Source organism: Schistocerca americana, chromosome 10 (genome assembly GCF_021461395.2).
Source record: "Schistocerca americana isolate TAMUIC-IGC-003095 chromosome 10, iqSchAmer2.1, whole genome shotgun sequence".
Lineage (NCBI taxonomy): Eukaryota > Metazoa > Arthropoda > Insecta > Orthoptera > Acrididae > Schistocerca > Schistocerca americana.
The window spans coordinates 104,375,773-104,443,099 of NC_060128.1; the positions used below are offsets into that span (position 1 = coordinate 104,375,773).

The 67,327-nt window shown below is 39.9% G+C and overlaps 1 protein-coding gene across 1 annotated transcript; it reads right to left on the bottom strand.

Annotated features, from left to right (window-relative positions):
- Positions 1-11,449: 11,449 nt before the first annotated feature.
- On the bottom strand, positions 11,450-60,723 carry LOC124552594 (translation initiation factor eIF-2B subunit alpha). Its single transcript, XM_047126919.1, has 8 exons — positions 60,568-60,723; positions 60,249-60,350; positions 60,009-60,148; positions 55,550-55,666; positions 42,851-42,963; positions 35,292-35,436; positions 24,318-24,443; positions 11,450-11,643 (listed from the first exon to the last, which is right to left on the bottom strand). The coding sequence occupies exons 1-8, from the start codon at positions 60,578-60,580 to the stop codon at positions 11,488-11,490; spliced, it is 912 nt and encodes a 303-aa protein (XP_046982875.1). The 5' UTR covers positions 60,581-60,723; the 3' UTR covers positions 11,450-11,487.
- Positions 60,724-67,327: the final 6,604 nt, after the last annotated feature.

Consider the following 67,327-nt stretch of genomic DNA (forward strand, 5'->3'; position numbering starts at 1 on the left):
ATAGTTTTCATTCAATAAGTAACAAACTCTCATAATTTATTAATTACAATAATTGGATTATGTTCTTGTACAATAGTATGGTGCTGAACTCCACTGACCAATTTTGATGTAGCAGGACGTGTAGTTTGGAGGAAGTTTGTGTGCCAAGCGATCTGCTTTTCTCACGCACGAAAAGCAGATTACTGTTTGATTGTATTTACTAACAACAGTGGTCCGTTAGGTATGAAAAGCTACGAAAACTTGGGCTCAAAGCTATCCGCAATACGGCCAAGTAACTGACAGAGTTGTATTTTAAACCTTAAAGGACAATAACTTCCTCCAAATTGTAATACGTCACCAACTGATGCAGAAGCTGATCATTCAAGGAGGCAGCAACCAGAATTCAGGTACCAGTTACGACTTTACGTAAAAATCTCAATCAAAAATCAATCTCTCCCTCCCTCTCTCTCTCTCTCTCTCTCTCTATCTCCAAACACATATATAAATATTCACATTATTATAAAAAAAAAGTCATTTTATAAGCTGAGTAGCCTTTGTTCCTAGGTGGCGTTGCTTCCTTCGATACTCGGCGGAATACCCTTTGTTGCCAGCGCCATTACTGTTGCCGTAACTATCCCGCGCAGTGCAAGGTTTGGCTCGTGTATCTCAACGCATTCTTATAGTGACGACTATAATTATTGTCTACACTCAGAAGACTTAGCAAGGAAGACTTGACTGCAGTATCAAGCAGTTCCTGATCACTGACAAACATCAAGACGGGCAAAGGGGAGGGAGTTACTCCAAAGGCGAGAAGGAGGAAGTATGATGACAACTATTAATTGCTAGGCTTCCTTCGACCATAGATACTAGTAGACTGGCCTTGCTGTGCAGAAGCTATAGGGCTGGTGTGGCTCCAACATAAACCACGCGACTGTTGGCAAAACGTGGCGGGATTTCAAATCAGCGGTCTGCCATCCTATGTTTGTATCGTATTTTACCCACATTTCTCAATTGACTGCCAAACGCTTCCAACAAAAATTACTTTTTTATTTGCGAAAAATTATGTCAGCACTACATTTGACCTGGATTTGTTCACAGTACAATTTATAAAATCTAACAAATACATCGAACGCCCCTCTGGTGGGCAGCGTGACGAAATTACTATAAAATATCAATTAAAGTAAAATGTCGTTAAAATTCTTTTAAACAGTAAGAGTGAGCTCGTGTCAAAACTTTAAACATTGGATTCGCCGCGTTTTGAGCTCTAGTCACTTATAAAAGAAAATGGGATATGGGGATTATGTCAACTATAGGTGCCAAAATTGTCGACTTTAGGAGCAGGTCCATTTTAGAGTATCAATTTCAGGTGCACTTCAAAGGTTCAGTTCCTACTATTTTTACAAAAGTTTAAACTATGAGTTTAAAAAAATGATATTTCAGATGAAAGGTGAGACTTTGAAGTTTCAGAAAATAATTTTGGAACCTACATTTATGTAATAGTATTAGAAGGTAGAAAAAAATTCTCTTCATGTGTCGACTATAGGTGCTCTTACCTTATTATTATCTCACTTGTATATACAAAAAGGCGCGTATGTGCAGATGGCTTCAAGTTTTTCCGTTTCAGGCCTGTATCCAAAGCTGCCTTCGGTTTTGATCCTTAGGGAACCTATGAGTAGGAACGAGAAACAGTTATACTCACTTCTGTAACCAAATTATCACAGATACTTTCCAAAATGTAATATGAGTCTGACTTTACAGGCATCACTTTCAACACTTTAATTTACGTGATACTCTATTTCAAGTGTACAAAAACATATAAAAGTCACTTCAGCAGATTTCAATAAACGCATCTGCACTATCATAGAAACACTTACACGTGAAATGTAATGCCATTTCCCCCGACAAAACGCTGATTACAGCCATAAGCGCAACACGAAACAACCATGTTTTGCCAACATTCACGTGACTTTAGCCCAGAGATGTTGGAGCCACGAAAATGACGTCAGGGCCGACCTTGGTCAGGGCCACTCTATTAGCCGGCCAGAGTGACCATGCGGTTCTAGGCGCTACAGTCCGGAACCGCTACGGTCGCGGGTTCGAATCCTTCCTCGGGCATGGATGTGTGTGATGTCCTTAGGTTAGTAAGCTTTAAGTAGTTCTAAGTTCTAGGGGACTGATGACCACAGCAGTTAAGTCCCATAGTGCTCAGAGCCATTTGAACCATTTTGAACCAGTTTATTATACTTATGGTCGAAGTAGGCTTCACAAAAACTACGATCAATGGCGAAGAACGTCCGCAGTGTGTAGTTTGGTTAACGATTTTAGCTACTGAAGTTAAAGAGACAGCTTGATACCAAACATCCTGAATTATGGGGAAAATCAAATTTTTTTTTTGTCAGGAAACTAAATGTTTTATTATCTACCCAGAAGAACTTAGCTAGAACGGCGAATGTAAATCTAAGGCCCTTTTAGCCTCTTACCAGATTTTTCATACAATTGCTAACTGTAAGAAACCACACACGGTTGCAGAAACTTTGGTTTTACCAGCAGCACTTGATGTAACATCAACAATGTTTGGCGACTCATTTGCTCAGCAGTTGAAACGTATTCCTGTCTCTAATGACACAGTACGCAGAAGAATTTTAGACAGTTCTGACGATTTAGTCGAGCAGCTAATCGGTAAAGTGCGCAACAACGATTCTGCACTTCAAGTGGACGAAGTAACTGGCATTCATAAAGACGCTTATTTGTTTGCTTATTTTCGTTTCTTTGATGAATTTCTTTTCTGTGAGCCGATACTGGAAACAGCTACAGCTGAAAGCCCTTTTGACACGTTCAATGCTTTTTTAAATCAAAACGGTATATCATGGAATAGATGCGTTGAAGTATGCACAGACGGAACTCGCTCAATGTCTGGAATTCATGGTGGATTGCAAGCGAAAGTTAAAGCTGTAGCTCCTGATTCTGAACGGACTCACTACATGATACATCGGGAGACTGGCCGCAAAAGAACTTAATCCACTCCTTCTTGAAGTTCTGCAAGCGGTTATACAAACAGTTAATCTTATTAAGGTAACATCTATAAATTCGAGGCTTTTTAAAGTGCTATGTGAGGAGATGGGTCTGAACACACTCAGTTGCTCTTTTTTAGTAATGCTCGATGGCTTTCAAGGGGTGAAGTATTGAAAAGCATGTTTCAACTGAGGAACGAGGTATTCTGTTTTTTAAAGGAGAGAAGTCACTCTTTGGCAGACAGTATACAATCAACGTAACAGTATATTAATGTCATTTTGTCCAACATCTAGGGTATAGTATATGTACCTTAAAGATTCAGGACGTAAATAAATAAATAAACGGAGATTTTTTTAAATGACTCACCTCACTGATATTTTTGAGAAACTACATATTTTTAACACTTCACTTCTAGGTAATCAGGTAACTGTACTGTCTTGGAATGAAAAGGTGAGGGCGTTCATAAAGAAATTAGAGCTATGGCAAAACCGAATGGAGAGGCGTACTAGATATGTTCCTTACTATGGTTTCACTGTTAGAGGATACAGATAATCCGATACTTCCAATGGCGATAAACTTCGAGAACTATTTCAGTAACGATTTTGATAAATTTAAATGGATTAAAAAGCCATTCATAAATACTCCTGGACCATCATTTCTAAATGTAGAAGAGAAAGAACAACTTATTGAACTCACTTCATTGAAGAGTTAATTTAATGAAGTGTCTCTGTTGGAGTTTTGGATACATATTAGCAAGGATTTCCCAAGGCTAATCCAAAATGCAATGAAAAGCCTGATTCCTTTTGCAGCAACATACTTGTGCGAGACAAGATTTTATCTTTGTCGGCTATGAAGTCGAACTGCCGTTCAAAGCTAAATGTAAACAAAGAACTTCGAGTGGCTCTTTCTGCTAATCCTCCAGATCTTCAGAAACTCATCCATCACACTGAACTTTTTAATTTATAATTTTTATTGCTGTTGTAATTATTATTTGCTGAATTGTAAATAATGTTCATTTCATAGTTTTTAAATAAATGAAAACGTGGCAAATATAAAATTTTTCCCGTATTTTCGTTACAATAAATTATTTTTGGTTTCTGTGGCGTAAAATCCTTTTAAATTGAGTTTGGCAAACATAATAAGGAAAAATGTAAAATACGACTATTTTTATTTATAACAATACGCTGGGAGGCCGCGATGAAAAAAGTTTGAAAACCACTGACATATATTCAATCAGCTCCGCTGTCAAATCGTACGAAGTCAGGTCTCGTAAGACTGTGTGTCTATGGCATTACAGCACCGACACGAATGCAACGATACCAACACAGATTTTTTTATATATTCGAAGGCTAGTTTAGTCAGAGTTGTCGTGACATATGTTTGATGAAAGTTTCTTTAACCGTTTAATGGTAATCTGCTATGTAAAATAAAGAGTTTCCTGTCACCAACACGATGCCTAATCAATTTGCGGTACATAATTTTACATCATACTACACTATACCTCACTGAATTAAAACACAATGCGTTCTCCACATTTTTCCAGAAAAAACTTAATGATGCAAGCAATAACAACACAATACAACGCTATTCAACATATGACAAAATGCGACATATAAAAATTATTTATTATTTATTGGTATTTGGACACCGCAACACAGCTATCCATCACATGTAAATGTACACATTAACACCGTCCAGCGGTGGAATGTGGTAGCTACGAAATATTGTTTCTTTTGATCAGTACCGACATTGCTTCGGATAGATGTTAAAGCGTTTCGAAAAATAATTCCAAGGGGTGTTCACATCAAATAGCCATAAACATGTTTTTAAAAAATATGTTTCAAGCTCTGTGTGTACGTGCATTAAGGTTCTACAAGAAATTGATGCCATGGAGAGTGGACGGTAGCCCTGTGGTTCACTTGGGCTGTAAGTTAATTATGATTCCAGATGCCTTGGTAACGTGTTTATTTTACGTAAAGACGATAATGGTGCTTAATTATGACAGCAAGGAGACATAGTGACAGTCTGCACCTTTATCGGAGTGTGCGAATGCCAAGAGGAAGCCATCATCACTTGTTGCTTTTCTGTTCCGCTGTGGGTCACCCTCCTAACCTCGGAAAGGGAAAGTGTGCCCCGACCGACCGTTGGTCGACTTCTCAGGCAGGTCGGCAGGTCACGTAACTGGGATTCTAGGCTGCCTACGCCAGGAACGGGGTCACTGGAATACGAAATGTGTCGCCGGGCCACGGAATACTGCCCCACAGACGAAACCAAAACAGGGACGAGCCGAGCGAGCCTTTAGTTCACAAAATTGCCACGAGTGCGCTCGCGCCTCTCGGTAACGCCACAATCGTATCGCTTTGCGATATCTCGAGTTTCCGATAATCATGCCGATAAAGCAAATTTTAATGTTAAGCAACTGCGGATTTTTAACCAAAGTTTCGCCTATTCATACTAGCCATCATTAGTGGTCTCTAATAGAATGAAAATTATTTAATTATACTTGTTTCGTTATGATATCTCTGGCGTTTCCCGGCAGCATTTCCCGGCAGCACATTTAATTTATCTGATTACGCATGTAGGCCTATTGTTGTGATCTTTCACGTACTCATTTTTCTATTCTATTCATGTCCCATTTGTTCTTCTGTAAGCATTTGATGCACACAGTGAAAGTTTTCGATTGGTGGAAAACTGAACAGTTTGACATATTTCTGCAGTTGTCAAAATACGGCAGAACAGTCATAGTTTACAGTGCACAAAAGTAACGAACGAAATCCAAGATCACGGGTTTCCAATACACTTACTGCAGAATCGTGTGTTAAATGGGCATAGATTAACGATCCAATCGAAAAATATTGGTAAATGGAAGGGCAAAATAGTAAAGCGTTAAATCCGATAGCAGATAAGGAATGGTGTATCATGCTATGCAGTTACAAATGGGATTTTGAGGTTTGACGAGTTTCTTTAAATAGAACAGCATTCAACCAAGCTCTTGAATGGCATCTTTTGGATCGTGTCATACCTTATGTATGATGTTTCTTGAAGTTCCCATGGCCTGTCATTAGTCCTACCATGAGTTTAGTCTGCTTTTGTTTTTGGCTCATAGTCCAATATTCTACATGTTAACTTCTGATCCAGTTTCCTAATTCCGTTTTAACCCTGTCAGTGGTGGCTCGTGCTCATTTTCTTTGGTGGGGCTCAGATAAAAAGTCAATAAATTATTTAACGGAATTGTTCCAACCTGTTGTTATATAACCTTCATGTCTGCCATTTATGTTAGAGGAAAGAAATCTTTCAACAGGTTTCTTCCCCATAATGTACTGCTCTATAACTGTTTTGTTTGTAATACATATTGTTTCATCTGCCTGAACAGGAACAAAAGTGGCAGTATTAATGTGTTTAATCAGTTCTTCAATGTAAACTTGATAGAGTCTAAAAGTTCATTTTGCATCATGTGCGACATATTTACTGATAGAAGCACTAGGGCTGCGTAAGTGGTCATCTAAAATATTGTAAAGGAGTTCCTCAAAGAGGCAAGAAATCTAAGAAATTGCCCATGGTGCTAACTCTCAAATTCCACAAAATGTTAAGCACTACATTACTCTGTTTAATGTGTGTGTGTTCTTCATAACTAATTTATTATGTTTTTGAATTAACATGTTATACACTAAATCAATTTGAGCAGCAATGTTAATGGTGCCACATATTTTGTATTTACAAGTATTTTCTAAATACAGTCTGCTTTCTCCACATCTTAATCCGTTCACTTAAATGCTTTAGATCCTTACGGTCAGATAGTGTTCACAACTCTTCACCATTGAAATAACTTTTCTTTCTCTGCAGTCACCGTTAACCACTACTTTTTGTAGACCCGTGTATTGCAGAAAGTTGTTTTCTTCCTTCCATTGGGCTGAGGCATTAAGAAACTTTTCACTCAATGTCCACATGACTGCTTGATTTCTAGCTTCTGTTTCACACTTAATAAATTAAAGGCTTTTTTAGCAAACAATCTACTTCATTAATTTTAAAATCACTGTATGAGTTATTATATCCACTTTGGCTGGAGAACACCACCATTGATTTTGTACATTACACTGTAGGAAATACTGTAACCAGCCACAAGTTTTCTTGAAATTATTTTTTTATATCATTACTAGTTTTGGGTCTGAGCCCACAGTCGGACAGTAGTGTTCACTTCTTTTACATTTATGTCCTAGAATATAACAACATTTTTGTGAAGCATAGTTTACAAAAAATTTTACTGTAAGAATACTCAAGTTTCAGCCACAAAGCTCCAGAATACAGAACACTACTGATAGATGACTACTTTTGCTGTTTGTGGCATTTCCTGTCGGCCCAGAGGTGTAAAGTGACATAGGTGAAAATTCGGGTTACAATCCTGAGGCAGCTGCCCCAGACACTGTATACAGATGCGGACGAGGGGTGACACGGCAGACCCCATGGTTCGCTGGGGTGCAGGAAAAAGAGGAGTACGCAGGAGACAGTCAGTCCGCTGGGACTACGCGATGTGACCCGAGCTGTGCCGTGGCAAGGGGTGAGGCAGAAGATGGGAAATGGCTAGATGACATCACTACAACTGCAGTTACAGAGCTGCGGGTGTGGATGTAGTATGGACCACAATGTGCTGGGCCATGGCTGAATTGGGTGGGGAAAGGAAAACAGGTCCGTCACTGCGGAGTGACGGACTGAGAGGAGCAGTGAGAGACGAGTAATGGAAGACTTGGCCCCACCACTAGCAGCTCAGAGTAGCACTGTGTGTTTCTTCAATCGAGCAGTGAAAATTGTGCGCAATTACCTCTGGTCTCTGTTTACCGTACTACACCAAAATCGTGTCGTACTCAAACTGTTCAGTACAATACTGAAAAAAAAAAAAGGAAGAAAAAGAAAATGCATCATTCCTGAGTGGCCAGGGACCCAGAGAAGGTTAACCTTTTCACTTTAATCTCACACGGACTTCATGGTATTCTGCAATGATGTTTGATCTTGCTGTGAGGGCTGATAAGAGATTTAAGGGCTGCTCGACTGTCCGAACACATGTAGACACTACAATACTTGTAGCACCTACTCAAATTCTTCTCTGCACAGACTGTGATAGCGGATATTTTCACTGTATAAACACTGCGCTCTCTTGTCTAGGCTGTACCCTGTAGAGTCTAGTCCCAGTGCCTTTGTCTGTCATTGACCCATCAGTAAACTAGATTGTGTGTTCTGAATGGTGTCATGGTTTCTTCTTACAATGCTCCCTACTACCAACTGTTACACTGAAAGGTTTATTGAAGTGGCCGGCAGTTATTCTGTAGTCAGCAGGCATTTTCCTGTCCATTCCTTTATTTACATTTCCTTCGCTGGTTTGCGATTCCGGATGTCCTAAAGGAGTCCACTTATTTCCAGTTTTTAGCATGTATACCCCCGACAATGCCACATTTTAACCCATACATGTAATGGCGACACATTCAGCACAGTCTCAAGCCAGCAGTGGATGTGCTGGTAATTCCACCTGTTACGGCTACACCTTGCCAAGCTCCTTAATAGCCACATTCTATTCTACTTTGTTCCACCATATTGTGGCCCCAAAAAATATCATGGGTCTTGTCCTCTGATTACTTGTGTGTGTGGTTTTTCTTGAACTGAGAGTTGGCTCCCAGTCCAGCAATAACTACCTCATATGCAAGTACAGTGGAACCTCACTTGATGAGCACCTCCCATAACATGCATAACGAAGGAAACAAATTGCAAAAACATGACTAGCTTAACAAGCGACATTTCATATAACAAGTGACAACGAGAACACCTTTTGTTGTTGGCAACAGCATATGAACAATGTCTTTAGTTTGCAATGCAGCCGGAGTTTAGCGCTCTTTCTGCTACCATCTAACTGCAGCCTGTGATCACACATTTTTCTAAACTTAAGTTCACACAGTGTTTTTTTGTGTGTAAATTTTAATAACCTTCATAGAAATGACCCCAAAGATAAATCCGCAAGAAGACAACCATATGAGAAAGAAAATTACCTCAGAAATGAAATGTAAAATTGTTAAAAATGTGAACGTAGTGTAAGCATTGCTGATTTAGCATGCATGTACAACTATTTGCACTATACTCAAGTACAAAGACAAGATTAAGGAGATACATGCTTCAAAGGGAATGAGAAGAGTGTCTAAACAATGGTTTTGTATTTTGGATGATGTCGAAAGGTTGTTACTTTTATGAATAAAAGAAAAGCAATTACACTAAAAGAACTGGCATCCATAGTGTTGTGAGGCACGGCAACGCAGCCAGCTCTGATACAAAGGAAACAGATAACTTCATCAGCAACTTAGAGACGCTTGTACATTCTGAGGGTTATCTGCTGCAGCAGGTTTTTAATTGTGAGGAGACGGGTCTATTCTGAAAAAAGATGCCGAAGCATGCCTTTATAACAGCAGAGGAAAGTGCATTATTCAGTCACAAGGCAATGAAAGGCCATCTCACACTACTATTCTGTGCCAACGGAAGTAGTGATTTGAAAATTAAAATTCTGCTTGTTTACCATTCAAAAACTCCATGAGCATTCAAAAAGTGTAAAGCCCTGAAGAGCAGGCTAAATGTGATGTGGAAGTCCAACAACAAGGCTTGGGTGAAACGTGATCTTTTTTTGTGATTGGATATGAAGTATTTGGCCCTTTGGTGAAAAAATATTTGCTTGAAATTAATCTGCCACTTGCTTGTTATGGAATGCTCCAGCCCATTCTCTTGGCCTACAACCATCTCCGTGAGGAATTTAAATTCATCAAGACCCAATTTCGGCCTCCCAACATCATTCCATTACTCCAGCCTATGGACCAACAGATTATTTCTAACATTAAGAAGCTCTACACTAAGCACTCTTCAAGGACTACTTTCACTTGACTGAAGCTAGCAATCTCACTCACAGAGAGTTTTGGAAATATCTCTTCAACATCTTTGCCTGTGTAAAGATGATTGAAAAGGCGTGGGAAAGAGCTACTAAGAGAAATCTCACTCCTGCTTGGGAGAAGCGTTGGCCAGAACGCATTGTCGAATATGACTTTTAAGCATTTGAGTCAGTAGTATCTGTGGAGCCTGTGGTCAACAAGATTGTGTCTTTGGCCAAGAGCATGGGACTAGAAGTGGATAACAATGATATCCATGGGCTTGTTGAAGATCATAGCCAAGAAATGACCACGGAAGAACTTATGGAGTTGGCAATGTGTTTCACAGCAGGAAGTTGTGGAGAGGAGTTCTTCAGAGGAGGAGGTGGGCGGGGGAGGAGGAGGAGGAGGAGGAGGAGGAGGAGGAGGTAACGACAAAGCAGCAATCTTCTGGCGCAATGAGAGAAATGCTGAAAGCATGGGAATCGGTTGCATGGTAGCACCATACGATGAAAATCATCACCCCAACAAAGCAGTGGCTATATGCGCTAGAAATTTATTTGATGAAAATGCTGTTTTGCATTTTTGCCAAGCATTGAAGCGTCGGAAGAAAAAAATGACTATAGATAGCTTCCTAGCAAAAAGAATTAGTTATATGTCAAACAATGGAAAATCCACGACGGCATGTAACAATATTATGAGAAGGAAAGTTGCTACTCACCATATAGAAGAGATACCGAGTCTCAGATAGGCAAAACATAAAAGACACTCACAATTATAGCTTTCGGCCGTTAAGGTCTTCATCAACATTAGACAGACACACGCACCTACACACTCACGCAGACGCCACTCACACACGACTGCTGTCTCAGGCAACTGAAACCACTCTCTCCGACTCAGCATCTCTGCTATATGGTGAGTAGCAACTTTCCTTCTCATAAAATTGTTAGTTATATGCCATGAATAATAAAGTACATAATACTGTATGTACAATTTTCTTTGAATAAATGGCATTAATAAAATAAAACATTTAGTACTTTTTCTGCATGGAATGCATATCATATTTTACTTTAATTTATACGGGATAAACTGTTTCGCTCAATGTGTGTTTCACACTACGAGTAAGATTCTGAAACGAATAATGCTCGCTATGCGAGGTTCCACTGTACTTTTGCCATCTATTTTAGAGCCTTTTTACTTTATTCAATTATCGGAGCTTCGGTATTAATGTACTAGAGGATCTTTGTCAATATATATATTTTAACTGAGTCTGAAGTTGACCCTTATTTAAACAGAGTTGTGCTGTCACCTTCCATCGATAATCTATCATCATGTTTTACCTATTCAGTGTGGATTGTGAAGACAAGATCTCATCACAACTCATAGTAGGAGGTGAATTCACTGGTTTGGGCATAGTCATTCCCCAAACACATCGCTGGGAACATTGTTTCACCTTTTCACAAAGAGCCTCCCACAATTACATTAGACAATAGCAGAAGCACAGGCAACTGACGACCAGTTTATTATGTTATCGAGGTAGTTTCAGAAAAATGGAACAGAATGGCGGATGTGGTAAGAATAGTTTTATTACTAGAATAGACGAGCTCTACAGGTACAGTTTGACAAGTTCGTCACTGACGGCAGACGGCGTGAGGATACCGAGGTCCGTGAAGAGGAGGCTGATGTAGGAGGGCGGCGTATAGTCCACCAGTGGGTGCTCCTCCTGCAGGTCCTTCCCGTTCTCCAGCTTGCTAGTGGGATGCTGAAACAAGATGAGAAATAATCAAAAATAAATATCACTGCACAAGTACTGTACGGGCAGATGGATAAGTTGGGCAAAAAATAATGTTACAAGAAGTCTATATCCAACTCAGCATTATGCTCATTCATAGCGCAAATAACTGTTTCACTCGACTAAGCAAACTGTTGAGCCAAAACGTGTGATTGAGTGAGGGGAGTACGAGACTGAATGGCGAGATCATCAGCTCCATGATTCCAAAGTTACACATGGGAGAGAGAGGGTCTGCTGAAAGTGGAGAGAGGTCCAACTATAAAAATGAGAAAGTTACAACACACACACCAGAAGGTATAAAATGGTAGCCCAAGTCTAAAAACTGGGAAAACAGAGCGATAAAAGAGTGGTCTATGCAGAGGGGAGTGGTCATGGGTCCCAGATCAAGAACACATGGAGAGAGGCCCAAACCACAACCATCTTGTCCCTGATCCAGGAGCAAAGCAAAACCTTATATCTGAAAATAAAAACCGCTTTCACGGAGGAAACTGAGGACCTATTCAACCACCCGTGAATTGTCTGCCAATATTAAATTTAAGGAATCTGGAAGACAATACTTAGGACAAAGGGCCAAAACATTCCATCAATATATGGGATACTGTCAATCTGGCTCCCAACCACAGTGTGGGGTTGGTTTGTTATGCAGGAGGAAACAATGAGTTAGCCTGGTATGACCAATGCGTAGACAGCATAAGACAGTGGACTCCTTCCGATAGGAGCAGAAAGAAGAGCGCCAAATGGCAGTAGACTCCTCGAGTGCGCAGAGTTTATTACTGTGAGCAGTAGTGCACCAGATGTCATTCCACTTTTGGGTAAAGAAAGATTTGACATAGATGTCCGCATATCTGTAGCTGGAATCATGAAAGGGAATGGGGGCAAGTATCTGCTCCTCTAGTCAAATGGTCAGCGAGTTCACTCCCTGAGATGCACACACGACTTGGAACACAGAGAAAGACAACTGAGCAGGTGGTACGGACAAGGGCAGAGAGGCGGTCACGGATAGCAGAGACCAAAGGGTGATGAGAGTTGCACTGGTCGATAGCCTGGAGGCTGCTCATTGAGTCGGTACATATAAAAACACAGTGGAGGGAAGCCTGAGTAACAAAATGGAGGGCCCTGTTAATGGCTCGCAGCTCCGCTGTGAACACACTACATAATCCTGCCAATAAATGGTATTCTAAACCAGTAGGAGATGTAGAAGTGTATTCTGCTTTATTATTGTCTTAGAACCATCAGCGAAGAAGATGGTAGCACCATGAAAGGATGGAAAATACAAGGCGTCGGAAGACTATAGGGGCAACAGATACCTACCCTGGAATAGGTCAGTTCTAATCCATTGTCTAGGCACCAACCAAGGGGGCATGCGGGAGGAAATATGCGGAGTGGATTCCATCGAATGGAGATAGAGATCATGACAGAAGGAAGTGAGACACATACTAACCAGTGATCCGACCTGTGGGCAGTTATCAGGAGGGAGACATTCCTCTTTTGCAAAGAGGACAGGTTACACGGGATGGTCAGGTAATTGGCAACTGTCAACTGCATAAGAAATCAGTTGGCTCCATCATATTTGTAGAGGGGGAATCCTCACTTCTATAAGGAGGCTGTCAACACGACTAGTGCAAAAGGCACCAATAGCCAGGCGCACCCCACAATGGTGAACTGGGTTAAGTACTTTCAGAATGGAAGGAGCCGTTGAGCCATAAACCTGTCATAGTCTACTCTGGACCAGACCAGAGCACAGTAAAGATGGAGAAGAGGAGCACAGTCTGCAGGAAGCAAAGAGCATTATGCATCCGCATGAATGTAGTCTTCAGGTGGCGAATGCAGGGTAACCATGTCTGCTTTCTATCAAAAATAAGGCCCAAGAAATGGGACTGTGCTGCAACATCGAGGAGCTGGTAGCCTAAATAAATTTGTGAATTGGTTTGTACTGTGGGTTGGCGACGAAAATGCATAACTCGCATTTTGGAGGGAGAAAACTGGAAGCTATGGGAGATGGACTATGCAGAGGTCCGTCAGATGGCATCTTGGAACCAGTGCTTAGCAGATGCTACAGAGTGGAAGCTGCACCAGATGCAAAATTGTCAACGTACAATGCCAGGGTAACTACAGGCTCAACAAAGGTTACAAATCCATTGATGGCTACGAGGAAGAGCACAACACTTAACGGAGAACCCTGTGGGATACTGTTCTCCTGAATCCGAGGGGTGCTGAGTGAAGTGCCCACTCAAACCCAGAAGAGACAGAGATAAAAGCTCACAGATAAAAATCTGAAGGGGTCCATGGAAGCCTCAGTCATGGAGGGCAATGAAAATGTGATGGCACCAAGCCGTGTCATATAAATTATGTAGGTCAAAGAAGACCGCGACAAGGTGCCAGTGGTTAGTAAAGGCCTGTCGGACTGCTGTTCGCAATCTGAGTAAATGGTCGGTTGGAGATTGTCCTTCCCAGAAGCACACTTTTTGTCACGTTAAGTCAGCAATGCCTGCGGCCACCACTTCCAGCAGCTCTTATACACAGGTAGCTACATGTTTTTTTTTAACACTTCTATTATCTGTTCTTTTTTTAGTTATTTCATTGTTACTTGAGTCTCAGGTGGGAGTTTTACCATTTTATGTGGGACACCATGTAGTATTTGCAGATTTAGAAAAAGCTTTTAAGTGTTGAGTGAGCTGCATTCTTTGAAATTCTGAAGGTAGCATGGGAAACGTCCAAAAATAACAACCTAACAGTTGAATTTATATTCACTATTACCAGATTTCTCTTTTTCAGAACTGGTTTTATTGCTATGCCAGCCTGCAGTTCACATCCTCTCCACTATGACCATCATCAGTAATTTTGGTGCCCAAATTACAAAACCCACCTACTACTTTCAGTGCTTTGTTTCCTGGTTCAAGTCTCTCAGCATCCCTTAATTTACTCAATACATTCTATTACTCTCATTTTACTTCTGTTGATGATCATCTTATAATTTCTTTTCAAGTCACTACCAATTCCATTCAACTGCTCTTCCAAGTCCTTTGCTGTCTGTGACATAATTTCAGTACCAACAGCACCACAAATGTTTTATTTCTTCTTTGTTTCCAAATTTCTCCTTAACTTTCTTTACTACTTGTTCAATGTACATATGAGGGTAAGTCAATTATTATTCGCAATTCACTTATATTTTTGTTTATTTTGGTAGTACTGTCCTTTTACATTGATGGCACATGCTTTATTTATTTGTTGTTATAGCTTTGCAATTTTCAAGCTTCTATGTTAGTTTCATTATCGCTGCCATGCTGTTAATCATGGCTGCTCCACTGTCTATTTGCACCAAAGAAGACCAACATTCAGTGCTCCGTTTTTTGTGGTCAGAAGGTGTATCCGGGGCCGAAATTCATCAAAGACTTTTGGTACAGTACGGGAACAGTTTTTTGCCACAATGGAGTGTCTACAAATGGATTTAAAAATTCCAAAATGATCGCACAAGTATTACGCACGATGAAGGAGCTGGATGACCATTTACCGCCACAAATGAAGAAACCATTGAGCGTTTACATGAAATGATTCTCTTTGACAGATGATTAACTATTGACAAAGTTTCACATTGTCTGCAAATTAGTCACGGTTCTGCCTACGAAATCATCCACAGCAAACTTGGGCTTCATAAAGTGTCTGCAAGATGGGTCCCAAAAGAACTCACACAGTTTCATCAACAAACATGCTTTGACATCTGAAAAAAACGTTCGGATCTCTATGGTAACGAAGCGGACAACTTCTTAGACAGGATCATTACTGGTGACGAAACATGGATCCATCATTACGAGCCAGAGAGCAAATGGCTGAGTATGGAATGGAAACATCCAAATTCGCCGTGCAAGAAAAAGTTCAAGACCCAACTGTTTGCAGGAAAACTGATGCATACGGTTTTTTGGGACACACGAAGTCCAGTACTGGAACATTATGGGGAAAGGGGCACAACAATAAGCAGTGTACGTTACAGTCAGACGCTTACTGCCAGGCTAAGGCCTGCAATTTGAAGCAAACACCGAGGATAGCTGTCAAAAGGTGTTGTGTTGTTGCACGACAATGCTCGTCCGCATACTGCTGCCCACACTGCTGGAACACCCCAGAAACTCAAATTTGAAGTAGTGGATCATCCTCCATATAGTCCCGATCTTTCCCCCTTCTGACTATCACTTGTTTGGTCCACTCAAACAGGCATTAAGGGGCCGTCGATTTGCCTAGGACGAAGCAGTGAAAGACGCGGCACATTCCTGGCTCGCAGCTCAACAGAGAACCATCTTTTATGAGGGCATCAGGAAGCTTGTACAATGATGGACCAAGTGCGGTGAAACACAAGGAGACTATGTCAAAAAAAAATGATGTTCTTGTAAGTTTCCTATTTGATTACAATAAAATTTTGTAACTACTTTGCGTATACTAATTGACTTACCCTCGTATTAAAACGAGATTAGGGAGAGGCTACAACCCAGTCGCACTCCATTCTCTACCACTGCTTCTGTTCCATGCCTTTTGACTCTTAATTGTGTAATGTCTGTGCTTGATAATGCTTTCACTCCCTGTACTTCACCCCTGCTACCTTCAGAATTTTAAAGATTACAGACCAGCCAACACTGTCAAAAGCTTTCTCTAAATGTATAAAAACACTAGAAACATACAGAGAGGTTACAAAAGTTATGGGTACCTCCCAATATCATGTTGGATCTCCTTTTGTCTGGTGTAATGCAGCTACTCGATATGGCATGGACTCAACAAGTCGTCTGAAATCCCCTGCAGAAATACTGAACCATGCTGCCTCTACAGCCATCCATAATTGTGAAAGTGTTGCCAATGCAGGTGTTTGTGGACAAATGGTCAATGGCATTCACTTTGGGTGATCTGGGTGGCCGCACCATTTGCTTGAATTGTCCACAATGTTCTTCAACCCAACTGCGAACAATTGTGGCCCGGTGACATAGTGCATTGTCATCCATAAAAATTCCATCATTGTTTGGGAACATGACATCCACGAATGGCTGCAAATGGTCTCCAAGTAGCCAGACATCCAGAGATCCTAGTCTATTCCCTGTCAACACAGGTCACACCATTAGGGAGCAACCACCTGCTTACACAGGGCCTCGACGACAACTTGACAGTATGGCTTTGGGGGATCTGCGCCACACTCAAACCCTACCATTAGCTCTTACCAACCGAACTAGGACACGGTTTCCCAGTTGTCTAGGGTTCAATCGATATGGTCACGAGCCCAGGAGAGGCGCTCGAGGTGGTGATGTGCTGTTAGCAAAGGCTCTCATGTTGGTCATCTGCTGCCACAGATCATTAATGGCAAATATTGCCGCACTGTCCTAAAGGAGACATTCGTCGTACATTCCACATTGATTTCTGTGGTTACTTCCCGCAGTGTTGCTTGTCTGTTAGCACTGACAACTCTACGCAAATGCCACTGCTCTCGGTAGTTAATTGAAGACTGTCAGACACTACGTCATCTGTGGTGAAAGGTAATGCTTGAAATTGGTATTCTTGGCACACTCTTGACGCTATGGATCTCTGAATATTGAAGTCTCTAACAGTTTCTGAAATGAAATGTCCCATGCGTCTAGCTCCAACTACCATTCCACATTCGAAGTCAGTTATTCCTGTCATGCAGCCATAGTCACATGAATCACCTGAGTATAATTCACAGCCCTGCCTTTTTACACTTTGTGTATGCGATACTGCCGCTATCTGTATAAGTGCATACTGGTATCCCATGACTTTGTCGTCTCAGTGTAGGTTTGCTGTTCTTAATCTATCTTCTAAGCTAAGCCTTCAGTCAGTATGGCCTCACGTGTTCCTACATTTCTCTGGAGCCCCGAGTCCAGCTTTTACTAGTTTTTCCGTTCTTGTGTATACAACTCATGTCCGTATTTTGCAATCATGACTTCTTAAAATGGTAGTTGAATAATATGCACACATGTCAGCAACTGCCTTCTTTGGAATTGGAATTCATGGAGTCTGGGGGTATTTTGCACATCTGATGTATCTTGTGTACAACGTGGAACAGTTTTCTCACAGCTGGCTTTTTCAAGGATCTCAGTAATGCTAAGGGAAATGTTGTCTATTCCAGGGGAATCGGTTTGACTAAGGTCTTCCAGAGCTCTGTCACACGTCTCCTTGGAGTATCGTACTGCCCATTGTCTCCTCTTTATTTACTTGCCTTTCTATAATACTGTCTTTAATTTTGTTTCAGCTGTACATACCTTCCATATATTCCTTCGACATTTCAGACTTCCCTTCTTTGCTGAGTACAGGCTTGCCATCTGAACTCTTAACATTCATATACTGTAAATTATTAAACAAAGCTGCAATCAAAATACTTTCATGGAGGAATAAAGTCCTACTTTTTACTAAGATAGATAAAAGGATACAGTGAAAATGAATTTTTTTTTATCCAGCAATCTTTATCCACTGTCAAGATATGATGGTTTAAAGGAGAGCTAAATGTAGTACGAAAAATGCATTTGTATGTGAACTGAATGCATAGAAATTGTTTACAGTACATCAGATAAATATAAAATGCATTCTTACATTAAAAATGAAAACTTTCTTTTCAAAATCTAGCTTCATTTGGACAAAAGTCTACATTGTTTACCAAGCTATGGCAGTCTAATGTGAAAATTATGGTAGAGCAAAAGTTGGGAACCAGAATGAACAATGCCCTTATCATAGCACAAAAAGGCAAATATGCCCTGGGGAGAGTCAGGGATGTAAAAGTGTGGAACTAGCTTTACAACTTATCTAGTAGCTCCAAAAACATTTGGATCAAAACATATCAACTTGTTCACACTCTTTTTACAAGTTGACCCTACTTTCACAGTGTGAAACAAAAAAGGCCTAATGAAATTATGTCCAGAAATGCACGATTTTCGTTCTAGAGGTCATTTACTCAATCACACATTGTTACAGAGACTGCAGTCTAATATGCGCTGTATCAAGCAGCCACAGTTACAGTATGTGTTGGAAATCATTTCCATGTGTCTCAATGCATGCTTGTACACCCAGTATCATTATCTGCCTCACATGTTCACGTCGGCCAGGCTGCATCCGAACGGCGTCAAAGGCAGCATGTACACACTGCTCCAGTGTCTCCACATCTGAATGGGATCTGCACACTTGACACTTTTGAGATGGTCCCATAACCGGAAATTGCACGTGTTGAGACCTGGTGAATGAGCAGGCCATGCAACTGGACCCCCTCGTCCGATCCGTCGACCAGGGAAGACACGACTGAGATGCGTCTGGACGTTGGCGGCGAAGTGGACCAGAGCACCATCTGGCAGCAGCAACATAACCCTTAGAATCATCAATGGAACTTCTTCCAGCAGGGAGGCAAAGTCACCCGCAAGAAATGCCAATAGTTCCGGTTTTTTAGACCGGTCCCAAAATATGTTCGCCTATTATCCCGGCCCACACATTCTGGATGCACCGATGCTCATAATTCACTGACACCATACCGTGAGGGTTCTGCATACTGTCCCACAGATGACTTATGAAAACTGAAGATACCTCTCTGCATAAAGGTACTCTCATCTGTGAATACGATGGATGATACAAATCCTGAAATCAAGGTTGCCTGGTGAAGAAACCAGGGACAAAACTTCTCCCGATGTGGAAAGTCTGTCGCTAGTAAGCCCTGTACATGCTGTAAGTGATAAGGGTAGTAACAATTGTCATGGAGAATGTTCCACACACTCGTCTGGCTTACCCAGTACTGGTGGGCTTACTGGGTTGGGGTTGGGTTGTTTGGGGAAGGAGACCAGACAGCGAGGTCATCGGTCTCATCGGATTAGGGAAGGATGGGGAAGGAAGTAGGCCGTGCCCTTTCAGAGGAACCATCCCGGCATTTGCCTGGAGTGATTTAGGGAAATCACGGAAAACCTAAATCAGGATGGCCGGACGCGGGATTGAACCGTCGTCCTCCCGAATGCGGGCTTACTGGCCGATACTGATATTGTGGGTGCCTTCCGCAGTGTTGATCACATTTTCCTCCAAGTCTCGTGTCTGAACATTTCGGGTGTCCTTCACGATTTCCTGCTTCCTGAAATGACCCTACCACAGACAAACGGCAAAACACTGTCACAAACATTGAATGCTGTGGTTGTTGTCAGCGGGGATAGGTCTCCTGTTACAACCTTGCTGTCTGCCACCCGTTGCCTGTTGCCATTTGCCTTTCCGTACGTAAACACGTCAGCACGCTCTCGATTAGAATATGAAACGATTGTGTACAATGCTGTAACACATCCACTACAAGGTGAGTCGGCAAGAGAAGTTAATCGGACACAACACTGCCAATTACCATGGCAGGAGATGGTGCTAGGGCATGACATATGAACGAATAGTACCACCCTCCAGGAGGAAATCATGCATACTGTAACTGTGGCTGCATGGTACAGCATGTATTAGACCGCAGTCTCTGTAGTAAAGTACTATTGAACAAATGGTCTCTAGCACGGAAACTATGCTTTCTGGACATAAGTCCATTTGAGCTTTTTTGTACTGTATATGCTCATTGTTTGCAAACGGGGTGAAAAAAGCACCCTGTATAATATCGTATGGCTGACGAGCGTACATGAAATAGCTAAAAAAAGTTTTCCTGGGGCAGTAAAATTTCTGTGGTGTATTTGTTCCTGAAGGGACTGTTAAAGAATTGATTACTTGGTGTGGGGAGGGGAGGGTGTGATATTTCTCTCCACGGGGACCATTTCTTCCCCATACCAACACTATGTATTAAGTATGGTTAGGGGTGTAAGAACAAGTAGACACAAATTTATGTGCTTCTACAGTGTGGAATGCATCTATTAAAGGAAGTATCCAAGAGCGGGGGTGCAGCTATAATTGGAAATATCCCAGAGTGGGATGCATGCATCCTAAACTTTAATGTCACTTTGTGCCATATTGCTCAACATGACAAGTACCATGTTGGACAACATGATGACATGTCGTGTTACACAGCATGACATCAAGTATCATGTTACTTCACTGGTCATATATATAACATGATGTTGGTATTAATACCAAACAAATAAAAAAGTGGGAATACATCACGATGTTTTGATTTAAATGTCTTTGAAGCTGCCAGATAAGTTGAAGAGCTAGTTTCCTCCTTTGATATCCATAACTCTGCCCAGGACATAGTCACCTCTTTTGTGCTACAGTAGGAGTATTTTTCATTCTTGTTAAAATAATGTGCAATGGGCTCGATGGAGGTTATACTGAGAAATTGTTTGTAGAGAAGAATGTCATACGCTAATTTTGAATTATTAAATCGTGCCCAGAACAGATTATTTAGGTGTCTAGATACTGATACCTATAAAGATCACATGACATTATGTGAACAACACTTTAAAGCTCAGGTTCAGTTTTCTGTTTTGTACATCCTACCACTCTAATATGGATCCAACACTGAGAGCACTATCATATTTAAGAGGCCCAACATTATATGTGGGGACACATTCAAAACAGAGAGCAAGAAAATTTCAATACATGACTTTTCATGCAATAAAAATCAATGCCATTGCCCATTAAAAAAATCCACATCTAAAAAATTAAGGACATATTCTCTACAATAATTATTTCACTTTTCTTCACAACATCAAATTTCCACTGTTTGTATAAGTTTCTCAGCAGAGAAGCATCAAGATACAAGTGAGCTATTACAATACGACAATAGGCTATTTTCCTATGTTAAAAATATGGTTCAGATTGTTATTATTCGGAGTAATTACGACATTCAAAAAACATTTACTATCAATACTCTCACAAAATATCAGTTATTTTTATGTAATTAAAGCTTCAAAATCAATAGATACCAAGATTTGGTCACATTATCGAAAATGCTCTGTTATTGGCTGAAGCTCTTGTAATATCACAGACTAGGAGTAAGACGAAGCTATATGTGTGTCACAGGAGTATTAGCCGAAGTTACAATGTTTTTATGTACTTTTTCTGCAAATAGTTAAGCTCCTTAGTATAGAAAATGCATTTACAACTTTTAAGTAACAATAGACAGGAATTTTGTGAACGCTGATGGTGGCAATATTACAAAAATTGATGCGTTTATGCTCCACTCAATTAGAGCGGCGATATTTGTCACGACGGACATTCTTTTCTCAGCTCCCTGCAACATCATTAAACCTGCTCAAAACTAAGGGTTTGTGGAACTTTTGCAAATTGGTCTATATCCTATATCTAGATTGTTGATGTCAGTCATGAAATCTGACCCAAAACACAATAAAATTATTCTTGGCAAATATTAGTGCTGCTTTCCACTCTACAAGATATTCAGCAGATGGCCACGATCTGTAGTGCAATAGATAGCACATGTAATTAAGGATATGAAGTACACGGGTTCGATTTTTGGAAGGGTCATAAATTTTTAAAAGTTTTAAATGAAATATGAAAATATCGCTAGCAAGAATGAATGCATTGTAGCAGTTGTTTCAATGGAGGAATGTATTGCATATAGCTTCTTAGTCTGGGAAATGGACACGTGAGAATAGATGCATCTATTTTGCTTATACACAATTAACTTTTTTGGAACTTACACACAATTCACTTTTTTGGAAAGCATAGCTAGTAGTGAAGATATCACCATACTCCTGCAGTACAACGAGGTGTAGAATGATGAGGTTTCGTATCCAGAGAGATATAAAGCATGTACAGGGCTATTACAAATGATTGAAGCGATTTCATAAATTCACTGTAGCACCATTCATTGACATATGGTCACGACACACTGCAGATACGTAGAAAAACTCATAAAGTTTTGTTCGCCTGAAGCCGCACTTCAGGTTTCTGCCGCCAGAGCGCTCGAGAGCGCAGTGAGACGAAATGGTGACAGGAGCCGAGAAAGCGTATGTTGTGCTTGAAATGCACTCACATCAGTCAGTCATAACAGTGCAAGCACACTTCAGGACGAAGTTCAACAAAGATCCACCAACTGCTAACTCCATTTGGCGGTGGTATGCGCAGTTTAAAGCTTCTGGAAACCTCTGTAAGGGGAAATCAGCGGGTCGACCTGCAGTGAGCAAAGAAACGGTTGAACGTGTGCGGGCAAGTTTCACGCGTAGCCCGCGGAAAATTGGCTCATGCCACAACTGGAGACCGACAGCGCCGACTTCATCTTTCAACAGGATGGTGCTCCACCGCACTTCCATCATGATGTTCGGCATTTCTTAAACAGGAGAGTGGAAAACCGATGGATTGGTCGTGGTTGAGATCATGATCAGCAATTCATGTCATGGCCTCCACGCTCTCCCGACTTAACCCGATGCGATTTCTTTCTGTGGGGTTGAAAGATTCAGTGTTTAAACCTCCTCTACCAAGAAACGTGCCAGAACTGCGAGCTCGCATCAATGATGCTTTCGAACTCATTGATGAGGACATACTGCGCCGAGTGTGGGAGGAACTTGATTATCGGCTTGATGTCTGCCGAATCACTAAAGGGGCACATATCGAACATTTGTGAATGCCTAAAAAAACTTTTTGAGTTTTTGTATGTGCGTGCAAAGCATTGTGAAAATATCTCAAATAATAAAGTTATTGTAGAGCTGTGAAATCGCTTCAATCATTTGTAATAACCCTGTACAACAAGCAGGAAACACAAACATAAGGGTTGTGCTGTTTGTTGAGTGTAAACTAACATCAGTGTCCGAAGCAGACTTAGCTTCATTTATGTACAATGATGAAATTTCAAAAGCTTTAACAATAAGGATCCTAGCTGGACAGTAAAAAAAAAACATTGTTTCTAATAAAGTACTAAGTAAGTGGTCACATTAACTAGGAAATATCTTCTCGAATGTAAAGTGTGTGAACAGCTATTTTGCAATGGCACATGTAAATGTCAACAAAAACACAATAATACTCTGTTTTTAATTGTTGTGGTGAAATTTTGTAATTGTGATTTGGTTTTCACATGAAAGGACTGTCAATTTGTTTTATAAATAAGTTAAAATATTGTTGCAGGCTAGATTTGAACTAATGACCTATGGATATCGCCTTTGAATATTCGATAGTACACCGCTCTACCAACCGAGTTACCAATAATATTCAAGGGACTGGCTATAACGACAGTTTTTACTAAGAGTTTAATTACGTCGACCAACGCTACCCTTCTTTATAACACTGGGAAAGCGTATCTCAGAAGTAAATTGTTAACTTTAGAGTGTAAGACATTTTTAATTAAGTAACGGAAAGTGGGCATTGACGGAGTGGCATTTTGCCGGTACAGTGCAACCAATTTTTATGCACCTTCTCATTCTCTGAAGCACTCAAAAACAATTTTCCAAGAGTTTTTATGGATGTATCTGTACAGTGTGGTACTACGTGCCATTTGCAACCCATTTTCCGAAATGTAAATTCCAAAACAAGACATCACTGTGAATTAGCTTCATGACAGTGATGTCACAGGCATCACATGACTTGAACGGAGCGTTTTAGCGAGCTTTCAAATTATTTGAATATCACTTCCATTTTTATAAAAAAAAATACTGAAAGTCAAGAAGGGAAAAAGCACGTTATGGGTATAAACTGACATAATTAACCATTTTAGATGATTTACAGAAAACAGTCAGATACTCTATTCTGACTTCTCTTACCTTGAATTCATCTGGTAGATCCTGCTGGTTGAGCGGATAGAGGCGTACAAACTTAAAACTTTCGCACAGCACGTAGAACGGCTTCTTCATTTCCCTCGCACACAGTGCCATTGTGTAACTCCCAACCTGTTGGGTCACAATACATAACATTATTACGAAACAATGATGACTTCGTTAACTGTAAATAATATTACTTGAAAAAGGCTATCATACTGACAAGTAAATCTCCAATTACAGCTTGCTTTATCAAAACAGAAAAACATAATTCTGGCATGCTGCAGCCCAGTAAAAAAGTTCGTGACGGGAGGGATACTCCATAATACACAGTCACTGTGAAGAAACTTCTAAAGATACAGAGACTACTGCATAACAGGCCTAAAACAATGTATAGGCCTATAGGCAGAGAGATTCTGAATGAAACACAGTTGGCTGTCAAGAGAGAAATGTATGAAGCATTCAGTGACTACCATAGTAGAATACTGTTAGATACTCTTCCACAAAACAAAAAAATCTGGTTATATGCAAATGCTGTTAGTAGCACCAACATTAGTGGGTATCAAGCTGAAATACTTATCTCTGTTTTCAAAAGTTCCTACAGAAAAGAAAACCCAGGAGAATTGCCCTAATTTAATCCTTGTGCCATTGAAAACATGATTGAAATCAGTATTAGTGTCAGTGGTGTTGAGAAACAGATGAAATCATTAAAAATCGAAATCCCTATCCGATCATATACTGAATTTGCAGCTGAGTTAGCCCCCCTTCTAACTATAATCTATTTTAAGATTTCTTGACTAAAAAAACCTTGCCCAGTAGTTGGAAGAAAGCACAGGTCACACCTGTCTACAAGAAGGATAGTAAAAGTGATCAAAAAAACTACCGTCCCATATCCTTGACATCAATTTGTTGTAGAGTCTTAGATCATATTTTGTGCTCAAACATAATGAGGTATCTAGAACAGAATGACCTTCTCAATGCCAACCAGCACGGATTCTGAAAACATCAAACATGTGGAACTCAACTCTCATTTTTTTCACATGACATACTGAAAGCTTTGCATAAAGGCAGTCAGGTAGATGCAGTATATTTCTCGATTTCCAAAAAAACATTTGACTCCATGCCACACATGCACTTATTGTCAAATGTTTGATCACATGGGGTATCAAGTGAAATTTGTGACTTGACTGAGGACTTTTTGGTAGGGAGGGCACGGCACGTCATGTCATGTCACCTTGGGTGGAGAGACATGGTCAGATGTAGAAGTAACTTTGGGTGTACCCCAGGGAATGTGTTGGGACCCTTGCTGTTCCTGTTGTATGTTAATGACATTACAGGCGATATTAACAGTAAAATCAGGCTTTTTGCACACGATCCAGTAATCTATAATGAAGTACTATGTGAATGAAGCTGCATACATATTCAGTCAGATCTTGGTAAGATTTCAAAGAGGTGCAAACATTGACTACTTGCTTTTAATATTCAGAAACGTACAATTTTGCACTTTACAAAAGAAAGACATGTAGTATCCTATGACTATAATATCAATGGGTCACAGATGGAATCAATCAACTCATACAAATATCTGGGTGTAACATTTTGCAGTGATATGAAATGGAATGATCACTTAGGTTCAGTTGTGAGTAAAGCAGGCACTAGGTTTCAGGTTATTGGTGGAATACTGGGGAAGTGAAATCAGTCTAGAAGGGATATTGCTTACAAATCACTCATGCAATCCATTCTAGAATATTGCTCAAGTGTGTGGGACCCTTGCCAAATAGGACTAATGTGGGATATTAAATGTATACAGAGAAGGACATGGATGGTCACAGGTTTGTTTGACGAATGGGAATGTTACTGAGACACTGAAAAAAATGGCTGGGCAGACTTTTGAAGACAGGCATAAACAAACTCGAGAAAGTCTAGTATCAAAACTTCAAGAACAAGTTTTAATTGATGACTCCAGGGATATACTAAACTCCCTAAGTATCGCTCACTCAGAAATCATGAAGACAAGATTAAAATAATTACAGCACACACAGAGGCATTCAATCACTTTTCATACGCTCCATACATGAATGGAATGGGAAGAAACCCTAATAAATGGTGCAATGGAATGTACCCTCTGCCATGCACTTCACATTGGTTTGCAAAGTGTAGATGTAGATGTAGAAGATCAAAAAGCTCTAGAGTATAAGTAATAGCATAGAATACATGCCCTGTCTACCCTATTCAATAGAGTCGGTCTGCAGTTTAAATTCTTAGCAAGTCATCATCATCATCATCATCATCATCAACATCAACATCAGATGATTGTTAAACAAGAAAGAATAAATAAAACTTTGTATGAAAGACAAAAGAGCATTTAACTTTCTTGTGCAAGGATTTGTCTAAAAGCGGGAAATAACATAGATTAGAAAAGCATTAGACATGCCTTTGAATGGTACTCGCAGAAGAGCTGTACGTACTTTAGTGACATATGGAGATTACCAAGTGAAATTGTGCCAGACAAATATTCTCTAGTACTCTATAAAATTGTAAGATTCTCAATTAAACACTGAACATTAAACTCTCAATCAGCACATCATCTGTATGTGGTTTCGAGCGCATCATTCAAAGGAGCCTCATGTATTTCTCTAATCTAGTATATAATTAGAAAACATGACTTTCCCATTTTTAAAAAAAAATTTATATTCACTTTTTTTTCAGAAAGCATAAAATATAATATATTTAAATACAGATCAGTGTTCTATTATTATTATTGTTGTTATGACTACTACTACTACTATTATTAAGAGTACATAAGCCAAGAGAAAACAGAGAAGTTTCAATTTATGCTGAAATTTGATATTTTTTGACACTTCTTTTACATGGCTAACAGCAGCTGTTTGTGAAATATTTCAATTTGCCTTAAAGCATTCATTAATAGTGTCTTAATCACATAGATTATTTTCAAGCCAAATAATTTCATCATCATCATCTTCTTCTTCTTCAAAATTAGACCTCACACTGGTCAATTTGATATGTCCATTTCCCACTCTTCTTTTGGCTACAAAAATTCAGAAAAAAAGAACATTGTGTAATTTCTAGGGAGTCTTGTATTCACTCTGCTCAATCACTTCATCAAAAAGGGAGATGGTAAAATATTTTTAAAACAGTAACACTGTAATCAACTAGAAGATTGGTTGGAATTTCACGATGTTTCACTATGCACAGTCCCATCAGAGATGGTATTCCGTTGCCACTCTACAACCTTCGAACTGACTGACACAGCCAGTTATAGGGGGATCTACAATGTAATCTGAAGCAAGTCCCTGTTTTTCACATTATCAAAAAAAGTGACAGATAAAAATCTTAGGACTGACTGTGGATCAACCAGAGACCTTTGGATCTGCAGTCTGCTACTTTAGCATTGAGTCATAGGAAACTAGATTACAAAATCTAAGCAACTTCTACTCACAACTACATGTGCTTGAATACATTGTGATGGAGAATTTGTATCACTGCACATGCGACACCTTTTCAGTCCTCAACAATGATTTTAACGTTGATTTAATATATTACTAACACTGTAAAAATGTGATCTTTATTTTCAAAGGTAAACCCAAATGTATGTTCTATATAATATTAAGTGCTATGGTCTGACAAATTAAATTTTATTATTGTAACTTTACTGAGAAACAAGAGACAGTTGGCTACAGAAGCTGGAAGTGGAAAGATAGGCAGTGAGGGCTCCTCGGCTTGTTAGTGGAGAAATGTTTGTGTTTTGCGGAAAGGATGTCTTATTTCCATGCTAACAGTTGGACAATGTGTAGTAACCAAAACCAACTGCAGAAACGCCTTGGGCTGCGGATCGGAGCCGCCAGGTGGGGAAGCCGCCAGTGGTGGAGCACGCGCCACTGGGTAAACACAAGGACGAGTCGGACGACAGACCAACGACAACTGACAACAACCGACCACGACTGACTATGACCGACACAACAAGGAAGAGATAACCCTTTAGTGACCAAATTATTTCCATAAGTTGTAGACTTTTTATGAACACTTTATTGGGCTAAGGAACCATTCATAAAATCATAGTTTAAATCTTAAAAGTGAGAGTTTAGCCTAAGAGTATAAAAAAATTAGTGTGAACTATTGTTCCCACCGAACTCTGGAGTAACTTCTCTTGCTAATTTAATAAAAAATGTATATCCTTTTTTTTAGTACAAAAAGCATGTTAAACATTACATTTATATTAGTATTTGTTCATATTGCCCTTAGAGTTCACTAAGGTGATGTACTATGGAACTTAGAGAAGCATGGTGCTACACACAAAGGTACCCGACAGTTGCTGCACATTAGTTTCGTTCTTTTCTTTGTTCTTGGTGCTACATTGGCGGCATCTTGTGTTTGTTGTACCTTTTGTAGGCAAATGAGTTCCAACTTTCTCCAGACGAACTTCATCTGGCACTCCAGACTTGTCCCCTTTCTGGTGTTTGAAAATGAACAGACCTTCTTCTTCGCTTATGACCTGAGATTCCAGAGATAAGCTGCCTCGCCAAGTGCAAACTAAATGTTAGCTGGTCTGCTTCTGTCTTCTGTAGCTTCCACATAATGTAGGAATTGACAGCTGCCAAATCTACAAGAAAGAAAAACAGTGTGCCACCACTTCCATGAACGATAGCCTACAGCATACCGTTCATGCAGGTGATAAAATCTATCCACTCCTCCCATTATTTTATTATACTCTGCCACAGCCAATGGGCAGAATACTTACTTCACTTCTGCTTCCATCTTTGTTTCTTCTCAAAACAATTGTAATGTGTTTGGATTGTGGTAATTTGATAGTATACAAACAGGTTTGCTATCCTGCCACTTCACTGCAGCAACACATGACCTGACAGAAAATTCGAATTCTCCCCTGCTAAGTCTAGAATTTTTTTTCAGCATATCTGTGAAGTATTTGGTGACTCAAAATCATCATCAGAGTCAGCATCGATATCTGAATCTTCTACATCTTCAGGTAAAGCATACAAAATTCTGAAAACCTCTTCTGCCATCAGTCCAGGCATTCTAAACAATAAGAAACAAACAATAACTACGATGCCAATTACGCAGCCATATGCATTGCACTTCACCCAAGTTCAGTGGGAAAAATAATTCCCACTAACCTTGTAATATTTACGTAATTTTCAATCAAATCCAGCAAATATACACGAATACTATCTCCCTCACAAATGTAAAAGTAGATAAATATGACACAAGTCACTTCACACGCGAAAGGAAAGCACACTGTACAATAAATGCTGTGGCGGTCGAAACAGTGGCTCGTTTTCGCACGGAAACTGCGCTTCTGCATTGATTGACTAACAAGGTAGAAATACAACCGCTTTCGCACACCCGTTCACAATTTACATGTAGTTAGCATACTCTAACAGAGCTGACAGCACAAGTTAGAAGTGGGAACACGGGTTACCACTGAACTTACAGCGAAAACAAATAAGTGGGCACTATAGTTCCCACTGGTCACTAAAGGGATAAACAACGGAGGCTTGTGGAAACCACAACACCAAACACCAACAGTAAATCCACTCGGAACCAGAGCCAGGCAAATGTCAACAACGAGCAACGACCAGAACGCAGTACCATCGAGATAGAAACGAAATCCAGAGCGAGTACCAGACTGACTGGACTAGGGCAGAGCAGGTCCCTATATACGAAACCGGAGAGAGCGGCTATTGGCCGCTGTCTGCACGTGGCGTAGTGGTGGCGCCCTCGCTGCGCAAGAGCCGCTGCGCAGAATAGCCGCCGCGGAGGCGGAGCCCTCTATGGGCTGACCACGTCCATTTGTTCTGGTGCGTGTTCAACTTCTGCGGCGGAAGGTACTAGACAATGTAGCACAGAGAGGAGACTGAAAGTATTGAGAGAGTGGCATGCAGTTTTGGAAATTTTGCGATGAGTGGAATGAAGATGATGTCACAATGGGTGATGGTCTTGTTTTCCTCTCACTTAGGGTCATCAGAGACCATGCCTAGCAACTTCTTCTTCTTCTTCTTTTTTTTTTTTTTTTTTTTTTTAAAAAAAAGCCCCAAATGGATTACGCTCTTTCCTGGTTGCCTGTCTTCTCTCTGCTGTCCATCCACTGTTCCGGTTTTGGTCGTCGTGAAAGCCTTTAAAGTTGTTGATGAGTGATCTGCTCTTCGATCTGTCACAGATGTCCTGATTCACTTCAATGCTCTTGAGGTCCTTCCCTGAACCATTTATCATAATGTTCAGGTCTGTTGCCCAATACATTAAGGTAAGGTAAGGTTGTATCCATCCCGAACAGATATGCATATGATTTCAGCTGTCATTTTCCTACTGACTTCAACAGCCGTTCACTGTCGCTGTATAACTCTCCTCTTGCTGGAAGCTTATACTGTCTATCTATTGCTCTAGGGCCCATTACTTTGAATATTTCTCAGATTTTCTCAGTCCAGCTTTTCATGTCATTCTGAGCCATTCACTTGTGTAGAGACTGTCTGTTTTGATCACTGTATAGTGACTGACTTAAGCTTTCTTGAAATTGCCTTTTTCTTGTATAGGACACGTGTCCTATGAAGAACAGCACCCATCTTCTCTTGCTGCTGTTGATGGCTTCTTTTTCACTTGCTGTCTAACTGAGGTATCTGAGACTGACCACTTTTTCTATTTGTTGTTAGATGATGAAGCGCTGTTTGGATGTAGGTTATGTACTTTGTTTTCTCAAATGAAATTTGCAGGCCAGCTTTTTCTGCCTGTAACTACAGCATATTTATCTGTTCCACAGTTATCTCTGTGTTTCTTGACAGGACTGCCAGGTTGTCGGTGAAGGCAAGGCCATTGACTAATACATTCTTTAATCCTCCAATGTAAACGTTGTGCAACACAACTTTCCCAGCTAATTCCTTTCCCCATTATCGAATGACCTTCTCTGACATGCAGCTGAAGGAAACTGGAGACAATCCATCACCCTGCCACACTCCAATTTCAATTAAAAACTCTCTGGTAAATTCTTCAATGAATTTTACTTGTGAATGTGTTGCTTGATAATTTCCACTGTCGTAGAGATCATTCCAGATGCTATCAAAATGCCAAACAATATTTGCTAGTTAACTGAATTAGAGGCTTTCTCAAAATCAATTGAGACCACTACCAGGGCCTTAGACATGTAATTGTTGTACTGTGTCATTGAACTGTGAGATGAAACATCGACATTTTAAAGTTTCGACAGAGAGAGGGTTTGATGAGGGAGAAGGCAGAAAAGAGAAGACAGAAGAAGTAATACGCAAGAGATTTCTCAAAAGAGTCAATGCAGAAGAATGTCAATAACACAGAAATCAAGAAGTCAAAAGAACAAAAATTGTGAAAGTTCTTGTCAAAGACATACAAATGTACGAACAATAGTGGTGACTGTGAACAGAGAAGAAACAGCTATTTGTTTTGACAGAGAGATGGAAGAAGCCGGTGAACTACAGCGACTGTGGATAGTACATAAAAAGTGACTGTAGAGTGATTTTTTGTGCTTTGGAACAGTGTACCAATTGTTAAAATTATTTATTGTGATGGATACACATTCATTAGTTTGAAAGTGAAAGTTTGAATAAATTGACATCTTGCTGTTAAAATAAATAATTGTGAGGGTGTAATCTGCAGTGAACATAGTGAATTAACTGAGTGGATCCCATTGAAACATCCCATCCCAGCATTGAAGAGCCTTAACAGCAGGACCACACAATGATACAGAAGTCTGAGTCCATGAGCATTTATCAGACAATATGCTTAGTTACGAAACTATTCTTTGCCATATTGTCAGTTTCTGGATAAGTAAGACATCTGCAGTGCCAGAGATTAGCAGTCATCTTCAGTCAATGCCACTGCTACAGCCACAAGTGAGGAGAAAAACAAGCTCAGTGGAGCCATGTTCACAACAAACAAACAAGTGTGTGGATACGTGAAGTTAATGGGACACCACTGGCAATATTTCAAGCCAGTTAACAGCAAAGAACATTATAACAGTGGTGGTTATTCCTAAAGTTAATAATAAAACAAAATACTTTTCTTATTTTGCAGGAAAAATTAAATTATTACTCACAGCTATATACAGTGACTGATTATATAGAAAACTTAAGCAGGAAAACCTTTTTTCTTAAAAGGGAAATGTTAAATAAATTCTTAAATGTTCACCATTTCTTTGACAACACAACACGGTTTAAAAATTAGTTCAATTATGTCATTATGCTTCCATATTTACTGAAAGACCACACTTGTCACATATGGCTACATACACAGAAGTAGGTACTTTGCTATAACTGTTTCACATTAAAGTTTCAGTTGAGTGACAATCAACCGCACCCAGATTGTGTCATAGTTTTTCAATAAATTCACAGTAAGTCAGGCATTTATAAATTTAAGTAGGAAAATTTGCAATAGTGACATAATTATTCAGTAATTCTGTCTGAATCTAGACAATTCATTTAACCTATCTAAATATATAAAATGCTACTATTTAATGTTATAATTGCAACTCGTGTGTGTGTGTGTGTGTGTGTGTGTGTGTGTGTGTGTGTGTGTGTGCGCGTGTGTGTGTGTGCGCGTGTGTGTGTCTGGGCACGTGTGTGCACGCGTGCGCATGCACGCACACACGCATATACTAGGTTTAGCTTTTATTAGCAATTCTAACATTCTGACGGAACTGTAGCCAGTGAAGAGATAGTTTTTTGTGTTCTGGTTAAGAACAGTGACAGTCCATCATCCATAGATTTGTAGTGAAAAAACATTTTTCCAGTATTACTTTAGGGGAGGCCATAATATTGAGTTTACAGATTTACTTCAAACTTTTTACGCCTTTAGTAGGACATTAAAACAACATAATGTGCAAGAAGTAAGGTGAAATAGTCCGGCAATTAGGAGAAAATCACAACAGAAGCTTAACACATGTCTTAGGTAACTGATGTATCTGTGCATAGACACTGGACATTAGAATTCAAGGTGGTAAAGTAGTTAGCGTTTGAGCTTCGTAAGGTTTGACTCTTGCTCAAACTTAATTTTTAATCTATATTTTTTTCTTCACTGGTCATATTATTTAATTTATATGACATTTTAGGGGTAATATAATTTTTAAAAAATCACAAGTATTTGCATGAAGTTTTAGTGAATTTCATGTTATTTGAGTATTTACTATTTTTAATTAAATTTGATTATTAGAACAAACATATAATTAGCTATTGACAAGTAAATGAAAAAACACAAGGAGTTTTCCTGAAAATGTATGACTGTCATGATTTTCGAAATCCCTTGTACATGCAATCTGTGAAGGTACCCGGAACTACTTTGCACCTCGACACTTCGAGCTGCGGACTCAGAGGCAGTCCCCCATTTGGCAGTTCACCTGCATAGCAGTGAGGTGTTTCTAAAGTAGCAAGAATGAACAGTGTAGGTACAGTTTTTTTATATCACAGGATTTACACTTGTACTACAAAAACAAAAGGTCTGAGTGGTAATCGAACCATCGTCTCATACACATTTGTCTTATGAAGCTCGAGCGCTAACCACTTGACCACCATGAACTCTATTCCAGAATGAGATATTCACTCTGCAGCGGAGTGTGCGCTGATATGAAACTTCCTGGCAGATTAAAACTGTGTGCCCGACTGAGACTCGAACTCGAGACCTTTGCCTTTCGCTGGCAAGTGCTCTACCATCTGAGCTACCGAAGCATGACTCACGCCCGGTACTCACAGCTTTACTTCTGCCAGTATCTCGTCTCCTACCTTCCAAACTTTACAGAAGCTCTTCTGCGAACCTTGCAGAACTAGCACTCCTGAAAGAAAGGATATAGCAGAGACATGGCTTAGCCACAGCCTGGGGGATGTTTCCAGAATGAGATTTTCACTCTGCAGCGGAGTGTGCGCTGATATGAAACTTCCCGGCAGATTAAAACTGTGTGCCGGACCGAGACTCGAACTCGGGACCTTTGCCTTTCGCGGGCAAGTGCTCTACCAACTGAGCTACCCAAGCACGACTCATGCCCCGTCCTCACAGCTTTACTTCTGCCAGTACCTCGTCTCCTACCTTCCAAACTTTACAGAAGCTCTCCTGCGAACCTTGCAGAACTAGCACTCCTGAAAGAAAGGATATTGCAGAGACATGGCTTAGCCACAGCCTGGGGGATGTTTCCAGAATGAGATATTCACTCTGCAGTGGAGTGTGCACTGATATGAAACTTCCTGGCAGATTAAAACTGTGTGCCTGACCAAGACTCGAACTCGGGACCTTTGCCTTTCGTGGGCAAGTGCTCTACCATCTGAGTTACCGAAGTACGACTCACGCCCGGTACTCACAGCTTTACTTCTGCCAGTACCTCATCTCCTACCTTCCTCCTTTCTTTCAGGAGTGCTAGTTCTGAAAGGTTCGCAGGAGAGCTTCTGTAAAGTTTAAAAGGCAGGAGACGAGGTACTGGCAGAAGTAAAGCTGTGAGTACCGGGCTTGAGTCGTGCTTCAGTAGCACAGATGGTAGAGCACTTGCCCGCGAAAGGCAAAGGTCTCGAGTTCGAGTCTCAGTTGGGCACACAGTTTTAATCTGCCAGGAAGTTTCATGAACTCTATTGTCCCACACCTACGCACAGATACATCAGTTACATAATAGATGCGTATAACTTCTCTTTTGATTTTTTCGGGACTGCCACAGTAGTGCCCCTTACTTCTTGCACATTATGTTGTTTTAATGATCTACTAAAAGTATACAAAGTTTGAAGTACATCTGTGATGCCAACATCGTGGCCTCCCCTTGTTAGTCAGGCATCGTGCAGCAGTAATGTTCTGTTTTAACATTAGCCATTAAACTACAACTGAACAGGAACCAAAAGTGTTGAAAACAAGAGAACTGTGTGTTACATACACGTATACATAGATTGTGCACTGAGATTAACACTAAAGGTGATGCATTTCACTGTACGAGATGCCGAAAAGCTGTGTCACCTTGTTTATGATGCCTCCACTTTCCACAACACCTTCCGCTCCAACCATGACGAGGTCGACTTGTTCCATGATGTAGCCAACAGCGGAGTCGAGGATGACTGTCACCGGAATACCCAGGTCACGCAACTTTTTGCTCATCAGAACCCTTGGGAAATGAGGAAAAATATCTCAGGTTACAACCATATTACAGACAAAATTGCAAATTAAAACAATGAGTAAGGAATGGGAACAACCATTATAAGGTTACAAGCAGAGAACACTTTTATTGCAGCATATATATCCTGGTTTGTTTATGTTCCCTTCACAGATGTGTAGCTATTTCCTGCTTTAGCTTTTGCTGCTCTCACAATGCAGAAATGTTGACTGCTGCACTTTTGCACTCTCACTTTGCTGTAAAGTATGGCCCACATAGATGCACCTTACGTACCACTTATTAATGTTTATGTGACTGTCTTAAGAAAATAAATGAGCAATAAGTCTACGAGGGAAGTCCAAAAATAACTGAAATCAAACTGTCATGCGCATTGTGCCACTAGGTGGTGTTAGTTTGGGGTCTCCGATGTCACCGAGTATGCTGATGTCAGTCGGGGTTAAATAGTTTGTTTGTGGTGTTCTGTTGTTTGTGTTCCTGTTTCAACTCTTATGTGATTAATGACATGGCCAACAAGAAGGCGCAAAGAGTCTGAGTGAGATATTGTTTTCTGTTTCAGCAATCCTTTAATGGTGGTGCTTTCGGCAAATCACAGATCTACAAGTGGTTTCCTCGTATAATGTGGCAATGTGTCAACTGAAGATACGCCACAGAATTTTTCGGTAAGCCTTTACTGACGATGCTTTGGGGAAATCACAGGTCTAGGAGTGGTTTTCTTGTTTCAAATCTGCCAACATGTCAACTGAAGACATGCCATGACCCAGTCATTCTTAGATAGGAAGAAGTGACAAAAACATTGCCACAATGAAACGCGCAATTGATTAAGATTATCAAAGGACCACTGACCAAATTTCTGAGGAAACAAAGTGTCACAGAGCATGGTCAAGCAAATTTTAACTGAAGGTTTGAGCATGAGGCAGGTGTGAGCAAAATTTGTTCCTCACTTTCTCACATATGACCAAAGAAAAAAACTGCGTGAATGTTTGCCACAACTTGAAGAGTTAAGTGCAGATGATCCAAATTTTCTTAAGATAATTGTGACTTGGGATGCAAGTTGGTGCTATAGGTATAATTCAGAGTCAAAGCAAACATCGAGCTAGAGGAAAACTGAAACACCACAATGGCCCAAGAAAGCGCATAAAGTGCGATCCAATGTGAAAACCTTTTAAGACAATGGCATTCTCCACAAGGAGATCATTCCTCCAGGACATTTTATCTAGATGTGTTATGAAGATTACGAGAGAGTGTGCGGCAAAAATGGCCAGAAATGGGGAGCAATGGGGACTGGTTGCTCCATCACAACAATGCTCCAGCCCACACAGCTCCGACGGTCCGAAACTTCATGGCAAACACCATCATGGTGCTCATGCTTTACCCACTCACCCAATGTGGCTCCATATGATTTTTTATTTTTTTTTTTGTTTCCACGGATGAAGCAAACCCTGAAAGGAAAGCATTTTAGTGATGTGGGTGATGTCAAAGAAAAAGACACTAACAACACTGAACAGTATTCTGCCTCAAGAGTTTCAGAACTGTTTTCAGCAGTGGCAAAAGTGCTAGGACAAGTGCAGTAATGCACATGGACAGTACTTTGAAGAGGACTAAAGTATAGTGAATGGACAATACTCTGAAGAGGACTAAAGTATAGTGAATGTAGAGTTCAATAAAAGCACAAAATAAGAAAAATTTTGTTTTTTCTGGTCCCCCCCCCCCCCCTCCCCCGTTGTAAGTATATACATGGGTTCATTCATTTTCTTAAGACAGCTACATGAACATCAACATATGATACCTTACGTGAATTTGCATGGGTCAGATTGTACAGCAATGGGTAGCCGCAAGAGTGTAGCAGTCAACATTGCTGCAATGTGGAAGCAATACAATGTAATACTGTGGGATAGATGGCTCATACTGCTTGCGTATCAGACTGTTGCCGATAGTTACAGACTCACTGCCGAGGTGTTGTCGACCAACGGTGGGGAATGTTTTGTACTGCAGGGAAATACCTACCTGTGTCCAACAAGAGCTCACCGGAGGGCAGGGTAGAGGTGTTTCCTGATGAAAGCTGGTTTTGGCTCAGTGCCAATTATGTTCATCTGTCAAGAGGAGATCAGCTGAAAGCCTGCATCCAACCTGTCTGTATGCTAGATATGCTGAACCTACACTTGGAGCTGTGATCTGGCATGCGATTTCATATGACAGCAAGAGCACTTTCATGGTTACCCCATTCACTTCGACTGTAAATTTGTACGTCAATCTGGTGATTTGACCTACTGTTCTGCCATTCATGAAGAGCACTGCAGGGGATGTTTTCCAACACGATAACGCCTGCCCAAATACCGCTGTTGTAAGCCCAACATGCTCCACAGTATGTCGAAATGTTGACACTAGACCTGTCTCCAATGAAGCACATATTGGATGACAACTCCAACGTTATCTGCAAGCAACATTAACTATCCCTGTATTGACCGACCAAGTGCAACAAGCATGAAACTCCATCCCACAAACTGACATCTGGCACCTATACAACACAATACATGCACATTTGCACACTTGCATTCGACAGTCTGGTGGTTAGATCAGTTATTAATGTACCAGCATTTCACATCTTCAATGGTTTCTCACACATTTGCATTTATCTGTGATCTTGCAATGTTAATCACATAAATATGCTTTTTTTTATTTTAAATTCAATGCATTAGTATTTGTAAAATGACTCTTAGTGTTCATTAAAAACTGACGATCATTCCACTTGGGACCTGTGGAATGGTACATTAGCTTATTTGTTTTAGTTGTAAATATTTGTCATGTATTGTTGTTTTTCTGACATGTTCCACATCCTGGAGGACCTCCTCACTACGGATCAATTGGAATGAAAGTGAATCTAATCTAATCTAATCTAGACAAATGTCCCAAAATTTCAGTATTCTACATTAATTGTTTTATGGTGTTGTGATTTTTTTACTCGTCTGCGTATTTTCAGGCTCTGGACCCTACTTATACATAAGTAAGTCTTTAAAAACTATGTTGTTAATAAAAAAGAAAAACAATTAATGACGTTATATGTTTTAAAAAATTTTCCTTGTTGTGGGCATAAAGTACCCCCTCCCTGTTATGGAAAAGGCGTTGGTATTGCTGGGATTAAAAAAAACACCGTCAGAGGTGAGAGAAGTGAAATGTAATAAAAAAAAAAAATCCTCATACTGACTGCAGACTGAATCCCAGATCTCTCACTTAATAGTCTGAGATTTACTTGGTGGGCTACAATCGCCGTCACCATGGGAGCAACATTTACAGAACACAATGAGTAACAGCAGGAATTTCCAAAGCAGTTATTAACAAAATATTTAAGTACCTTTTTCAAATATTTGTCATTTCAGATTTTACAGCGCCAGGTGAGAGGGTAGATTGGCGAAGGCATGGGCCTTTCTGGGTGAGCTGCCTGTCCTTTTCAGCCAAAAGCTTGGTCAGTGTGTAGAGAGGGCTTACATTTTCCCTGAAGTTATGCACTGCAGGCAATTCTATCACACAATTTTAATTTGTTTTGACAGAATTTTCTTTCTGATGGCAATAAAAGTGTGGCACCTCATATAAGAGTGTGGTTTAATAAGTCTGGTGAATTTCCATGAAAGAATGGAACATTTTTGTTGCTCCTTCACAGTTGGTGAGCTCTGTTATTCCAAGGACCATTTAAAGAGTTTCAACAATTTACAGCGTATAACTCGTTGCTGACGGTCATCTGAACTGATCAGTGTGACAACCGTGATTCCAAATTGAGAAAAGTGAGTTTTGTGCTGTTACTAAACATTTTCATTTAAATGGTAGGACTGCTGTACAAATCAAAACAGAATCAGATGAAGTTAACGCCAATTTTGCACCATCACTGAAGACCATTTACATTTGGATTAATAAAGTTAAACATAGTTGGACAACGGCTGAAGACGTGTGCTCCAGCTGTTGCAAATGAGGTCACCACAAAGAAAACCACTGACAAAAACCATGATATGGTAATCCAAGGTGACCAAATGAAAATTCGTGAGACTGTAGGCATCCATCATTACACAACATAGTCAAAACAACAGGCAAATCAATGGACAAAATCTGATGAAAGAGCACCATAGAGGACAGAGACCATTTTGTCAGCTGACTAGGTGAGGACTATTTTTGGCATTCCCACAGAATAACTGACATAGATTACTTGGAAAAAGGCAGAATCATAGCTGGACCCTAATATGCTTCATTGTTGGACTGTTTGAAAATTGCATTGTCTGAAAAAAGACCATGGTTGACATACAAAAAACTGTTCTTTCACCAGGATAATGCACCACCCTACACATCAGTGATAACAATGGTGAAAGTGCACGAACTGGGCTTTGAACTGATTTCTCATGCACCGCAGCTACCAGACTTAACCCCAAGTGACTTCTTCCTGTTCCCTAACTTGAAACTTTGGCTTGCTGGGAAGAAATTTCACAGAATGAGGAAGTGAAAGTTGAAGTCAACAAGTATTTTTACGATGGGACTGAAAAATCTGGAGGATACCTGGACTAAGTGTATATCCCTCCAAGGAAATTACGTTAACAAGTGAGATGCTTCCAAAGCATTTTTCCTTGCTATTTTACCAGACTTATCATACCACCCTTGTAGTATGGTCAGTCGCCTCCCAGGTGGTGGTCATATCAGGAAGTACTTTATATTTCTGCATGAGACATTCAAATAAGGGCGTCCATCAGCCAACAGTTACGACTGTTACTACCAAATAGTTTACAAGATGACATTCAGATGCCAAGCACTTGATATAAGTGACCGCATACCTACACTCTGCCAGTTCTCAGTAGTTCCTACTGTTATCACTTCCAGTCCTGGAGTTGCCAAGAAGTTATCTACAGTGCGAGCAGTTCCAGTCGTCTGACAGTTTGCACAGAGTGTAGAACATTAGTGAAGGTGACACCAGAAGGATAATCTATTCAGAGACTGAACTTATTACACTCTAAACTGCAGCCCAAACTCAACTTCAACTACATTAGTTCATAATAACTTAATGGATTAGGTCAGGTTAGGTTCAGAAGTTGACATCAGTGGCATGTCTTCTCTGCAAGCAAAAGCCGAGTTTATTTTGGTGTACAATATCCTAAAAACTGATTCTCATTACTCGTGTGTTGCCAGTGTTATTCCGTTTAAGATACATTGCTCTGTGACATGGCAGAGTGCAGTAGGCCACTTTTCTATAGCCACAGATTTCGGTAACTAGATGTTCGCTTCCTGCTACCTTATTGTTGGATACCTAGCTTTGAAGAACTCAACAGTATGAGATTTCCCTGAGGCACATCAGAAGTTACTTCTTTGTCCTTGTGTGCCCCTTTCTCTAAGTATAACACAATTCATTCTGCCTGTCAAAAAGCTTACAATTCATTCACAAAACAGGACTGCATATCCCTTATGAAAATATCTTCTTTAGAAGCCATCACTAGGTACTGAATTGAAATTAATCCAATCTGATACAAATTCCTCACACACAGTTTGTATTCCCACTACTACTACTAATAATAATAAAAATAGTAACAATAATATCAAAATCAACAGTCCTCTACGCAAGCGAAACATTGACACTCAAGAAAGAAGAGAGAAAGATCACTACGAAAGTTTTAGGAGCAAGGCATACTCAACATGTTTACGGGCTACAATCAATCAAAAACAATAGAAAAGTCTTCAAACATCACAACTGATATTAAGAAAAGATGAATGAGTGTCGTCAGGCATCTCAACCGACTACCTGAAAAGCGACTGACAAAAAGGATAACAGACTATGTAAGATCACTTAAGAACTCAACACCTAGGCTGAATGAAATTCGGAAGACATCAAAAATGCAAACATAAGTCAAACCAACATTTTAGAAAGAGATACCTCCAGACACAAAGAAGACAAATCTGAAGTTACATCAGAGCAACCAAAACAAAACTAGTACAAATGAAAGTGGTGAGAAGAACATCAACAAGCCTTCCTGGAAAGAATGTAAGCCTACTGGAACAACACAAAAAACCTAAAGAAAAGCTTATTGAGTCATTTGCTTCACCCTTCACATGGATGACGCTAGTCATCCACATGATTTTTCCATTCTATTTTGTCTCACTGGGCATAAACTCTCCACACGTGAGCTTCAGGCATTACTAGCTTTCAGTAACACATGCTGCAATGTTTTTGAAACATTATTGTAACTTGGCGAACACTGGACAACCATGCTAGCTCTGTTGCTACAATCTCAAACAAGTGTATGTTACTTTATTCTTTTCCTAGATTCAATCTAACTTTTGTATACATAATTTTAGACATATCAAAACTAACAACAGTTAATTTGCTTTTTACTTACAGTACTTACCTAAGAAAAGTAAATATTGTGAAATAAATGTCAAAGATAAAAAAACATAGAGCAGGGTTTAGCACGGATCCTGATGTATGACTAGCATGGCTCCATGAGCTGAGTGGTGAGTGAGTGTGTGAGTGAAAGAGGTTTGTGTACCTAAAAGCAGCTGTGGTTCAGCAACAGAAAATGATGAATTTAAATCACAGGAAGAAGCAAGTTAAGAGGATATGTTCCTTTGAGGAAAAGATGGTATAACTAAAAAGAGGAGAAGTAAATATCCTTCCAATATCAGAACATGGTGGTGTTTTATTATTATTATTATGCATTTACTTTGTTGGATCCAAAAATGAATTTCGCATAACAAAGACAGAATTAGATATTCTGAAGTTAATCTTGGATGAAAATATAATAGTACACATCATTGCAACAGGTTCTAATATTTGTATCAACAAAGTTCTTGGTAACTTTTCTAGTGAAAAGGATGTTGCAGAAACTGATGTTATGTAGATCAGAGCTTTCATTGGTATTTAATATCTGTGCAAACTTCTGAGATGTTCTAGAAAGAATTTATTGAAATTCTGGGACAACCCAAACGGCAACAGGCTTGAATCATGTTACTTATGCACGAGTGCAGACTGCTTCAGGTTTCTCTTGAGATGTCCGATGTCTGATATCATCCTTGATAGAGGTGTCTGCAGAGGGACTGACAAATTGGCTGCTAACGGAGATGGAGTGGAGCTGTTTATGAGCAACTGCCAAAAATATTTCACACATACTGTACACCTTACCGCAGATGTGTACTAAATGGGTTACATTTAGATGTAAATAAAACACACCTAAAATCATCCACATAAATCATTCGATGACCAGATAAGCTGTTTATGTTGTGGACGACACCTGTCATCCGCGTGAGTGACCATATCACGAATTATTGCACAAGTAACAGAGGGTTAACATCTTCAATTTATTGGGAGAATTCATTACTACTACTACTACTACTACTACTACTACTACTGACAATAATAACAACAAGAATAAGAGACACTTACCCGCTATTATCTGGTGAAGACACAGTGACATAGACATCGAAGCGCTTGTTTGCTTTGGCTGCTTCCTTCATCGCTTGCAGCACGACACGCGAGTGGGAATGGGTCAATACCCGCTGCAACAAAACTGTGTAAAAGTGACTGAGAACTCCGATTTAGTAGCAGTGTACTCATAACTCCTCCAACTGCAACGGACCACCACAAAAGTCAAAACAGACTCTGCGACGGGCACAGTCGAGTGCACGACTGCTGGAGAGTTTTGCGGCTCTTGCTTGTTTATTGCTTAACTGTAAATGTCAGTGCTATTTTCAAACTCTCATCCCATTTTTCCGTTTGTTTTAAACCTAACAGAGGACATTTCAATATGTAATACTCAGCTTCCAGAATCTATATTTACTTCTACACAGATACTCTGCAATCCACTGTACTGCACGTGGCGGAGGGTATCCTGTACCACTACTAGTCATTTCCTTTCCTGTTCCACTCGCAAATAGAGTGAGGGAAACATGAACATCTACATGCTTCCGTACGAGTGCTAATTTCTCGTATCTCATCTTCATGGTCCTTACGTGCAATGTATGTTCAAGGCAATAGAATCGTTCTGCAGTTAGCTTCAAATGCCAGTTCTCTGAATTTTCTCAATAGTGTCTCTCGAAAAGAATGTTGTCTTCCCTGCAGGGATTCCCATATGAGTTCCCAAAGCACGTCCTTAATACTCGCGTGTTGTTCATACCTACCAGAAACAAATCTAGCTGCCCACCTCAAAATTGCTACAGTGTCTTCCTTTAATTTGCCTGGTACGGATCCCAAACACATAAGAAGGACTCAAGAATAGGTCGCACCAGTGTCCCGTATACCTCCTTTACAGATGAACCACACTTTCCTTGTATTCTCCCAATAAATTGAAGTTGACCATTCACCTTTCCCACTACAATCCTTACATGCACATTCCATTTCATACTGTTTTGCAGTGTTACGCCCACGTATTTAAACAACATGACTGTCAAGCAGGACACTAATAATACTGTATCTGAACATTATGGATTTGTTTTTCCTACTAATCCACAGTAACTTACATTTTTCTACATTCAGAGCTAGCTGCCAATCATCACACCAATTGAAAATTTTACTTAAGTCATATCATATCATCCTACTGTCACTTAACTTCGACACCTTACTGTACACCACAGCATCATTGGCAAACAGCCACAGTTTTCTGCCCACCCTGTCCCTCAAATCATTTATGTTTATATTGAGTAATAGTGGTCCTATCTGGGGCATTCCTTACGATACCCTTGTCTCAGATGAACACTTGCCGTTGAGGACAACATACTGGTTTCTGTCGCTCAAGAAGTCTTTGAGGCACTCACATTTCTATGAAGGTACTCCTTGTTCTCGTACCTTCTACCTGCAATGGGGCACCCTGTCAAACACTTTCCGGAAATCAAAAAATATGGAATCTGCCTGTTGCCCCTCGTCCATAGTTTGTAGTATATCATGTGAAATAAGTGAAAGCTGAGTTTTGCAAGAGCGATTGCTTTCTAAAACCATGCTGATTCGTGGACATAAGATTCCTGGTCTCCAGAAGATTTATTATATTCGATCTGAGGATGTGTTCACGGATCCTGCAGCACACCAATGTTAGGGATATTGGTCTGTAATTCTGCAGGTCTGTTCTTTTGCCGTTCTTATATACAGGAGTCACCTGTGCTTTCTTGCAGCCACTTGGGACTTTGCACATGGTGAGAGATTTGCAATAAATTCAGGCTAGGTAAGGAGCCAATGCTGTAGAGTACTCTTTGAAAAACCAAACGGAATTCCATCTGGACCTGGTGACTTATTTCTTTTCAACTCTTTCAGTTGTTTCTCCACGCTGGGGATGGTTATTACTATGTTGTCCATACGGGAGTCTGTTTGATAGTTGAACAATGGTATGTTTGAACAATTCTCCTGTGTGAATGATTTCTTCAATGTGAAATTTAAAACTTTGGCTTTTGTTTTTCTATCTTCAGCTGCCACACCAGACTGGTCAACAAGTGATTGAACGGAAGCCTTAGTCCTACTTAGCAATTTTAGATAGGACCACAATTTTCTCAGGTTTTCTGCCAGATCTTTTGCTAAGATCTGACTGTGGCTGTTATTGTATGCTTCATGCACAGATCTTTTCACAGACGTGCCAATGTCTACTAATCTTTGCTTGTTATCATTTGTGCTTTCTCTTTTGAACCGAGAGTGCAACAGAATCTGCTTCCTCAGTGTTTTCCAAATCTCATTATTAAACCATGACGGGTCTTTCCCATCCTTAATCCACTTACTAGGCAAGTAACTCTCCAGACCTCGATTTACAATCAACTTAAACTTTGCCCATAATTACTCTAAGCCCATCCAACTGGAACTAAGTGATGTCAGTTCACTGTTTAAGTGAGATGCTAACAACCACTTATGTGCTCTTTCTACCAGAAACACACGCGTAGCTTTCTTGACTGGTTTACTAACTTTTGTAATCATAGTTGCTATAATGACATCATGATTACTAATGTATTTTCACTCTAGAGTGTGCAGTGATTTGAAACTTCCTGGTTGATTAAAATTGTGCTCCAGACTGGGACTAGAACCTGCAACCATTGCCTTTAATGGGCATTTACTCTACCATCCAAGCTATCCAAGCATGACTCAGGACCCACCCTCACAGCTTTAACCTGGCACAAAGTTTCAAATCGGCACATGCTCCACCACAAAGTGAAAATTCATTCTGGTAACAATGCCCGAGGCTGTGGTTAGGCTGTGTGTCTGCAATACCCTTCCTTCCAGAAGTGCTAGTCCCACAAGGTACACAGGAGAACTTATGTGAAGCTTAAAAGGTAGGAGATGAGGTACCGGCAGAAGTAAAGCTATGAGGATGGGTCATGAGGCATTCTCGTGTAGCTCAGACAGTAAGTTTACAGTAACAGAAAAGTGCTGATGTCCACAATGTGTATAAATAAGAACATAAATTGATGAAGCAATTTTTATTAAATAACATTTTAACTCTAAAAGTCAGCTCTATTGACGGAGAAAAATACAATCATTTATGTTTTTGTTAGTTAAGTAAGAGAGAAACAACATAAATCATAAGGTACACAGGCTCTATATATTCCCCAATAAATATTATAGAAATGGAAGAAGATGAAGAGGAGATGGGACGTGTGATATGGCTAGAAGAATTTGACATAGCACTGAAAAGACTTATGTGGATACTAGACCCCCAGGAGCAGATGACATTCTATCAGACCTACTGATAGCCTTGGGACTGTCAACCATGACAAAACTCTTCCATCTGGTGTGCAAGATATATGAGACAGGCAAAATAACCTCAGACTTCAAGAAGAATTTAATAATTCCAATTCCAAAGAGAGTAGGCGCTGACAGGTGTGAATATTACTGAACTATTCGTTTAATAAGTCACAGTTGCAAAATACTAACATTAATTCTTTACAGAAGAATGGAAAAACTGATAGAAGCCAACCTCAGGAAAGCTCAGTTTGGATTCCAGAGAAATATAGGTTTGGATTCTGGAGCAATGTAGGAACACAGGAGGCAACACTGACCCTAAGACTTATCTTGGAAGTTAGGTTAAGGAAAGGCAAATCTACATTTCTGGCATTTGTAGACTTAGAGACAGCTTTTGACAGTGTTGACTGGAGAAGGGAGTGAGACAGGTTTGTAGCCTGTCACAGATATTTTTCAATCTGAACATTGAGCAAGTAGTAAAGAAAACCGAAGAAATATTTGGAGAACGTATTTAAATTCATGGAGATGAAATAAAATCTTCGACATTTTCTGATGATATTGTAACTCTGTCAGAGACAGCAAAGGACTTGGAAGAACAGTTTAACAGAATGGACAGTGTCTGAAAGCAGGATATAAGATGAACACCGACAAAAGCAAAAAAAAGGATAAAGGAATGTAGTCGAACTGAATCAGATGATGCTTAGGGAATTAGACTAGAAAACGAGACATACAAAGTAGTAGATGAATTTTCTTATTTGGGCAGTAAAATAACTGATGATAACCGAAGTAAAGATTATATAAATGTAGACTGGTAAACACATTTCTGAAGTAGAGAAATTTGTGAACATCGAATATAGATTTAAGTGTTAGGAAGTCTTTTCTGAAAGCAATTGTGTGGACTGTAGCTATGTACGGAATTGAAACACAGACAATAAACCGTTTAGACAAGATGACAATAGAAGTTTTGAAATATGGTAGGTACTGAATAGAATTGGGGAAAAAACAATTTGTGGCGCAACCTGACTAGAAGAACAGACCAGTTGATAGGAAACATTCTGAGACATCAAGGGATCACCAATTTAGTATTGGAGGGAACTGAAGAAGGTAAAAATCATAGACACAGATCAAGAGATAAATCTAGTAAGTAGATTCAGGAGGATGTATGTTGAAGTAGTTAAATGGAGATGAAGAGACACGCACAGGATAAAGGAGCATGGGGAGCTGCATCAAACCAGTCTTCAGATTGAAGACAAAACAACAACAACAACAACAACAAAAATATTGTTCGACGTGCTTGCGTATATATATTTTCACTTCCAAATAAATATCTATGTTCTGAAATGTTTCTTCTAAACATTTTACCATGTGAAACTGATAAAAGAATATACGATACGAACGGACTTCTAGAATGCTGGAGTAGTTTGAGTCAGCAACTTCTGTTAATCAGTAGAATGAAAACCCAGTCCAAAGTTGCAGATTTTTACTTTTATTCACTAGATGACTAGTTCGGGCCAAGACCCACTTTCAAATCATCATAACATAGTCGAAAATGGGATTTCCGAAGATGTAAAAAATGTGCAACGAACATTTACAGTGCTCGAAAGTGGCATTTCCGAAGATGTCACAAATGTTCATTGCACATTTCTGATATCTTCGGAAATGCCATTTTTGACTACGTTATGATGATTTGAAAATAGGCCTTGGCCCGAAATAGTCATCTAGTGAATAGAAAGTAAAAATTTGCAATATGATATTGCAGGGCCTGTGTTATTCTGCATTGCGGTGACCACAACCGTTACAAAACACATCAGACGAATTCACAATTACGAATAATGACTACCATCAGCTGTAGAATGGAATGACGACAATGAAAATTTGTGCCAGACCGGAACTCGAGTACGGATTTCCTGCTTATCATGAGCGGTCGCTTTACCGTTTGGCTATCCGTGCACGACTCACGGCCAGACCCAAACTTCCACTTGTCGTCAACAATATGTCTACGATCTGTACTCGCACATCTATTGTGTGTATTCCCGTACAGATCAGACGACGTGCTTCAAAGTAGGATGCCCGGTATCAGCAGATAAATACAATATTACGTGCCTGTGTTAGTCTGATGACAATGCACTGTGGTGATCACAGCCATTATGAAACACATCAGATGAATTCGCAATTGCAAAGTTTGGGTCTGTTCATGAGTTGTGCGTACGTAGCCAAATGGTATGGGGACTGTTTGCAATAAGTGGGAAATCCGTGTTCCGAGTCCCTGTCCGGCACAAATTTTCATTGTCGTCATTCCATTCTACAGTTGATGGTAGTCATTATTCGCAATTATGAACTCATCTGAAAAATTTGCACATTTGGACTGGTTTTTCATCCTACTGGTACAATATGAAGTTTGCTTTGGCCACTAATAAACTTAATAGTCATTAGTTCCTCAATTCCGATACTATACTCTGACTTTCTGTATCATGAATGTTACCTCATAACCTCACTTTCACCATTCAGTGCTGGGCTAAGTGAACTGACCTGACGTGACAGACAGTGTGTATAACCCTGACGTGTCGGAGCTGTTACGTGACGGTCGGTGCGAAGAAGTGATCTTTAGCGATCTAATCATGATGGATGAGTTCTGTGTGTATCACTGTGACCCAAATACAAAGGAGTGAAACAAGCAGAGGAAACATGCAGATCTGCCATCAACAAAAAAGGTGGAGATCGGACTGTCATTAACAGAGGTGATCTCCAGAGTTTCACAGACTTGAAACAGTGTGGTGCTAACAGATCATGCTCGTAAGGGGCAAACCATCATCAGAGCATGGCACCAACTCATGTTGAATTTGCAGGAGGCTATCAAGATCAAGCATCATAGGCAGCTAGGGGCTGCTTCTGGTCCACTGTGACACTCCAGCTCATTCTGCATGGCACACTGTCACAGCAAATGCTTTCACACTCCCATATTCTTCTGTCATGGCAGCCAATAACTTCTTCCTGTTCCACTGGCTGGGCAGAGCATTGCATGGCACATATTTTTCTCAGTAACAACAAGTTGATTTTCAAGGTGGAAAATTTCCAGATCTACCAAAATGTAGACATCTGTTACAGAGGTGTCCACCGAGTCAACCGTAATTAAGAAAAATGTGTTGCATTGAAGGGTGAACATGCAGAGGAAGTCTAAATCATCACCAAGTGTCAAGGTCAAGGCTTGATTTCTTTTTCTTCAACTTGGCCCACAACCACAAGTGAGACTTGCAATAAGGAAGTTGGGCCATAAACGATAAGCATGCAGCTGCCCTGTGGGATTCAACGCAGACCACACATAAAAAAGACAAGCCTGGCGCATCATATGGCACAAACAACATCAACAACATGAATTGGATCATAGTTAAACAATTCTTAATAGTCAATTACATGAACTCCTTTGTTGCACTCACTCGTGTTCATTATAATTCCCTAAAATAATTAAACAACCCACATACCTGTAATGTCTATAAAAAGATTATCTAATATTGATGACACTAGTCATAAGTGCATTGTTATTGTGGACAGTGATTCAGTAGATCCCACCAATAATAACAGTGATGGCAGTGGGCTGCATAAAAATGTCCAAAATACTAATCACCAAAAATGACACCAATAATGAAGACTGTATTGGTCCTCATCGTTGAAGTATTGCATTTGGAAAGAAGAAAATATCAAGACAAAAATCTCTGAATATACACAGGCTCCTGGCATAAGAGTGCCAATTGGAGAACAGTCAGGTTGAAGTACAAGAGTGTCTGACTCTTTTATATAATGTCTGACAATGTTTTGATAATATTGTCACGGAAACAAATCGGTACATAGAACAAACAATGATCAATGAAAATACAAGAAAGAAAATAAGACATGGATCCCTGTCAATTGTAGTGAATGTAACATATACTTTGTTTTATAGATAACAATAGCTCAGGTAAAAAAAGAACAAAAATTCAGATTTACTAGTATAAAAGATCCATCGTAGAAACACCAACATTCAAGAACATTATGTCACTGTAAAGATTTTTGCAAATTACAAGTTTTTTTTTCATTTTGCAAATAACAATTCGACTTACATAAATGATAAATTATGTAAAGCCATGCCTCTGCTAAACTATTTTGATAAAAAATTCAAAGAAGTACATGTTATGGGAGAAAACACAGCAACTGATGAATCACTGATGAAATTTAAAAAAACGCAGGTCTCAAAAAATTTAGTCCTTTGAAGAAGGCGAGATTTGGAATAAAATGTTATAAACTGTGCGATTCACCATCAGCCTATTCCCATAATTGTAAAATATATTCACGAAATGTTAAAGCAGAACTTGAGTACAATGAACCTGAAACTGTTGTGATTTCAATACCAGATAAAAGGCACACTTTCTATTTGGATAGTTGGTACTCTTTGGTGAAACTGTTTGTAACTTTAGCTGAAAATGGAACAAATGTTGTTGGTCCAATAGTTTTAATAGGAAATATATGCCAGGAGATTCTGTTAAACTAAAATTAAAAAAAGTTGGAACTCATAATGAGAAGCTGCATTGGCACATTACTGTTGAAGTGAAAGGATAAACAGGCTGGTACAAAAATGTAGAAATGACTGAACAAAACGAAAGTCAACATAACCCTACTTTCGCACTAAAATGTACTATTCATTACAACGTGGGAATGATTGTTGCTGGCTGCCAAGATCAGAGATTAGCAGGTTGAGTATTATGAGGCAATACTTGAAAGGGCACTGAAATATCTTTTTTTAAACATTTGATATGGTACTTTATGATTAATATACTCTGTACAACAAAAACAATATGAAAAAGAAACAGAATTACTTCAAATAGCAGAAGCATTAATACCCAATGTGCTGTCACAAATTTATAAAACATGAGGATCATTATCAATATTATGAAAAGGAAAGTTGCTACTCACCTCACACAATTTTCAAATTGTGATATTTTTTGAAACAATGAGGTACATGTAATGGAACTTGAAAGTGTTTACATTCCCACATTGTTTCATTCCATTTCTAATTTTTTGTCCATACTTTGCAGGCTGTTGGATTATATTCAATGGTGTATATGTTTCAGAAAGTAACTATATTATGAAAAGGAAAGTTGCTACTCACCATATAGCAGAGATGCTGAGTCGCAGAGAGGCACAACAAAAAGACTCTCACAAATAAAGCTTTTAGCCAGTAATGCCTTCATCAAAAATAGATGACAAGTGCCTGCCCGCCCACACACACACACACACACACACACACACACACACACACACACACAACTGCAGTCTCTGGCAACTGAAGCCACACCAGTTGCCTGAGATTCCAGTCATGTGTGTGATCTGCGTTTGTGTTAGTGTGAGTGCATGATTGTGAGTGTGTGTCATATTTATATAAATATGTCTGCTTGTGTCTGTATCTGTGTGGATGGATATGTGTGTGTGTGTGCGAGTGTATACCCGTCCTTTTTTCCCCCTAAGGTAAGTCTTTCCGCTCTCGGGATTGGAATGACTCCTTACCCTCTCCCTTAAAACCCACATCCTTTCGTCTTTCCCTCTCCATCCTTCTTTCCTGATGAGGCAACGGTTTGTTGCGAAAGCTTGAATTTTGTGTGTATGTTTGTGTTTGTTTGTGCGTCTGTCGACCTGCCAGCACTTTCATTTGGTAAGTCACAACATCTTTGTTTTTAGATATATTTTTCCTACGTGGAATGTTTCCCTCTATATATATATATATATATATATTAGGGGGAAAAAAGGACGGGTATACACTCGCGCACACACACACATATACAGACACAGGTCTTTAAATATGTCTGCTTGTGTCTGTATATGTGTGGATGGATATGTGTGTGTGTGTGTGCGCGAGTGTATACCCGTCCTTTTTCCCCCTAAGGTAAGTCTTTCCGCTCCCGGGATTGGAATGACTCCTTACCCTCTCCCTTAAAACCCACATCCTTTCGTCTTTCCCTCTCCTTCCTTCTTTCCTCATGAGGCAACAGTTTGTTGCGAAAGCTTGAATTTCTGACTTCCAGCATTGCGTCTCAATCCTTCTTAAAAAACCTTAATCCTACACCCAACATCACCACTGCTGAAGCCCAGGCTATCCGTGATCTGAAGGCTGACCTTCTCCTTCTTCGTCATTCTTCCGGCGGACAAGGGTTCCACAACCGAGGTACTTGATCGTCGGGAGTATGTGGCTGAGGGACTGTGTCAGCTTTCAGACAACACCACATACAAAGTTTGCCAAGGTAACCCCATTCCCGATGTCCAGGCGGAGCTTCAAGGAATCCTCAGAAGCTTAGGCCCCCTACAAAACCTTTCACCTGACTCCACCAACCTCCTGACCCCACCGACACCCCGCACCCCTACCTTCTACCTTCTTCCTAAAATCCACAAACCCAATCACCCCGGCCGCCCCATTGTAGCTGGTTACCAAGCCCCCACAGAACGTATCTCTGCCTACGTAGATCAACACCTTCAACCCATTACATGCAGTTTCCCATCCTTCATCAAAGACACCAACCACTTCCTTGAACGCCTGGAATCCTTACCCAATCTGTTACCCCCGGAAACCATCCTTGTAACCATTGATGCCACTTCCTTATACACAAATATTCCGCACGTCCAGGGCCTCGCTGCGATGGAGAATTTCCTTTCACGCCGATCACCTGCCACCCTACCTAAAACCTCTTTCCTCATTACCTTAGCCAGCTTCATCCTGACCCACAACTTATTCACTTTTGAAGGCCAGACATACCAACAATTAAAGGGAACAGCCATGGGTACCAGGATGGCCCCCTCGTACGCCAACCTATTCATGGGTCGCTTAGAGGAAGCCTTCTTGGTTACCCAGGTCTGCCAACCCAAAGTTTGGTACAGATTTATTGATGACATCTTCATCTTCATGATCTGGACTCACAGTGAAGAAGAACTCCAGAATTTCCTCTCCAACCTCAACTCCTTTGGTTCCATCAGATTCACCTGGTCCTACTCCAAATCCCATGCCACTTTCCTTGACGTTGACCTCCACCTGTCCAATGGCCAACTTCACACGTCCGTCCACATCAAACCCACCAACAAGCAACAGTACCTCCATTATGACAGCTGCCACCCATTCCACATCAAATGGTCCCTTCCCTACAGCCTAGGTCTTCGTGGCAAACGAATCTGCTCCAGTCCGGAATCCCTGAATCATTACACCAACAACCTGACAACAGCTTTCGCATCCCGCAACTACCCTCCCGACCTGGTACAGAAGCAAATAACCAGAGCCACTTCCTCATCCCCTCAAACCCAGAATCCCCCACAGAAGAACCACAAAAGTGCCCCACTTGTGACAGGATACTTTCCGGGACTGGACCAGACTCTGAATGTGGCTCTCCAGCAGGGATACGACTTCCTCAAATGCTGCCCTGAAATGAGATCCATCCTTCATGAAATCCTCCCCACTCCGCCAAGAGTGTCTTTCCGCCGTCCACCTAACCTTCGTAACCTGTTAGTTCATCCCTATGAAATCCCCAAACCACCTTCCCTACCCTCTGGCTCCGATCCTTGTAACCGACCCCGGTGCAAACCCTGTCCCATGCACCCTCCCACCACCACCTACTCCAGTCCTGTAACCCGGAAGGTGTACACGATCAAAGCCAGAGCCACGTGTGAAAGCACCCACGTGATTTACCAACTGACCTGCCTACACTGTGATGCATCCTATGTGGGAATGACCAGCAACAAACTGTCCATTCGCATGAATGGACACAGGCAGACAGTGTTTGTTGGTAATGAGGATCACCCTGTGGCTAAACATGCCTTGGTGCACAGCCAGCACATCTTGGCACAGTGTTACACCGTCCGGGTTATCTGGATACTTCCCACCAACACCAACCTATCCGAACTCCGGAGATGGGAACTTGCCCTTCAGTATATCCTCTCTTCTCGTTATCCGCCAGGCCTCAATCTCCGCTAATTTCAAGTTGCCGCCACTCATACCTGACCTGTCTTTCAACAACTTCTTTGCCTCTACAGTTCCGCCTCGACTGACATCTCTGCCCAAACTCTTTGTCTTTAAATATGTCTGCTTGTGTCTGTATATGTGTGGATGGATATGTGTGTGTGTGCAAGTGTATACCTGTCCTTTTTTCCCACTAAGGTAAGTCTTTCCGCTCCCGGGATTGGAATGACTCCTTACCCTCTCCCTTAAAACCCACATCCTTTCATCTTTCCTTCTCCTTCCCTCTTTCCTGATGAGGCAACCGTTGGTTGCGAAAGCTAGAATTTTGTGTGTATGTTTGTGTTTGCTTGTGTGTCTATCGACCTGCCAGCGCTTTTGTTCGGTAAGTCACCTCATCTTTGTTAAACAAAGATGATGTGACTTACCATACGAAAGCGCTGGCAGGTCGATACAAACACAAACAGACACATACATACACACAAAATTCAAGCTTTCGCAACAAACTGTTGCCTCATCAGGAAAGAGTGAAGGAGAGGGAAAGACGTAAGAAATATATAATCAAAGATGGGAGCACAGCTCCCCCCATTCCCATGGTTCCCCCCTCTGTCAGTGTTGTTGGTGAATCATTGGTGAGTATTTGGATGACTTGGGATGGGTCATTTGCCATGACCCAATAAGTTTCTTTATTGCCGTCGTGTAATATTTATTATTATTTTTTTATTTTCTCAAGGAAAATCACATTATTTAGAAATCACATAGAAATTAAAAAATATGTTTTTCAGTGTTGTTGGATATTCAATCCCTGAAGGGAGTGATATAGAAGAGGAAAGGTTTTATGAAACTATTTCATTATGAAAGCATTTGAAAGCTAAATCTATAAAAAATTGTATTTCGCCTCTCAATTAGAAGTAAAAATACACATGTTTCATTCTTTTTGAATAGTCAACCCCTATGTGGATGATGTAGGGGATTAAAACTGTTAGAAAATATTTTGGTATATTAAAAAATTTTTAAAGCTAAATTATGGAAATCAGTATTACACTTCTCAGTTAGATATAAAGAAATACATGTTAGAGTATGAAAGTCACTGTGCCACTATCACCACAAAAACACAAAAGATGTGATAAACAAAAACCTCTGGCACCAGCTGCCAGAATCTCTTTTTGGTCAGAAGTACATTCAAAAAATACCATGCTTCTGTGGTCTTAATTAGCCTGAAAAGTTTAGAAAGTGCTGAAGTTTTTGAATACCATAAAAATTCAATTAAGGAAAAAAAAAATATCCATGCAGTCCATACAGACTATGCGAACAAAGCAGTGGTCACTATGCTAGTGTACAGTACAGAAACAGAAAATATTTCCAGTCTTGCCAGGAATACGGAGTGCAAACTCATGTGCACACATTTCAATGCAAATTAACACACTTTGAAGCTTTCTACACACGGAACTCGGGATGAATCTACTCACCGAGCCATCTATTATGAAATTAGAGGCCAGCTTGGCAACCTTGCCTCTTGCCTCCATTAGTTTCTTGAGAAACAACTTCCCTCGATGCAGCATAATTGCCTTACACTCGGCAAATGTCTGTAATTTATAACATTTGCTCATTAGTAACAGAGTCTCTGAAATAGATCCTTTTAAACGTGCTGTACATAGAACAGACATATAAAACAAACTTAGCACACATGTAAATTCATAAGTATGGTGCAAAGCGACTAAATTTTTTACTTTTTGAAAAATTCTAGCAGAAAATGCTTCCTAATAGAACTTCTTACCACACCATTAGGGTACGAAGAGTGGGAATAACTGCTTGAATGACTCTGTGACCCAGAAATTAGTCAAGTCTTGTCTTCACAATCCCTATAGCAGCAATATTTTTAGATTCCTCATGTGACACTACTTGATGAAATTTTGTAAGTAGGCTTTCTAGAATTGTTGGCATCCATCTTTAAGTGGCCGCCAGTGCTTACATTGTAGGATTTCCATAAATCTTTTCCACGAGTCAAAAAAAACAGGTGACTTTTCTTGCATAGCTCAATATCCCCTGTAGTCCTACTTGGTATGCAGACTCCAGCAATATGTGTATCCTTAGTTGCAGGACACCACCCGACCTGTGATGTAGTTGTGCTGTACCACAATGTGTTGTCTGATGTTATCGAGCTGCGGTGTGCTTGTTTTGGAGTGAAAGTGAAATGTTGTTGCCGAGAATATGGTACATGAAGAAGTGGCGTGCTCTAACAATTTAATTGTGTGATGCTGATGTATTTGTGAGGTATTTTATTGTGTCATTTAGTGTGCTCCAGTCATCATGATGTGGAATGCATGAAATTACGTGGTATCACAATTAATTATGCAGAATTTTGTCATATAAAACAAAATATGTCGTAGAATTTAAACCATACTCTTAGATGCCTGTGTAACCACTGATTAAGTGGATCAATGTTTTTAATTAAATCATGGGAGATGGTAGGTTGATCAATGCTTATTAATAATACTCACATGCTCAATATATTAATAAGCATTGATCCACCTACCTTCTTCCATGATTTAATTAAAAAACATTGATTCACTTACAATGCTTATTGAAAATACTTTCTCACGAGTTCTGCCATCTTGTCCTATCAGACTCATCATTTGTCATGTTCACTTCCCAACACTTTTGAGCTGAGTGAATTGGAGATTGGGAAACCGTAACATTATGGTGTGTTTTGTAGGGTTTTGACAGGTTTTATTTTTTATCAGTTTCAAGTCTAATATATAAACAAAGATGCTGTAACTTACCAAACGAGAAAATTCCATCACTTTTCAAACAGACACATACATACACACAAAATTCAAGCTTTCACAACAAACTGTTGCCTCATCAGGAAAGAGGGAAGGAGAGGGAAAGACGAAAGGAAGTGGGTTTTAAGGGAGAGGGTAAGGAGTCATTCCAATCCCGGGAGCGGAAAGACTTACCTTAGGGAGAAAAAAGGACGGGTATACACTCGCGCGCGCGCACACACACACACACACACACACACACACACATATCCATCCACACATATACAGACACAAGCAGACATAGATCTTTAAATATGTCTGCTTGTGTCTGTATATGTGTGGATGGATATGTGTGTGTGTGTGTGCGCGAGTGTGTACCCGTCCTTTTTTTCCCCCTAAGGTAAGTCTTTCCGCTCCCGGGATTGGAATGACTCCTTACCCTCTCCCTTAAAACCCACTTCCTTTCGTCTTTCCCTCTCCTTCCCTCTTTCCTGATGAGGCAACAGTTTGTTGCGAAAGCTTGAATTTTGTGTGTATGTATGTGTCTGTTTGTGTTTCTATCGACCTGCCAGCGCTTTCGTATGGTAAGTCACATCATCTTTGTTTTCAAATATATTTTTCCCACGTTGAATGTTTGTGCTGCATTTTGAATGGTGGTGGTGTTTTTATTATTGAATGTTTAGTTTTTCCCTGCCCAAAACCCCCTTTTCCCTGTCGTCATCCCGCTAATCTCACTGAGTTTAGTCAGCGTATTGGTTTGTGTAGTATTTGGATTTTTGTGTGGGTTCTGACATGTTTTGGTTGCCATACTGGATCCACAGAAATAGGAATTATTGGCATGGTGATGTCACTAGTCATAGCAGACAGGTGCTAACCCAGTCTCCAGTAATTCCAGCAACATCCTAGAGTGAGTTCCAGAACTGTTATACACAGATTGCATTTTCCCAGTATCGTACAATTTACCACAGGTTGCCACCTGCTTTACTGTTGATTGAACCTCCAGCAACAAATCGTTGCACCACTTTGAAACCTCATCAACATGTGACATGTGACTGGGTATTTGTGAAACTTATTTTCATACGTCCTTATGATGACTTTATGCTTAACATAGACACATCTCAACTCTTCAGTCTTTTGGAGGAATAAATTTTGTCTAAATCTGCATATTACTCCAATATGAAGGTGGTCATTAGTTGTAAAATTTTGAATAAAAATTACTCCAAAATACATAACAACGCTCAACCTAAAATAACAAGGGTACAAAAAGCTTTAACACAAAAGGAAAGACACCAGTGTTAAGAATCATTGTTGACGGGGAATAAGTAACTTGAGATGAACTGATCAATGTGAGAAGTAGGCAGCTGAACAAAGAATTCAGTCTAACTGCAACAAAAAAAAAAAGACATACAATGTATCAAGAAAAAATGTTACATTCCAAACCTTGGCCATTGAGAACCTTGCAGTTGAGTGCTACCTCACAAATGTATAAAAACTGAGGAAACAAGATAGAATTTTGTTTCCAATAAGCAATACTGGTCGAGGTGCCAAAGAAAAGGAGACTTATTAAGATCATCATAAAAAAAGGCTTCTGCAGTAAATAAGCTTATGTAAAAAGGTGAACTGGGCTAAAAGTAAATTATTTAGAAAGTTGTGTAGCTGAAGTACACTAGTATCCTGACAAGAAACACACACAACAGCGAACTTTGAATAACACAAAGACCAAAATGAAAACAGAACACAAAGAACATTTATAGTATGGCTACATGAAACTAAACAACATTAAAAATAAAGTAGATGAGAACCTTACTAGAACATGGAATAGGTTGAATGAACAATAAGTAGCAAGTCAAGTATAGATTTAGAAATAGCTGCTAATCAAATTTTCACCGACATTTATAAATGGTTTAAAGCTAATCACTGTCATTAAACTTTGAGAAGACCCACTGTATGTAGTTCTGAACATGTAAGAGATTTCCTTCCAGCATGCATAAATTTCTGGGATTACAACTCGATAATAAATTTATTTGGGAAGGGCATACCAAAGAATTGCTTAAGCGCCTAAACAAGTCTGTATTTGCAGTAAGAATGATGTCAGATGTAGGAGATACAAAGATAAAAAACTTGCATACTTTGCTTACTTTCATTCTATTATGTCTTGTGGCATCAAATTCAGGGGTAACTCATCAAACTGAGCAGAAGATTTTAGTGTGCAAAAGTATGCGACAAGAATCATTTGTGGTGTAAATTCAAGAACATCATGTAGAAACCTGTTCAAGGAACTTTGTATTCTAACCACTGCTTCTCAGTATATTCACTCGTTAATGAAATTTGTTGCAAGTAATATATCTCTATTTCCAACCAATAGCTCAATACATAGTATCAATAGTAGGGATAAGAACAATCTACATAAGGACCTAAAATCACTTATCTTGGTCCAAAAAGGGGTCCAATATTCAGGAACACACATTTTCAATAAATTGCCAGCAACCATTAAAAACTTGGTTTCTGATAAAGCATGGATTAAACAGAGTTTGAGAGACTTTTTGATAGGCAACTCCTTCTACTCTATAGATGAATATCGTAACAGAGATTGTTAAACCAGATTAAGTAAAAATGTCTGTTAGATTTCAGTTTTGACAGCACTTGGTAGAACAGTCAAGATTAGGCATTTTGTGTATGATACATTTATTAATAGTGCATAACAATGTTTCATTCTGACAGCATGTTAATTCTACAAATATTAACTGTTCCAGTTTACCGCACTGTATTCACCTATTTTGACAATCTCCTGAGAAAAGATCAGGGTAATTCATATTATTTTCAAATGTATTATATTTTTATGTTATACTTTCTGACATGTTCCACACCCACGAATATCATCTCATTTTTTGGCTCTATTGAACGAAAAGTGAATCTAACCTAATCTGAACTTACATTATACAATTTAGGATTAGTCCATTACTAGATCAACCAGGCATTACAAATGACAAGGAAGTGGAATTATTATAGGTGTTACATACATCTATTATTTGAAGTACGAATTTAGGAAGGAAGGGAGTGAGGCAACACACAAAAATGGAATGAGATTGTCAAATGACTCAAAAGTCCCTGGCGTAAAAACATTAAAGGAATCATTCTCAGGCAGGATTCATTTGCAACATACCTCTGTATCAAGTTTTGCGAGGGTAATGAAACGCAGAAACAGCTCGCATCCAGATCTGACAGCTGCACCTGGATGATCTGTCTTTCGCATTGCATCTCCGGCTGCGCGAAGGTTTGAATCCAACTCTTGTACTGTCTCTGCTGGAAAATGTATACAAAAGTGTTGCGTTATGATACTTTACTCACGACGTTCAACCACCAAAAGGAGATAGTATTTCTTTTCCGTCAAAACAAAACTTACATTTGTCTCGCTCCAGAACGGTAAGTAAGGTCCTTATTGCGGCAATTCCAGCTGAAACATCTTCTTCTTCCTCCAATATTCCGATAAAATAATCTTGTATCTCTGGAAACCAAAGTTTTTGAAATAAATTTCATCATGCACAAAGTTTTGGCCACAGTTGGCATATAACCATTCAGTGTAGGATGCATCTGTCAGCATTTCGCAAGCTAGAATGTATATGTCAAAAGCTAACTAGCATACCCACCGAAAATATATAACGCTATTTATAATTTTATTTTCTCTGTAGTTCTAATTTTTCCAGCTTCCAATATTTACTTACCCTTCTTATCCATCGCTAATTGGTTTCAAACGAGGGTTATTTCTTACTTGCTTCTTCGTAAATATGTGTTTTACACAGCACACACACAAAACCACAACAGTATGTTTACATTCAGAGTCCACATGACAATCACAGTATCCACAGTACACACATGGCAAGGTTATGAGTGTTGGTAACACTGTTGGTGTGACTGATTATATCGAAAGCTAAACTGTTTTACTTTCAACTTGGCTGAAAATATATACGTTACGATTTCAAACTATTTTTCCTTGTTTTGAATATTATCGTGACTCGTTCAAGGGGCTGTGTTACCCGTAATTGTTCGCATACTAAATTTATTAAAGGAGGTCTTTGTAGAGATTTCGATATCGTTTGTCGAACAGTTGTTGTCAATACGATATGTCGCGCAAAATTTGAAAGTGTTCGCCGAAAGACGTTTTCTATTCCGGATATTCTCTTACTTGTGTCGTTAATAATAATAATAATCAAGCGATCATAAGCAAACTCAGGGAACGACGATGAGCTGCGAAGAGCTGTAGAATTGATGCAACAGTACGTGCAACCACAAATTAATGTTTTCTGTAAACTCGAACGGGTCGCCTATTCACATTATTTATCTGCCTATCTATCTTTATTCATTTAAAGATTATCTCAAAATGATATACGATTTTTCAAGGTAATACAGTGCCTATCAATAGCCGAAAATATAACATGCTTTATGAGGATAGGACTGGTAGCCTATGGAGGTAGGACAGATGTTCATGTTCCTTCAGTTACACACAATTTGTTTCAGTTAACTTGCTAAATAAAACATTGTTTCCTTCGTCCCTGCCTATGTGCCAAGGTCGCCTGGACTCTTTCCGACCACTTGCAATGTAAAACTTGATTCCACTCTCCACTGCCGCACACACCAAGACACCTACCGATGACTCCTGGACTGAGAAGACACTTCTATACTGTCAGCCTCAATTCCGATCTCGACACTCAAACTGCTCACCTGAAAAACTAAGCTAGGCTTGACACATGATCCTCACAAAAGCAGTCAAACATTACCGTGTATTGAAATGTGACAGGTGTTGTAGTATCCCCTCTAATTGCTATCCACTACTCTTAGTTATCTAAGTACTCTTTAACTGTGTAATAAGCATTACTTCTTAAGAAAGTTTTAGCTGCCTTTTAAAAAAATGTATTTTAGCAATCTTTTTCACTTCCCTTGGAAGTTTATTATACAGTTTTATCGACTGATATAAGGTATTGTTTCTAGTTTTTTATTTGTTCTTCCTCAGTAACTATAACTCTAAACTATCTCTTGTGCCATGATCATCAATAGAATAATTGCTGCAGTATTTGATAATATTTTCCATGATATGCTCCACAGACTGTTATATGTACACACTTCGTTAAGTAAGACTATTTAATTTTTTTAAATAGCTGTTTACAATGAGTCCCACTACTATTTCCAGTTATTATTCTTATGTATGGCTGTTCTGTGCAGTTTAAAAACTATGTCCATATTTTTTGTCTTCAATCTCCAGAAACGAATCCCATAGCTCAGAATTGAGTGTATGTATGCCTAGTACGTTACCACAAGTCATTGGCTATTACAGACATACTAACACTCTAAGAGCATAGCATGCTGGTAACAAGCTTTTTGCCAGTACCTTTGTATGTTCACACCATATTAGCTGACAATCAAAGCTCATTCCGAAAAACTAAGTGTTTGCTTCACTATCTACAGATTTTTGTCTAGTGATAAGAGTTGCTCCTCCTCTTTATGTTGAAATGCTTACTGTCCGTTTTCTTGTGAGGTGTGCCTGTTTGTGTAAATGGGTGTGCATTTTTCTTTTACCAGGAAGTCTTTGGCCAAAAGCTTATATGTAACAGTCTTTTCATCATGCCCGTCGGCAACTTAATGTGTCATCCTTACAGTGAGTACCAGTATGTCCTTTTCTTAACTGTAAATTCAACTAACTTCAGTTGAAACAATGTTGATTGTAACTTCATGATTGTAAACAGTTATGTAAGGGACAGCAGCAGTGGCCGTGCAGAGTCAGTATTATTTCATCCGTGAGGCACTAAACCTGTGTCAGTCTCCATCAGTTCATGAGGTGATAAAACATGTTGTTGAAAGTATTTGGACTATTTCAACTTCATCATTTATTAGATTAACATGACACAGAATGCCTGACATATGCTAAATGGACATACGTTATATCACAGGTGAGGAAATACAGCAACCCTGAGTTACAGATCTCACTGAAGATTGCTGATGACTGACAAGTTAAACAGTCCCGTTGTCGCCACAAAAGCTGATTACGTTTTAGGATGTAAGCAATACACTGTCAGACATCCTTTTGCTTGGCATATAGCAGCAACTCGACGCAGCTAGGACTCGACAAGTTGTTCGAAGTCCTTTGCAGAAATGTCGAGCCATGCTTCCTCTACAGCTGTTCATAATTGTGAAAATGTTGCTGGTGCAGGATTTTGTGCATGAACATTTTTGTCCCATAAATGTTCAATGGGATTCGTGTTAGGCAATCTGGGTGGCCAAATCATTTGTTCAAATTGTTTGGAATATTCATCAAACTAGCTGTGAACAGTTATGGTCTGATGACATGGTGCATTGTCATCCATAAAACATGAAGTCCATGAATGGCTGCAAATGGTCTCCAAACATAACCATTTTCAGTCAACAATTGATTCAATTGGACCAGAGAACCCAGTCCATTCTGTGTAAACAGAGCACACATCGTTATGGAACCACCATCAGCTTGCACAGTGCCTTGTTGATAATTTGGGTCCACAGCTTCTTGGGGTCTGCACCACACTCTAACCCTATCACCAGCTCTTACCAACTGAAACAGGCACTCATCTGACCAAGCTGTAGTTTTCCAGTCAGGTTCTAGGATCCAACCGATATGATCATGAGCTCAAGAGAGGCTGGGCGATTTTGTGCTGTTAGCAAAGGCACTCGCATTGGTCATCTGCTGCCATAGCCCGTTAATGCCACATTTCGCTGCACTGTCTTATCACATATGTTCATCGTACGTCCCACATTGATTTCTGTGATTATTTCACGCAGTACTGCTGGCCTGTTAGCACTGACAACTCTAGGCAAACATTGTTTCTCTCTTCAACTTTTGTTGTCCTGTCTTCCTCAGTTGCATGTAATATTACGGTATAATGATAATTTTTACTTTAGGACTCCCTAACTACAACTGAATGAAACACAATTTTCCTAGTGTTGTTAAGTGTGGAAAAAAACCCTCAAATTGAAAATTATAAGAACAAGAATAGTGGTGAAAATGGAACAAAAACACAACATGTAGAAAATTGTTCACGGAACCTGCCACTGAAGGTGCCTTGCAGAGAATAAAAGCGAAATGCGCATGGGATGAAAACTGTTTCTTTCAGTTGTAGTTAGACTGCCCAAAAGTAAAAATTATCATTACACTGTAATACTGTTGCTCTCAGTCATTAGGAGCAGGCCGTCAGCCACTCTGTTGCTCGTGGTGAGAGATAATGCCTGAAGTTTGGTATTCTCAGCACACTGTTTACAGTGTGGATCTCGGAATACTGAATTCCCTAACATTTTCGAAAATTGAATGTCCCATGCATCTAGCCCCAACTACCATTCCACATTCAAAGTCAGTTATTTCCATTGTGCAGCTATAATCATGTCCGAAACTTTTTCGCATGAGTCATCTGAATACAAATGACAGCTCTGCCAATGCACTGCCTTTTTATACGCTGTGTACATGATACTACCACCATCTGTATATGTGCATGTCCCTGTCTCGTGACTTTAGTCATCTCAGTGTATTATTGTCAGTGATGGTGGTGGTTGTCAGACACAAAGTGCTGGCAACATGAAGTCTTCCAATTTCTTCCAGTTCAGAAGTAAGGAATCTAGCAATTAAGTGATTTACAAACAGTAAGTATAGTGCTTGCTTTTTAACTTGTTTGGTTTTAAGTGAGAATACAGCATGTGGCTGAAGCAAGTGCTGCTAGGGAGAGGAGTGGTGCAGAGGAAGTATGTTCCAGCATAAGTGGATAGTTAGCTTTCTTTTCTGAGAGAGAGTTGTAGGTTTTGCCAGTAACACTCTGAGAATTTCTTCATCATTCTATACGAAAGGGTTGTTAGAAATAAGCAGTGGCAATTACGTCACTGACTCATTGGCTTGCAGTTTAATAAAACACCTATGAAAACTAAATGTCATTTATCTTTTGTCATTTAAAAAAATAATGAAAGAAAATTCTTTTCCTTTCTAAAGTTTAGTTATGCACTAATGTATATAATGGTGGGGTGGACGATTCTAGCAAATATCTGATTGCGGTCAAGGATAATGATCTCAGAAAGATTGGGAACCACTGTTGTAATATGTTGTAGAGTGGGACATACTCTGTGTCATGCACCTCCCAGTGGTTTGCAGACTATGGATATACAGGGCGATTCAAAAAAATTTTACAAACTGACATGGAACAAGGATCAGTAATCACATAGGAACTGGGGATCACAAATGCCATGAGAGGGTGCTACAGTCATGTGTGGGCTGGCATCATCGGAAACTGTTTAATTGGGCCGTACGTTTTCCCAGACTGACTCTATAATTGCACGTATCTTGTATTCCAACAACAGGTTCTGCCAAACATGCTGAATGATGATCCCATGCCTTTTCATCACCGCATTCAATTTCAGCACGATGGAGCCTCCAAGCATTTCAGCAGACAGGTGAGGGCACATCTGCAGGCAACCCTTCCCAGCTGCTGGATTGGTTATGCTGGGACAGTCGCATGGCCACCATGATCACCCTATCTGTCCCCAATAGATTTTTTCCTTGGGGTTATCTGAAGGGCCTTGTGTATGAAATACATGTTACACCACCGGAGGCTCTAGTGGACAAAATTGTTGCAGCAGCAGGATGCCTTTGAGATACACCAGATATCTTTGAGAGAGTGCGCCATTCAATGCAGTATCAACTCAGGTGTGTCTCGATGCATCTGGGTGAAACGTTGAACATCTCCTGTTGTGTGTTCCATTTGTAACCTGTGACTAAATAACTGCAACACCATTTAATAGCCCTGTATGGCCTTTACGACCCCTGATTCCTTTGCTATTACTGATCCTTGCTGTATGCCCGCTGTGCCTTGTCAGTTTGTGAAGTTTTTTAAATCACCGTGTAGATGTTTGACGTAGGTGTAAAGATCAGTTCCTTTGAGCCTTTTCGTTAAATACATGAAGTGGCACAAAATGTAGTAATGAGAATCATACACTAGTTTTACTATTTGTAGCCATTTCTTTTGTCAGTGGATTTTTATCACAGTCAGTGAGTTAGTTAGTTGCTTACCATTATGGCGATGCTTCCAAAGAATTTTTGATTTTTCAATCGTTGAATTTTGATGTACAGGCACTTTAAACTTGTTACAAGGCTGGTAGCAGACATGCAAAGAACAAAGATTATCTACTATTCTGACTTCGTTATTGGCAGCTAGTGCAATGCACAATCCTACTAAGGAGGACTGACATGGCATAAAGATAACAGCCGTTGTTTCAAAGAAATGAGTAGGTAGAAAATACCGCATTATAAAACTTGAGTTTGAACTTTGACAATGCTACATTGTTTAGTATTTGTTTGGGAACTATCAATAGTGAACAGTCTCAGCGAATTTGCAGACATGGATAAAACTGATCCTTGTTATGTGATATAGTATTTTCAGTTGAAAGGTCTTAGTTCATCTTATATTAAAGAGCTAGAATAAACTGTGGGGTGGGGTCTGCTCCTTCATTTACAACAGTAAAATATTGGGTGGTAGAGTTCAAGCAAGGCTGCAAGAGCTGCCAAGACAGGCATAGCATTGGCCGACCAAATGTAGTAATCACAACAGGAAGTGTGAAGAAAATGCACAAAATCATATCAGATAACTGTCAATTGAAATGCACAAGCTGTCAGACATCATAGGCATTTCAAACTGTGTTGTACATAGCATAATGGCTAAAAATGTGGACACAAGAAACCTGTGTGCAACAAGAATGCCATATTTACTCCCGGTGGAACAAAAACACTGTCATGAGGACGTGTCGGTCAATTGTTTGGCCATGTTTCACTACAATAAAGTCAAGTTCGTGTGTTGATTCATAACTGTGGATGAAACCTGTGTCCATCACCTTAAACCAGAGATAAAGTGAAAGTCAAAACAGTGGACTGCAAGGCTTCATCTGCTGCAAAGAAGCCAAAGACAGTTCCATCTACAGGGAAGGTCATGGTGTCAATTTTTAGGGATACATGTGTGATAATTTTCACCGATTGTCTTCCAAAAGGGAAAGCAGTCAATAATGCTTATTATGTGAACTTATGCTAGCATTCGAATGATGAAATCAATCAAAAACAGTCATACTTAGCTAAATAGAAAGTTTTTTTTTCATCTTGACGGTGCACCAGTCCATACATCCATTATCACCATGCTCAAAATCATTGCTTTAAAAGTTCAAATTGCTTCCTCATGCTCCCTATTTACCAGATTTAGCTGTCTCTCATTATTTTCTATTTCTGAACTTGAAAGAAACAGATTGGTGTTAAAAGATTAGCCAAAAAACATTCGGAGTCTGCAGTCAATTGTGAATTGTGGTTTATTCATCTCATAATCCACATAATCTAAATCTGTTGTGACTCGCCAATCTTTCAAAGTGCTGCCGTGCAGTTACGCACATCCTCTACATGCGGCACTGTCTGCCAGCCATGCAGCAGCAGCGCCACCTAAG

Coding starts and splice junctions, on each gene's coding strand:
- LOC124552594 (XM_047126919.1), bottom strand. Junction 35,437..42,850: donor TCTTCACCAGATAATAGCGG/GTAAGTGTCTCT, acceptor TCATTTCCCAAG/GGTTCTGATGAGCAAAAAGT. Junction 11,644..24,317: donor ATCTACCAGATGAATTCAAG/GTAAGAGAAGTC, acceptor ATCTTGTTTCAG/CATCCCACTAGCAAGCTGGA.